Source organism: Zootoca vivipara, chromosome 8 (genome assembly GCF_965207765.1).
Source record: "Zootoca vivipara chromosome 8, rZooViv2.hap1.1, whole genome shotgun sequence".
NCBI classification, from domain to species: Eukaryota; Metazoa; Chordata; class Lepidosauria; order Squamata; family Lacertidae; genus Zootoca; species Zootoca vivipara.
In genome coordinates, this window is record NC_142591.1 from 80,094,064 (window position 1) to 80,166,152 (window position 72,089).

The following is a 72,089-nucleotide window of genomic DNA, read 5'->3' on the forward strand; positions in this document are numbered from 1 at the left end:
AAAATTTACCACTATACTGTTCATCACCAAATCACTGGTATTGAAAAGATAATGGGAGAGAACGTCTTTAGTCCTTCAACATATACAGTTGTACCTTGGAGGTTGAACAGAATCCATTCCGGAAGTCCGTTCGACTCCCAAAACGTCTGAAGACCAAAGCGTGGCTTCTGATTAGCTGCAGGAAGCTCTTGCAGCCAATCAGAAGCCACAGAAGTCCCATCGGACGCTAGGCTTCCAAAATTAGTTTGCAAACCAGAACACTCACTTCCGGGTTTGCGGCGTTCAGGAGCTTAAACGTTCGAAAACTAAGCTGTTCGAAAAACCAAGGTATGAATGTATTGACATGATCTCAGACAGAAGCTGGAGAAAGTACAGGAGCTGCCCATGTCATTGATTGTATAAAGAACCACAGAAATAGGTACAGATGGAATCTCTCTATGGGCACCCTAACCCCCCAATGCAGAGTAGTCACCATGGAAGGATTTGAGGATGAATAAGCAAGAATCCACAAATGTGTATGCCCAAGCATCACCAACCCCCACTGCCTGCTATGTGCAGAAGACAATACAAATACTTCCTTGGGTCAAATAAGGCCACAGCTTTATTGATTACTGATGTAAGAGGTTTGGCATGAGGATTGGATATAACCATTTTCATCCAGCCTGCCTGCTGGATGTGTTGATTATTGGAGTCAACCCTAAAGTGGTGATGTCCTATGACTTATATCAAGAAGGAACATCCCCCGCTGGATCACCATGTTGAGGATTGCTATAGCCCTCGCTTGGTTGTCTGGATAGAAGCAGCTCCTCCTGGATAGAAGCAGCTCCTCCAGGATACCCCTTACACTTCACAGGGGCACCACAATGCACCACAATAACAACAACAACATAAAGTGTGTGTGAGAGTGAGTGAGTGAGTGTGTGTGTGAGAGAGAGATCTGACAAGGAAATACAGCCTTCCGTCAACCATGACTAAGGCTTAAAAGGTAAAGGGACCCATGACCATTGGGTCCAGTCACGGACGCCTCTGGGGTTCTGATGCTCATCTCACTTTATTGGCCGAGGGAGCCGGCGTACAGCTTCCAGGTCATGTTGCCAGCATGACTAAGCCACTTCTGGCAAACCAGAGCAGCACACGAAAATGCCATTTACCTTCCCCTATTTATCTACTTGCACTTTGTGCTTTCGAACTGCTAGGTTGGCAGGAGCAGGGACCAAACAACAGGAGCTCACCCCGTTGCAGGGATTTGAACCGCTGACCTTCTGAGCGGCAAGCCCTAGGCTCTGTGGTTAAACCCAATGCTTAAACCACCAAAGTTTTGATGATTGCTATGAGGTAGGTAAAACCCACTAGACAAGACTAATTGGTCCAAGGGGTTCACTGGACAAGTGAACCCAAGTGAAACCTGCTGGCCTCAGTTGGTCCCAGGAAGAGTCCACCCCCCAAGCCTGCCTGCAATAGGCCAATTCAGCAGGCACACCTAGAATCTGTCCTCCTAGCCAGCATGGAGGACCAATTGGCTCCTCACTGGCCACGAAACACCCACATGCAGACACTCCATGTCGGATCACACCAGGCGAGGCGCTGCAGGCCCGAAATGCCCCCATACCAATGGGTGGGGTAATTGGAATTATGTGCACAAGTGTTGCCACCCCCTGCTGCCCAATATGTGGAGAAGAAACAGACAAAACAAATACTTCTTACCATAGTGATCCCAGACTGGTGAGGAGAGCGGAACAGGGTCAATTCCTTTTTCTTTCTTTTTTTAAGCACTCAGAACTCTATTGGTGTTGCAAGAGCCAATCAGGGGGAAGGATGTCAGAAGGTTCCAATAGGTTGACAGTTGGGAGCTGAGATGATCCAAGCTTTCTCCTTACAAAGGAGACTGCTCTATGGTCATATTCTCACAATAATTAAACTTGGAACAGTTGCTGGGGCGATAGAACTAGAATTCTGTTTCCTGCTGAATCAGAATAAAGTCAATTGTATTTTGTAGGCATTAGTAGAATGGCTCTGTTCAGACCTTCTGGCTTCTGATGTTATGATTCCAAGGGTTGTAGATAAACTTTGGGCTTTTCTGTATAAACGTAGCTCTTCCCCAGTCCTATAGGACCCACCCCCCTGTTATAAGCCAAAAAATGGCTTATCTTCTGAGTTAGCCAATAAAACTCAGAGACAAGAGGAGTTAGGAGTCCATTTTGTTTAAGGTTACAGTCGAATCTTTTCGCAAAACTGCAACCCCGCCCAAAGGTCGGGCAGGAATTTATAACATTTCAGACAAAGGATTTTGATTTAACCAATCACATAAAGCATTACATCATTTAATATTTCACTATTCATCATTATCTCATTTCATATTTAATACATATATCATTACCTAATCTAATATGCATGCACAATAAGCATTGCTAACTAGGCCAAGGATTGCTACCTAGGCCTTTGATTCTCAATAATACGTTACATTGTGAGATAATATGCGTGTTGGGAACCTGTGTTACGTGTACCATGTAACAATTTGTGTTCTAGCTTATGAATTATATCTTTGTGATTTGCATGTTAGCTGACCTACTCTGGTAAAAGAACAGCATCTTGCTAAATCATCAGTTTCTTAAAGCAACAGGTTACCATAATTCACTATTATAAGCATTTTCCAGGATTTATAGGGATTTACATTATCACCTTAATTGGGGCCCTTTGGGGCCCTGCTACACCCCCATTGCTGTTGTGATTCAAATTACATGTCCCTGCCTTCTCTAAGTGGACTGCATGAGTCCATCATTATCTGGACTGGGGGGGGGGGGGAGAGAACATTCATTGTCAGGTACCCCCCCCCCAAAAAAAAAGCATCACAGGAGCTGTAGTTTATCCCACATGTCTAATTTCCAGCACCCTTAAGAAACTACAGTTCCCCAGATTCTTTGGGCTTTTTTGGGGGGGGGGGTTAAAGTGATGGATGGTTTTCTCTCCTCACACTAGGGATTTATGGATATGCTTCATTCCGAACCACTATTCTTTCACACTTTCACCTGACATTTCCTGTTATTCTGCTACCGGTTTACTTTACACAAGTCTGTGTTCTGCTTTATCATCTACTGATGCAGAAACATTCATTTATCTTTCATGTAGCACAAAATAGACACACGTATTCACCATCAGATATTGTCATTAGGAAGAGAACATTTGGGTGAAATTCTCATAGAGATTTTGTTACAGTTTCCTTACCTTTGAAATGGCTAAATATATTTGCATGTGCTCTTTCATTTTACAAAATATCCCACCAGTGGTTTGCACTATGTGGCCTCCCCAGTTTGCCCATGCTTGGATTAACTCCCAGGGGAAGACATCATGAAGAAACTCCCACAGTGTCTTCTCACATCAGAAAGCTTGGGTTGAACAGCAACAATAAGGAATGCTAAACAAAAACAAACAAACAAACACCTACCGGTAACACCCACAGAAATTCTGGATAAATGCTTAAGTGCTGTGAGAATGGAAGAGAAAAATAGTACTCTTTTTCATAGAAGAAGAAAACTCTGGAGAAATTGGGGGACACCTTTGAAAACACATGGCATGGCGTGGGTTCCCTTTGTGGGAGGGGCCCTAAGGGCCCCAAAATGTGATAGTGCAAGTAAAAGGAACTTATAGTAGCCTATTGCTTTAAGAAACTGCTAAGAAACTGCTGAGAAAGCTTTTCACTTTGCAAGCCCCCCCCCCCGCCCCCCCGTAAGAGATAGAAGCGAAAACCGCAATACATGCAGGTTCACAGCATACATGATACAAAGCACAATAGCTTGTGCTACATAATAATAATAATAATAATAATAATAATAATAATAATAATAATAAGTTGTTATTATTATTATTATTATTATTATTATTATTATTATTATTGCCCCGCCCACTCTGGGTGGCTTCCAACAAAATATTAAAATACAGTAATCCTTCAAACATTAAAAGCTTCCCTAAACAGGGCTGCCTTCAGATGTCTCCTAAAAGTCTGGTAGTTGTTTCCCCCCCCCCTTTGGCATCTGGTGGGAGGGCGTTCCACAGGGTGGGTGCCACTACCGAGAAGGCCCTCTGCCTGGTTCCCTGTAACCTCACTTCTTGCAATGAGGGAACTGCCAGAAGGCCCTCAGTGCTGCACCTCAGTGTCCGGGCAGAATGATGGGAGTGAAGATGCTCCTTCAGGAATACTGGGCTAAGGCCGTTTAGGGCTTTAAAGGTCAGCACCAACACTTTGAATTGTGCTTGGACACATACTGGGAGCCAATGTAGGTCTTTCAAGACCGGTGTTATGTGGTCCCGGCGGCCGCTCCCAGTCACCAGTCTAGCTGTATCCATGTATAAAATGTATCCATGCGAAGGCTGTGCTTATCCGCAGTAGATGTTGAGCTACAAATAAGCGCAGACACACTAAAATGAAATGTAACTAAATAAGTTCTGCCTAACGACAGCTTGTATTTTGGTATGAGCTTTCGTGTGCATGCACACTTCTTCAGATGCATGCACACGAAAGCTCATACCAAAATATAAACTTAGTTGGTCTTTAAGGTGCTACTGAAGGATTTTTTTTATTTTGCTTCGACTCAGACCAACACGGCTACCTACCTGTAACGACAGCTTGTATGCTTTTTTTTGAATGAGAATGCATATGATTGGAGGAAATTGTGATATGCTTTGTGGTGAAAGCTTATAAATAACCCGCACCCCCTTGACCTCTGAGTCGGGGTTCCAGCCTCTGTGGAGTGTGTGGGTTTTATGCCAGGCTTTATCCACGTCTTCAGTCCCTCTTCTGCCCCAACTGGGCTAACAGGACGACTGGAGCACCTTCTGCTTCAATAAACAATGGATAATGTGGCAGAGGTTTTTAATCCTCTTTATTACTTCAAGCTAATGCGTATTTACTGAATATATACATAGGCTGTGTGAAAGTTACAAACAGCTTTCACTGCAAACACACAGCATAACAGAGAGCCGGAGCTACTCGCAACAGCTACAGAGCAATATAGCAATACCACACCCCACTAAATTAGCAGAGTCAGGAAGGCAATTGAGTGAAGGAACAGTTCCCGCCCACTTCTCTCTCTGGAGACCATCATCTGATTCTCACATTGGGAGGGGTGAAAATGCTAACAGAGTGATCCCGCTGAAACATTTTAATGCAGAAAATAAACTTTCTGGATTCTTTCTTCAACCTGACTCATGAGTACTGTATATTCCTGCATATAAGACTACTTTTTAACCCAGGAAAATCTTCTCAAAAGTCGGGGGCCGTCTTATACGCCCAGTCGTCTTATATGCCAGAATATATGACAGTTAATGGTAGCTGCAAATTTGCACTGCTACACCTTCCCTTCCTCTCATAACTCCCACCAACAATGCCTAAGAAATGGCTGGCTGCTGAAGCATTGCAATTTAATTTAAATTAAAGTATTTAACACCTGTAAAATTGGCTAAAATATATAAATTATATAGAGCGAGATGAGCGCCGCAACCCCAGAGTCGGACACGACTGGACCTGATGGTCAGGGGCCCCTTTACCCTTTACCTTTATATAAATTAAAAAGTAATCTTTGTTGGAGATTGTTATGTACTGAGCTGAATCCTAGAACAATAGGATTCAGAATCAGCGGGAGCTACCCAATCCAACTCCAGGTGGAAGTGAATCCGCAACCTGATTGGCCTGCTGGAGCAGCCAATCAGGCGGCTGGCAGAAGTGAATCTGCTACCTGATTGGCCTGTAGGAGCAGCCAATCAGGCTGCAGGCAGAAGTCAATCCACAATATAATTGGCCCACAGGTGTAGCCCTGAAGTAGCCAATCACGCAAGGCCCATTGTGTAAATAATGTATATAAGCAGATGGTTTTGGGAAAAGAGCCATTCGTCTTCTCTTCTTCTCCTTGATGAATATGAGCTGAATAAAGAGCATGAAATTCACTCTCGACTCCGAGTATATTTCACTGGCGACGAAGGTGGGATCCTGATGAGCTGACCGCCACCACGCACTGCACCGCAGCACCGCCACCTGCTGCACCGCTGCATCGCACCGTGCATCCAGGCTTCAGCTCCAGGACCCAAGGAACCCAGAATGGCAACCGACAGCAGCTTCTCGCCATTCAAACCAGCATCAGGAGACTGGGAAGGGTACGCCGCCCGTTTCAACTTCCTCCTGCAAGCGAAAGAAGTCACCAACGATGCCATGAAGAGGGCGACATTCTTCAGCGTCTGTGGAGAGGAGACGTTTGAAATCGCCCGGGCTCTCCTTGCACCTAGAGATGTCGCTACCGTCTCTTACAAAACAATAATGGAACGGCTGAAGGAGCACTTTTCACCACAGCCCTCGGTGGTAGCTTGCCGAAATGCCTTCTACGCAAAGCGGCAAGCCCCGGGGGAAACCATAACTGGGTTTGTGACCTCCCTCCGCCAAGCCGCCCGGTTATGCAACTTCTCAGAGTTGGAGAACATGCTTCGTGACCGCCTCGTCGGTGGCCTGAGGGACGAGATGTTGCAACGACGCCTCGACGCCAAAAAAGACCTCACGTTCCAGATTGCTCTGGAGGAAGCCCTGGCAACCGAAGCCGCCGAGAGGTCAACGCAAGAGGCACGACCGGCCCCGCCATCCCAACCGAGGGTCTACCACGAAGACCTCACCGACGAATCCGAATCTGACAGGGAGGAAGTACACCGAGTACAGCGGCGCACTCAAGCAGCACACACACCACAGCAGCCTCGACGAGAAGGAGGGAACTGTGCAAGCTGCGGGGAGAACCACGAGAGGAGGACCTGTCGTTTCCGCAACGCAGAGTGCAGGCAGTGCAGAAAATTGGGACACATCGCCCGGGTGTGTCGGGCTCGACTCACCCGTCGACAAGCATCAGATGACCGACCCAGGAGCCCCAGGTCACACGGCACCATGCACCAAGGCAACTCGACGGAGATCACGGACTACCAGGTATTCCAGTTGCCCCATCCCAGCACAGAGAAAATTTATATAGAGGTACAGATAGAGGGAGCCCCATGCCGCATGGAGCTGGACACGGGTTCAACTCTATCCATAATCTCGGCCCGAACATTAAGGGAACTGTGCCCTAATGGGGGTCCCAAACTAAGGCCGGCCCCATTCACCCTCCGGGACTTCCAGAAACGTAAGGTCCCTACAATGGGGGTGGGGACCTTCAGGGTGCAATATCGAGGGCGAAAGCAACAATTGGACTTGCTGGTAGTTAAGGGCCCCTACGTTAGCTTACTGGGACTGGCATGGTTTGGACCTCTGGGGCTAGCCGTTACCGGGGTGAACCGCACTAGCTTACAAGTGGACGTGGACGCCATATGCAAAGAGTTTCCAGTGGTTTTCGATGGGGCATTGGGACGATATACAGGACCCCCCATTGCCCTAAAGCTAGACCCCGCTGTACGACCCATCAGGCACAAGGCCCGCCGGGTCCCGTTCGCCCTGAAACCCCGCATAGACGAGGAATTGGACCGGCTCGTGGAGCAAGGAGTGCTGGAGCCGGTGCCCAACGCCCCCTGGGAAACTCCAATTGTCACACCCGTCAAGCCTAACGGTTCGGTCCGCATCTGTGCAGACTACAAATGCACCATAAACAAGGCTCTCACGGCCCATGCATACCCAGTGCCAGTGGTCAGCCATGTCCTCGCCACCCTGGCTGGGTCAAAAATCTTTGGCAAACTGGACTTGGCCCAAGCATATCAACAGTTGCCTGTGGACGAAGCCACAGCAGAGGCTCAGACGATTGTGACGCACAGAGGGGCATTCAGAGTAAAGCGGCTGCAATTTGGCGTTAGCGTGGCACCAGGCATATTCCAGAATCTAATGGACTCTCTCCTTAAAGGGATTCCTGGCGTCACCCCCTTCTTCGATGATGTACTGATCGCCGGGCCCACACCAGAGGAATTTGAGGACCGCCTCCGCTCCGTCCTGCACCGTTTCCAGACGGCGGGCCTCAAGGTGAAGCGGGAAAAGTGTTTACTGGGAGTGCCGCAGGTGGACTTTCTGGGATTTAAGGTGGATGCAGAAGGGGTCCATCCAACCGGTGACAAGGTACGGGCCATTTGTGAGGCCCCAGCGCCCAAGAGCAAGCCCGAACTTCAGTCATTCTTGGGACTATTGAACTTTTACCATGCCTTCCTTCTCCATAAGGCAGCGGTAGCGGAGCCCCTACACAGACTCCTAGATAAAAGGGCCCCTTGGGTGTGGGGCCAGCGACAAAGGGCCGCATTCCAGGCAGTCAAGGACTTGCTCGTCTCGAACTCGGTCTTGGCACACTTCGACGAGAGGCTGCCAGTGGTGCTGGCATGCGACGCCTCTCCCTATGGCATCGGCGCTGTCCTGGGACACCAACTCCCGGATGGAAGAGAGGTGCCGGTGGCATACTTCTCCCAGACGCTTGCTGCAGCCGAACGAAACTACTCACAGATTGACAAGGAGGGTCTGGCAATCGTGAAGGGCGTAAAAAAATTCCATGATTTCTTGTACGGGCGGCCCTTTACCATAGTGACTGACCACAAGCCGTTGCTTGGCCTGTTTGCCCCCGAGAAGCAGACCCCCCAAGTGTTGTCTCCACGTGTCCTCAGGTGGTCAATTTTCCTTGCCGGCTACCAGTATGCACTAATCCACCGCCCTGGGAAGGCGATGGGCCACGCAGACGCACTCAGCAGGCTACCACTACCAGAAACAGGCCCCGACCCAGCGCCTGCGCAAGAGGTTATGACCCTGGAGCTGCTTCCCGACCGACCCATTCAGGCACAAGAAGTTGCGCACCATTCCACAAAAGATAGGGTCATCTCCCGGGTCCTGGACTGGGTGTGGCGAGGATGGCCCAGCAGCAGCCCCGGGCCAGAATTCGCTGGCTACACAAACCGCAAACATGAACTGTCGGCCCACAAGGGGTGCCTGTTATGGGGAAGCAGGGTTGTTGTTCCCCAGCCCCTCCGCAAAAGGGTCCTCACAGCCCTACACGAGACACACCCAGGGGTAGTGAGGATGAAGGCCCTTGCCAGGAGTTATGTGTGGTGGCCGGGGATTGACAGAGAGATAGAGGCCTGGGTCCAACACTGCCAGACCTGCCAAGAATCCCGCCCGGATCCCCCAAGGGCCCCAGTCCAGCCCTGGGAGTCCGCCCGACATCCATGGTCACGCTTGCACGTGGACTTCGCTGGCCCCTTCCAGGGAAAAACATTCTTCATAGTGGTGGATTCCTACACCAAATGGCTGGAGGTCGCACTGGTACCGTCCACTTCTACGGCGGCAGCCATCCGGGTACTACGTAAGCTGTTTGCGACCCACGGGCTCCCTGACACCCTCGTCTCGGACAATGGAACCGCATTCACGTCAGAGGAGTTCCAGACCTTCACAGCGCAGAACGCCATCCGCCACATCCGCTCAGCACCATTCCACCCTGCCACCAATGGCCAAGCGGAGCGCATGGTGCGGACCACCAAGGACAGCCTCCGCCGCATAACACAAGGGGACTGGGAATACCGCCTTGCCGCATTTCTTCTAGCACAGCACAGCACCCCAAGCACAACGACGGGCCGGAGCCCAGCTGAACTACTCATGGGCCGGCGCCTTGCAACTAGACTGGACCGACTTCACCCCGACAGAGCTCAGGATGAGGTAGTGGTGGGGAAAGGCAGGAACCCCCGGACATTTGTGGCCCAGGACCCAGTGTATGCAAAGAATTTTGGGGCAGGCCCAGCATGGGTACCCGCCACAGTCACCAAGGTGACCGGTCCCGTGTCGTACGAGGTACTAACGGAAGGGGGGCAATGTTGGCGCCGCCACTGCGACCAGCTACGGCGACGATTCCCAGGAGGAACCCAGGAGGAGAGCGGGACAGAGGGGTCCCAAGGGGACAGCAGGGCAGTGAGGCCTGTAGAGCGAGAGGGGTGGGCAGGGGAAGCAGAAGCAGTAGGCACAGAGGGGCGCCCCGAGGCTGGAAGGACACCGGAACCAGAGTCACAACCTAGTGGTTCAGTGGCGCCAGACCAGACAGCCCCGGCACAGCCAGCAGCCTCGGAACACGAGCCAGAACCAGAACCCCTGACCAAGGAACACCCCAGGCCACAACGCACACGGAGGCGGCCAGCAGACCTTGGGGACTACGAATGCAACTTCCCGGGCAGGACTGGAACTTAGAGGGGAGGGGTGTTATGTACTGAGCTGAATCCTAGAACAATAGGATTCAGAATCAGCGGGAGCTACCCAATCCAACTCCAGGTGGAAGTGAATCCGCAACCTGATTGGCCTGCTGGAGCAGCCAATCAGGCGGCTGGCAGAAGTGAATCTGCTACCTGATTGGCCTGTAGGAGCAGCCAATCAGGCTGCAGGCAGAAGTCAATCCACAATATAATTGGCCCACAGGTGTAGCCCTGAAGTAGCCAATCACGCAAGGCCCATTGTGTAAATAATGTATATAAGCAGATGGTTTTGGGAAAAGAGCCATTCGTCTTCTCTTCTTCTCCTTGATGAATATGAGCTGAATAAAGAGCATGAAATTCACTCTCGACTCCGAGTATATTTCAGAGATGTAACAAAGAACCTGGTACATTCATACATATGTGGTAGACATGCCAAGAAATTAAAAAGTTCTGGCTCATTGTCCATGAGGAGTTAAAGAAAATGATGAAAAAAATCAACAATAAAAAACCAGAGATTTATTTATTAGGATTATTAAATGAGGAGATATCAAAGGAGAATTTAAAAAAAAGTGTTTTTATATGCTAGCACAGCAGCCAGGATGCTAATAGCCACATATTGGAAAACATAAAATATACCAACAAAGGAGCAGTGGATTAGTAAAGTCAGTGAGTGTTTATTGATGGCTAAATTGACAGCAGCAGTGAGAGGTCAATCAAAACAAAAATTAAGAAGCAAATGGAAGTGTTTTGATGAATATATGAAAAAGTACCATTCAAAGGATGTTATGCTTTCATGCTTAGAATGAAAGATATGAAGTTATATAAGATGATAAAATTGGAGATAAAAACGAAATTGATGAAGAAAATTATGAAAATAGAATGCATGCAGAGATATATATTTATAGAATATATAATAATAGATTTTACAGAATAAAAAAATGATAGAAACAGAAGTCGAGTAGGCAGTGGAGGGAAGTCAGAGGGGGGAGGGGGAATTGGTGGTGGGTGGTGTATTGTATCATGCTTTTTGTTTGTATTAATTTTTGTTAATATGTTTTTTCCTCTTCTTTTGAAATTAATGTATAAGATGGAATGTATTGATCAATTTAATAATTTAATAAATTTTTTAAAAAAATTAAAAAAAAATTAAAGTGGACAGGTGACCCTTTCCTTCAAAATTATAGGAAGGGTTTCATATGTCAGCTGCTCCATTTCCTTCATTTGCTGCAGGTATTTTAGTTTCAGTATAAACAGTACTTCGTTTTCACACCTACACACACACACACACACACACACACACACACACACACACACACCCCACACTTTTAATTGTTCTACGAGACATGTATGGATGTTCTACGAGACAGGGTATGGATCTGTTCCCTGCTACCTCAGTCCCAATGCTTATCAGTGTTGACTACTTGAGAAGATTCTTGGTGCAATGAATAACTGGAAGTTCAGAACATAGAATGAGCAGGAAATTCTTTCCCCTTTGAATTTATAAGTGTCTAGTTGCTGGCCCCATAGATCCCCAGCTCTCCCAAGCAACTGGATCTATCATTTTGTTACTTATCCCTGGTAAACCATTCTCCCTGTTGGCAAGGATTCCTTAAATGTGTGTTGGTGTCATCATTCTTTCAGGTTTAGCTGCTTCCGAAGGGTATCTAGATAGTCAGATATGGAAGTCCCTCGTGAGCATGGCTGTACACATGAACACTGAAACATTGTGCCATGGCACAGACAGCCATTCCACATATCACAACTGCTGAAATGTTGAGAACATTTTAAAACTGTTGATTGACTCTAGCTAAACCATATTGTTGTTGTTTTAGTCGTTTAGTCGTGTCCGACTCTTTGTGACCCCATGGACCAGAGCACACCAGGCACTCCTGTCTTGCACTGCCTCCCACATTTTGGTCAAACTCATGTTCGTAGCTTCGAGAACACTGTCCAACCATCTCGTCCCCTGTCGCCCCCTTCTCCTTGTGCCCTCCATCTTTCCATATATTGATCTCTAAATACTGAAAGGAATGCAAAATGAGGGGCAAATCATAGCTCAGGACATAGTATCATCCAGGAACTGGTGTTGTTATCATTGTTCTCTGTTCTTAATGAGAATTTGAAGCATAAGGACTTGATCAAAATATTATAAGAAGAATTAAGGTGGGCATTTCTAAATACTGGGAGGATACAAAAGGGGATGAATCAAAAGAGGGTGGACTGAGGGATCCAGTGATGGATCGAAAGAGCTTGACAAATAACTTTTCTTTAGTGGAGTAACTTGGGCATAAGCATAGAGAACAAAACACAAAACATGACTTAGAAAAGTCAGGTGTATTTGTGACAGTTTGGCTTCCATTTATTGAATTAGCAAATACTGATACATCTCTGCCCAGATCCCCTTCCTCTCAATCAAAATGCAGGAATAATGCATTGGAAGAGGTGAGCCTATCAATACAAATTTTCAATTAGTATTTCAAAAAAAATCCGTCCCAGAGTAAGAACTGAACTATTCTCAAAGGAGCTCCATCGTTTCCAATGTGAAATGTTCAATGGTGCATAAGATATAGCATTTGCATACACCACTTTCAGGTGTGTTCCTGAGATTATACTGCAATTCTAATGACGACACTGAAAGATCAGTCATTATTATCCCCATATGGCAGATGAAGGAGTTAAGGCAGGGGTCAGGATAGGGAGGCTGGGTGAACATTAAGGCCACCTAGTGTTATTCAGGCATAGCTCAATGAAATCTGAATGGGGGCCTTCCTTATCCATCACTCATTCATTCTGCCAATATGCTATTCTTGCTTTCTCACACTAGTAATTAATCCACATTAAATGATTGTGAGAGTACGATTCTAAACCAGTCTCCTTTCTACACAGTGATTATGCATCATCTTGGTTCTCAACCGACAACAGTTTCTTCTAGAACCTTCCAACATCCTCCCCCGATTGGCTCCCGCAGCACTACTAAGAGTTCCATTTGCCTTATTTCAAAAGAATTTAGGGTGTGGCTCAATTATCCTTCAACTCGCTGGTAACAGTAAGTTTGAGTCAAATATTTCTATTGAAACTCCCCTGCAGAGGTTGGGGTGACTACCACTAGACAGATTTCAACTCTACCCAGTTCTGTGGGTCTTTATATTTTGAAGCCTGCCCCAAGAGGCCTGGATGTAAGATATGGCCAGGCTATGTGTGTGTCAGGGACTGAGCAGAGGAGGAATGGTGGAGACCGCATCTTCATCCTGACCGTTCCAGGGAGGAGGAAGAGGAAGACAGTATAGATTTACAACAGGAGTTTGAGGGAGGTCACAGCTCAGAGGCAGATGAGGGGAAAAGCTGTGAAATCATAGGAGAGCTGGAACAACACCCAACGGACACGTCATTAGAAAGCATTCCAGACCCTCCATCTCCCAGAACCTGGCGAGCCTTAAAAGTAGGAGAGCAAAGAGCTCAAAGACAGAGATCATGTAGAAGTGTCACCTGTAGAAGTGGCAAATGAGGAAGTGGGAGAGACAGGGGGTCAATGCCATTATCCAAGAGGCTGGGTTTTATAGCCTCTCTCTGTAAAGATTGAAATAAAAAAGGACGGTAAGAAATTTTCCTTGTCTTTATGCTTTGCTGGGCCACCAGCCGGGAGCTGCGGACGGTATCCTGACAGTGTAGCTTCATTATATCTGGGGGAGAGGCTTTGGCTGGAAGCTATTTAAACCCCTACCCTGCTCACTTTCTGAACACTTTGCATTCTGGAGCATTTATTGGTAACACTCCCCCCCCCCCAGTAGGCAGAGGAGTGTGTCTGCCATGGATTGAACCATGGTTTCTATGTTTTCTCCCACTTCCATTTCTGCTTGGTATTTTGGAATTGCCATTTGTTAATTTGGGGTTTTCTAGGATATTTAAGATTTCTAGGATGGCATACCCTCCAACTTGTTGGGTCCCCAAATAGCTCCCAGCTATTAAGGAGGGTGTCATCCCATTTGGTGAGATGTCCACCTCTTTGAGAATACATACCCAAGATAAGTAGAAAATGATGTAGAGGGGAGAATGCATTAATGCCTTTCTTCTCCCAGGCCTTTGGCTAATTAAACAACCTACGGACGTAATCAAGAACACTGGCAATAGCAGCACATGAACTCTCTACAACTTTGGGCTTTGTTGAAATGTTCAAATAACCAGTGTTCAATGACCAAAGCAATTCCTTCCCACAATATTTCAACTAACAAAAGATGTGGTGATGGCCACTGTGGTAGTGGCAAATCAGTGTAGGAGACCCCCATAAGTGCCCTCCTAGGCATGTCCAAAAATATAGGCTTCTCCACTTCCCTTCCACTGTACCATTGAGAGAGGGGGGGCTAGGGATGAGGAAGCTCATAGAGGAGGCCAAGTCTATCAGTGACTGCTAGCCCTAACACACAAATGGAATAACTTCAGAGGCTGTATAGCAGGGAAATTGCAAGAGACACACAAAAACAGAGCCCGTCACACTTCCATGCCTTGATTGTAACCTCCGCGAAGATATCTGGCAGGCTGCTGCTGGAAATTGCAATGCTGGTCTGATCCTCTTCTGTACTTCTTAATTAGTTGAGATAGTTATGTTATGTCAATAGCACTCTCTTATTCTCCGACAGGTCAGCCATTTTTCCTGACTCTCAAAAAGAAACCATGAAGAAAAAGCAGGCGGCATCCAAAGCACCCAGAAAACACAAAACACCCAAAACACCCAAAACACCCAAAAAACCCGGTGAACCCGATGAATCCAGAGAACCCAGTGAAATCAGTGAACTCAGTGAACTCAGTGAATCCATTGCACCCAATGCAGGAACCAGGAGAGAGGTGAGCTTGAAGAATCTGTGAAATCCACCGAGTTTCTAAAAAACTGAAAACCCATGTTGTTCTGTAATTGTTTCCCAAGATTATCTATGGCTCTCCTTTAAGCATGGTTTAGATCATTTCCCAAGGTTCAGACAGGGAATGTAAACCAATTGTACGATATAGCATACAGTACTTTGGGTGGCATTCAGACTTCTGGAGCAATCCAAACACAAGCAAAGCAGCAGTAGGGCAAGATGGAGCTGCATAGTTCCTCCATGAATGCTGGCTGGATCAGAAGGCTGGGGGAAGGCAAAAGCCTGCTCTGCGTCACCCCACCCTAGAGATAATCTGGCATTTGGCCATAGATCATGCCAGATGCCATCAAGCGACAGCAGTAGGGCCAGCATGGGATTCAGTGGATGCTGAACCATCTCATCCCCTTCTCAGCTACACTCAGCAAGGATCCCACCAATTTTTCTTCCACCTGTCCACAGTGAATGGAACGGAAAGCTCTGCAGCAGCAGGGCAAGTCTTGCAAAGAGCCATTCTGGGGTGTGCGGGTAGAGAGAGATGTGAGCTCCATCTGTTTCTCCACCATGGAGGACCATGCAGGGTTTGGTTGTCCTTCCCAGAGAGACTTCTTTTAGGCAGTGAATATCTCTGTATTCTTCCAGGCACATTAATTTAAAATTTAAACTTAAATTAAAATTTAATTGAACTACAGTCATTTTCCTATACTGCTCTTAGGGTGCAGTTACGTTGATTTCATGTTGTTGGGTTTGCTCTGAGTTTTGGATTGTTTTACCTTGCATTTGTACTGTTTACCACTGACCTTTTACATCACCACTGGTATGTTTCTTGTTTTCAACTTGTATTCAGGTTTTTAATATGGTGGTAAGCCATTCAAAGGCCCAAGTTAATGGTTGGTGTGCTGATAATAAGAACCTGCTGGATCAGGCCGGTAGCCTACCTGGGCCAGCATCCCATTCTCACTGAACCAACCAGATTCCGATGAGAAGCCCCAATGCAAGACCCGAGCGCAACACTCTCCCCTCCTATAGTTTCCAGAAACTGGTATTCTGAAGCATGACCTGGCTCCAACAGTGTAGAGCCACTGTGGCGTAATGGTTAGACAGTTGGGCTGGCACCCTAGGAGAGGAGGGTTCAAATCCCCACTCAGCCTTGCCCTAGGGCCAGCCACCATCACATAGGCCAACCTACCTCACAGGGTTGTTGTGAGGATGTAATGAAGAGGAGGAGAACCATGCAGCACCACTTTGAGATCCTTGGGAGATAAAGGTGGTCTATAAATGTACTAATCACAAACAAATAAATAAATAAAACAAAACAAAACATACTTCACAGGGTTGCTGTGAGGATGTAATGAAGAGGAGGAGAACTACGCAGCACCACTTTGAGATCCTTGGAAGATAAAGGTGGTCTATAAATGTAATAAAGAGAAATAAATACATAAAATAAAACAGGAGGTAATAACCATCATGGCTAGTAAGAGATGGTGTGGCAATGATGATCATGTTCAGCTGAAGTAGCCAAAGTACACAAATGTTGCCATTATAAAATAATGTCTTAATGTTTCACTCTCTTTCAGTTTAGAATCATTTTAGTGATAACTGTAGTTAATCAATGATTACTTAATATAAGTATTCTGCCCTGTACATTCTCATCACATTTCTTCTTCTTCTTCTTCTTCTTCTTCTTCTTCTTCTTCTTCTTCTTCTTCTTCTTCTTCTTCTTCTTCTTCTTCTTCTTCTTCTTCTTCTTCTTCTTCTTCTTCTTCTTCCACAGGATGTCACAAGGAGGCTTATTTGGGTTTCAATGGCTGCCTGCTTGATTAGTGCACAATATGGATACAATATGTGGTTACTCTACACCCCTTTTGTGGTAAGATAGCCCTGTGTTGCAAATGGCTTCTTAAAGCAGGCATGGTTATTGTGGGCCTGGGAGACCTTTTATCTGTTGACCATCACATTTCATCTGGGATAAATTGACAGGGAACATAGGCTGGCACTGGTGTAGCCAGATCCCAAACTAAGTCACTGTTGCAAATCTCTCTCTCTCCACACACACACAGAGAGAGAGAGAGGAAGAGAGAGGGAGAGGGGGAGAGGGAGGGAGGAAGGGAGGGAGGGAGGGAGGGAGGGAGGGAGAGAAAGAGGGAGAGGGAGAGGGAGAGGGAGAGGGAGAGGGAGAGGGAGAGGGAGAGAGAGAGAGAGAGAGAGAGAGAGAGAGAGAGAGAGAGAGAGAGAGAGAGACTCATACAAACTTCCTTCTTAAGTTCCCCCCCCCCAAAAAAAGAGAGGGGATAGTTTTTTTTAAAAAAAATATTAAGGGTTTTCTTGGTTTACAAGGATATGTGCAATGTCTCTCTTAGAATTTTTACATATCAGTTTCATTTGTTGAGACATTGGTGAGGAGAGGGGAAGGAAAGTAGACGGGGTGAGGGTGGGGTGGGGTGACAATGTTTCTATTTTGCTTAATAGGTGTGTGTGGGGGGGGGTTCTGTCAGCGTCACTCGTGTAGGTTCTCTACTGTTCACTTGTTTTCTTTTGATGGTGAGAGATGTTGGGGTTTGCCTAGGATATGGTTGATCCTTTGTGGTTGGCTGTGGTGGTCTTTGTTTTGTGTGTGAGTGGGGTGTGTGAGTGTTTTGGGTCAGGTTGACCATACTGATTCGTATGCTGTTGGTGGATTTTTTCATTCTCTTGTTGGGCTGTGTATGTGATGAAGGGGAACCATACCGGGGTGAAAGAGAGGAGATAGTTATTGTCAATTTGCTAATGCATCCTGCTTTTAAAGCCAGTATATGACAAGCTACTGCTCAGTAAATAAAAGTAGAATATAGAAGGCAAAAAGGACAGTGCTCCTTGCTCTTTGAGTCTAGATATGTAAAAAGGCACATATTTGCCTATTTTCACTGGTGAAAGTGTGGACAAAAGTTTTGTGATATCTCCTAGCAGGGTGTCAACTTGATCACAAGATGCAGTGCACACAAACTGTTCTGCCCCCCTAAAACAGTTTATTGGTGGGGGGAAAGGGACCTCAGCCCCTAGGAGTTCACTGCTTTGCGTCCAAGCTCTCAATGTGAGTGGGAGAGACATGCAAAAACTTTCTCTGGGCATCCCATAATTGCCTGCAGATCCTTGGCCATCATTCAGTTGGTCCCAGGCTCTCGTGTTCTGCTGCCACATGATCTCATGCCACATGGCCAGTCCTAATCTCAAGCATTTATTCTGCTTCTCCCTTAGCTGCTGCATGACTTGTTCAACATAACAACCTTTGAAGAGATGCAAGATCCAGGTTCTCAGATGTACATTGTGGCTATCACCATTGCTTTATTTCCACTTGGAGCCATTTTTGGGACGATTCCTATTGGTTTTCTGGCCAATAGATATGGCAGGTATTGAGATAAATTTGTGACTGGTGAATGACATGCCCGTAGGATGGTGGGGAAGGGGGACAGATAGGTGCTGCTGACCTGCATGCCCACAGTAACAGCTGATCAAAGATGCAATATCATCACTTTAGCTAATCAAATATGCAATATCATCACTTTAGCTAGATGGGATTTTAGGCAAGGGCAAAGACACATCGAGAAGGGGTGTGTGGCAGGGAGAGACTCAGTGAGATAGATTTGGGTCCATGGAATCATACCTGCAAACCCTTTGCGTGACCAGGCACGGCAGTCAAAGACCGGAGCAGCGCCCGCTAAACAGGAAGAAAAAGTTAACCTGCAAACAAGAAAACATTGAACAAAGGGAGGGTAGGGAGGGTGAATCTCCAGAGCTGACTGCCTGGCTAATGTCAGCTCCACCCCCTATTTATAAATGGGGCTGGGCCCACCTCCCAGCAAGAAACTTGATTACTGAGGCTGGGTGTGAACCTCCGAATAATACCACTGAGAAGCAAGCCAGCCCCTATCTACTACCCTGGGAACTGTAGCCCAGCGCGCGATCCTAGAAAGGGCACCCATATATAAAGTGTGAGTGCTTATTGTCAGCTGATAAAGCTTTGTTTTAAGACCGAGTCCCGTATAAAGCATTGGCACACATCCAAGTGACATGTGCACGCTATAAACCATTAGCAGATTCAGCAAAAGCAAAATTGTATAGGAATTGTTGCATCACGTAATTTATTACTTACAGCAAAAGAAACAGAAGAAACACAGGATTCTGTGTGAGCTTCTTCTCACAGATCCTCTCTACCCTTCTAGCTGGAGAGAGAGAAAAGGGCGGGAGTCTTTCGGCTAGACTTCCGCTGACACACACAGTGATATCAGACGAAGTCATCTGATCATGTGAGCCACTGCAGTAGTGGCAGTGAAAATTCTGACAGTCAGAAACATGCCTACCAATTAAAAGATAATCCCACCAATGTGGTTTTGATCAATTTGGTTCTTAAGACATTATCTAACACACACCAGCAGATTTTCTAATATACCCTACATCTGAGGAAGAACCCAGAAGTTAGTGGCAGAACACATGTTTACATCCAGAAGATCCCATCTTCTGTCATCAGCATCCCTCGATTAAGAGCTCTTATCCAGCATGACAGCAGGTTTCTAGCTCTGGTGGAAATGGGTGAGCAATGCCTCCTGAAATGTATTAAGATACAGAAAGTGTGTGAGTAATTTTACAGTGCTTGGGAGTAGAAGTTCCAGGGCCTTCTGTGGGTCCATGTTTCCTTCCATTACTAGCAAACGCAGAACAAATAATCTATAAAGGGATTAGGAGATTCTTGTAATTCTATAGCTCCTCTTCACCCTTTCCTCCTTTTATGATATCATATATTGGCATCTTCCCACCTCACTGCCCCCTTTCACTGTCTTTTCAGGAGAGGTGCTATGAAGATAACCACCTATTTGAGTCTTATCCCCCCTGTCCTATTGGCTGTTGGTGATACAGTAAATCTCCATGAATTCACAATTGCTGTACGTTTCTACACTGGACTATGCACAGGTGAGTCAAGGTCCGAGGTTTAGTAGTTTGGCATTCTCTGTAGAATTCATCTTGTTAGACTGAGCTGAGCAGAGACACTGAGCAATAGTTTGGAGGTCGGGCTGCCAAAGAACCAAGTAAAGCAGTATCAGTTTGTCTCGTTTTCACACGCATCTCCCTAATGGACTTTGGAAACCAGTGTTGTGGCTCAGATAGGCCACCAAGATGGGGTAACAGGAAGAGATGACACTGAAACTCTATAGGACCATGAGTTGGAAAAAGCATTTCTGTAAAATACAAAAAGAGGAATTGTTGTGCAGAATTATTATTATTTAAAAATAAAGTATGTGATGTCCCAAAGCGTTGGGTTAATTAGTTATTAGTTACTAATTATTAGTTTCTACTACTAATAATTATTAGTTACTAATAATTAGTTATTAATAATTAGTTACTAATTATTGTACCAACGAACACAACACCTTGGAGGTTCTTTGACTGTAGTTTCCATCCGTCCCAGCCAATAGCTATTCCATGGCCAATAGTCAGAGAATTGTATGTGAATTGTAGTCCACTACTATCAGTTTGGCTAGTCCTGCTACCTTAACAGTAGCCAACACTATTAGTTTGAATTAAATGATTTAATGTCATTTCTCTGGGCATTTACAGGCTCTGGGCAGGTTCCAACAAAAGAAATTTCCAAAGTTGAGAGGCAGCTGCTGAGAAAAACCTGTCTGTACACCCTTGTGGGGGGGCGGTTTGGTTCAGAGTTACAACTGGGTGGTGTTACCATATCTATGGCATGTGATTTCATGCCTCCTAATAGTTCCACTCAGCAGTCAATGACATCTTCCAGAATTTTACAAAAGGTCACTTTGGAGACATGAATTATTACTTGCGCGACCATCTGGAGCCTCAGGATTGTTCATACATTTTGCACATAATACATGCTCATTGTGATTTATCTGTTTATTTATCAATTAATCAGGACTAATCTCCGTTGTTGTTCCTCTGTATCTTGGAGAGATCGCCCCTGGAAGCGTGAGGGGAGCCATCATCATGGTGTCACAGCTATTTTATGCTTTGGGCATCCTTGTGGGTCAGCTACTGGTTTTTGAAGAATTATTTAAGATTCGGGGAGGTAATTAAGAGAAATTAATCCTTTGATTTATATGAGATCAAACACATGGCCACAGTTTCTCCACATTGCCGTCACTCTATCTTCTTGCACAGGTTACGTGATTGTGATGGGCATTTCTGGGGTCTTGCCAGTTTTTCTGATCATACTACTACCCTTCTTTCCTGAAAGTCCGAGGTATCTGTTCATTCAGATGAAGAATGCAGAGAGTGCAAGGGAAGGTATGATACCCTGATCTGTATTGAGATTTCTGAGTGTGAGCATCATACATAGCCATGAGAATGCATCAGGCTGAAGAGGTCCCCCCCCCACAAAGTTAATGGAGTTGCAAGCAGATTTTTTTCTGGAAGCAATTGACAAGGAATGCTAACCTTCTGCTAGATATCCAAAAGAGACTTTTAGGTTGTGGGAAGGGTTACATAAATTATGGAAATTATCAGGTAAATAAATGCCAGGAAGTGGAATAAAGTCCTGTCTGAATGCAGCCAAACATCCACAATGATTGCTGACTGCTCCCCACTACTACCTAATGCACTCTGCAAGATTTAGTTTCATTTGTGTATGACTTCCATTTTCTGAAACAAGTCCTTTTTTTGCTTTGAATAGTTCCTTAACTCCGTTCATTCACCACAGTGGCATCCCCTTGGCTCTCTTAGATATTATTACCAATCATTGTTGTATATTCTAACTGAACATTTATACTGACCATTTTAAATAACTCCCACACATTCTAAAGAAATTTGACCCTCTGGACTTCCCGCTTCCTTCTTAACAATATCCTCATTCTTCTGAGACTTTTATTCTGCTGAATCCAAACCCTTTCTGCCTCTGTTCCCATGCAGAACTGAAGGTGCTAAGAGGCAAGGATGATGTGGAGAATGAAATGAACGAACTCCGTCAGGAGGAACTCTTTGAGAAAGCAGAAAAGAACATGACTGCTGTTAAACTGCTATCATCCCCAAACCTGAGATTGCAGGTCATCATCATAGTTGCCTTGACGAGTGCTGCACAGCTTGACGGCATTGGTGCGGTAAGGAAGGCAATGCCTCCCCCCCCCCAAAAAAATGTTTAGAGGTGGAGCCAGATAAATGAGAGCTCATAACGTTTAATGGCTGCAGCACCAATCATCACTGTTTGTCTCTAGACATAAGCCAAATTATTTCTACTCAGGGAGCTACTCTGTGGGCTTTGTTGGGACTTCAATGTCCATCTGTCACAGCTAGGAGCTGCTGTCCAATAACACCTGGAGAACAACAAGTTCTCCATCCATGCACAAGTTATAGTCAGACTCTATGGGAAATATGGTATTCTCTGGGAGTAAGTGTTTGATTGCTACAGAGCACTGAGATCAGTTTGGCTTAACTTGAATCATGCAGTGGAAAAGATTATCACTGGGCTTTCTGAAATTTTGAGTGTACTATGTTAATTGTGGGCCAAGACCCCATGACCTTGCAGTTCCTTAAGGGTGATAAATCAGACAAGACAACAGCTTATGGTTTTATGGGATCAAATAGGGCAAAAATTTTATTAGTTACAGATGTGAGTGGTTTGGAACAGGCATTGGGTGAAACCAAACTATATCATATTATATCACGCCAACCTGCTTGGAGAAACCACCATTAGGGGAAGACCTATGATCTACATCAAATGGGTACCCCCTGAGGGTTCCCAGTTTGAGGAGTGGCATGGCCCTAGTCTCTCTCTGGGCTTCAGACAGAAGCCACTCCACCCGGATCCCTTCAACAGGATAATCTTAACCAAGGAAGGGCAGGTAGAGGATACAACGTCCCCTCTAGCCAAGACCAAGGCTTACCCAAGGGTCTCCTTAGCATTTATAGTTGGGGCTGAGAAAAGCTTAAACCCTTACAAGCATCTTGTTCCTCAAATTGGCCAACCAGATGCCTAAGGAAACCCTAAACAGGATTCTTCGGTTCCTCAAAATCTTGAGTCACCACCAGTTGCTCCTTCCTTTCAGATTAAAAAAAGCTAAAGGGGGACTTCCGGCCAATCGGGCAGCAATGGCGGGTGCCATTCTCCTCAGCTGAGGGGAACGTGGTGCTTCTGAGGCAAGGGGGGACTGCTCCAGCGCAGCAGCCCCCAGAAGAAACCCCGAATTGAGCGTTTTGGGGACGTGGATCTGGCAGATGCCAGAAGCAAGCTCCCCCCTCCCTCGACTAGCCTATTTTTGGGCGGTGAGAGAGCAGGGGGTTTGGAGCTAACACTGCGCATCAGAGCATAGCTATCTCATAGGCACAAAGCTGTGATCCTGCCAGGCAACAGCGATCGGTTCTTCCTAAAAATTGAAAAAAAAAATGAAGACATTGGATACCGTGAGTAAAAGGAGAAATTTAAGAAATCTTTTTAGTAATTGGAATGAATTGGCCATGGGAGGAGATTCAAAAAGGAAGTCGATCTCCCCCTTTGAGAGGACCGTAATGCTGTTAATTTGCCTATAGCTTGGAAAGTGAAAGGAACCTATTAATTACCAAGGATTGGACTTAACACCTTCCCCCGGAGGCAGGGTAAAGGGGAGAAGGATTAAATTCATCAAAATCCCTGCAATTTTTTTTATTTGGACTGGGGAAAATCCCCCTGGAAACTGAAGTCGGGTCCCGGGAGGATTCAGCAAGCTGCCATTATGACATCACAATAGAAAGAAACTGTCAATTATGTAAACTATAAGGCTGTGTATAAGAAGTTTGATAATTGCTCTTTTCATAAACAGACACAAGAATTTTAAGACATGAAGAAGAATTAAAAAATGAGACTATAACCAGTTTGGATATAAACTCAGTTTCTGATGTTTTTGGAAATACAATCTGCTCCACTTCCTGCTCTGCTCTGTTCCCATGAAATCTGAGATGAACAGGATGCCTGTAGCCACAACATCACCTGATGGCCTGGACTTTCAGAAGGAACTTTTGGAATTGCTGTTGGACTTGAGAAATGAATTGCGGCAAAATAATATATTGTTGCGTGAAAGTAATACAGATTGGCGTGAAAGGAATCAGAATTGTCAGGACAGAGAAAAAGGATTATCTCTAACAGAGAGCGAAGTCAAGCAAGAGGAACAGTGTAATTGATTTTTTTAAAAAGGAGGAAGATACATGGAATATTGTTCCCCCAGTGATGGGGGGTGGTGGCAGAACATCTGTTTGATCCAAGAAGTCACCAAAGAAGAACTAGCATGGAGTAATATCCTCCCAGTGAGAGAGGGAGGGCAGGATCCATACTGGGGTCAGGATCTAAAGGGAATAAAAACTGAGAAAGGGCTGGAAAATGAAATTATTGCTGGATTGTTTTGTACTACAGCATTTGAAGAATTGGGGAGGCATCAGGGGATGATTGAGGAAGAATGATGGATAGGCTGGGACAGGGTGGGAGTGGGGTGAGGGGTAGTAATGGATGTAACTTTCTTGATTGATTTAGATGGAACTCACTGAAGAATCTGGGAGACCCTGAGTTCAGGGGAAGGGGGGTTAAATTTGTTATAATGGGTTTAAATGTTAGTATGATATAAGAATTAATATTTAAATTTATGGAAGGTTCTTGGTAAAAATCTCTAGGCTAAGGGGAGAAACAGAAGAGAGAAGGAAGGGGAAATAATTTTTGATTTGGATAAATTGATTAATTATTGGTGGAGAATAGATGATATTTTTAGAATAGAATATTTGAGTGTTAATGATAAAATGTGTTAGATTAATTTAAGATATAAGATGAAAACTGCCTAACTGGAATTATAAAATGGACCCAGTGAGGGGGGAATTGAGAAAGTCAACATTGTTAAGTAAACAATATAAGATTTGAGATGTGTTTATTTTTATTTTTTGTCTTTTTATTTGTTTTTCTTTCCTTGTTCTGAGTTTTTGTTTTGCTTTTTGTGAATTTGTATTTGGAAAATGAATAAAAATTATTTGGAAAAAAAGAAGAAGAAGGGTAAAGGACCCCTGGCAGTTAAGTCCAGTCATGAACAACTCTGGGGTTGTGGTGCTTATCTCGCTGTACTGGCCGAGGGAGCTGGCGTTTGTCTGCAGACAGCTTCCAGGTCATGTGGCCAGCATGACTAAACCACTTCTGGCGAACCAGAGCAGTGCACGGAAATTCCGTTAACCTTCCCGCCGGGGCGGTACCTATTTATCTACTTGCACTTTGATGTGCTTTCGAACTCCTAGGTGGGCAGGAGCTGGGACTGAGCAACAGGAGCTCACCCCATCGTGGGGAATTGAACTGCTGACCTTGTTGCAGTGAGTTCCTGTGTTCTTGCAACTTGCCTTCATCTTGTAACCAAGAAGTTTCCGCTGTGCCTGCGCTACTCTGCTGAGTTCAATAGGTATAGTTGGCATTTACAGCCAGGTTCAGCCTTGCCGGTCTTTAACATTACCTACTTGCACTTTGACGTGCTTTCGAACTACTAGGCGGGCAGGAGCTGGGACTTAGCAACAGGAGCTCACCCAGTCGTGGGGATTTGAACTGCTGACCTTCCGATCGACAAGCCCTAGGCTCAGTGGTTTAGACCACAGTGCCACCCGCATCCCCTCCTTTCTTATTAGACTAATGATTATTCTTTTCTGATTTCAGGTGCACTATTATTTAGATCTAATCTGGCTGACTGCAGGGGGAGGAGAAAAAACGATCCCGTACATTCGTCTGGCAATGATTGCTACTGGCTTAATAGCACTCTTTGTCGCGGTAAGCCTTTTCCACTTCTGTCTCTTTCCTTCTGAATCTTGAAACTCACTGTTTTTCAAAGGGAAGAAATTTAAGTGTCACAGTCTTCCCCCCCCCCCAAAAAAAAGACAGCCCCATGAAAAATAAACCTTTTTTTAATGACAGTATTATGAGAGTTCTCTGAGCATTCTTGTAAGAGAATCATAGTTATTTACACACAGTACCTGTATGTTAGTTTGCATTGGGCATTTGTTTTTGTTTTTTGTATCAAAAATAATTTTGCTTATTTGTTTCTTTCATTTTGTGGGATACATTCATATTAACTAAGTGGAACACTTCTTTTCATTCCATTAGTAAATTTATGAGGAGGGGTAATAAGATAAAAAGTACCCAGACAAATGAATTTCAAATCTAGACTAACTGTAAGGAGAAGCCCCTAGTGCAGAAGAACCACAGTTCTCAAAATTCCCTTAAGAAAGTCAAGTTAAATTTAAATTTTCTGTGCTAAAAATATATCCTATAAGCTGCAATTTTACACAACAGGGGAAACCAATCTGTTGTTCTTCAGATATTGCGACTTTTTGAACAACTGAACCTTATTACTGAGTTCATTTATTACTGACTTACTGAACTTTCTCTGCACCTTCTCCTTATCCCTGAATATTGGCCATGCTAGCTGGAGCTGATGGGAATCCTTAAGATTTAGGGAGTACCATGTTGGCTAAATGTGCAAACTCAAAGGCACACCATGCTTCAATATCTGTGGTTTATATGTGGGTTCTTCCATAGTGAAGGATATCTTCATTCAGATATAAACAAGCCATAGGCATTGCTTTATCTACGTAATAGAATCCCTCAAACCTAAAGCCTAGCCATCAAAAGTCATGAGGATGTGTCAGAAGGAGGTGAAAAGCCAATTCAATGTCACATTTTGCAAGTAGCGCCCCCCTACACAAAAGTCCGAATAAGCTTTATGGCCTGATCGAAAGAGGCATACTTCACCGAACAGAGCTCTGCCGGGATAGCGTCATTTACTGAGCCTCCTCTTGGATGAGATATGTTATGAATCATACGATATTCCCCTGGAGTTTTCTTAGGCACAATCCCCAAAGGAGAGACATGTAAATTAGGGATAGGAGGGCTACTGAAGCGGCCAGCAACCTGCCCTGCTGCAATTTCCTTGGTTATTTTCTTCCTTGCTATCTCCGGCATTTCCCTTACTGACCTTTGATTAGGTGGATCCTTTGTGTCAGGAGTGAATGAAACTGGAATTCTAAAACCCTCTGAGAAACCCTCCCACAGGTAATTTGCTGCTACTCTATTTGGGTGTAAGTCTAGAAGGGTTTGAAGAGGTCTAAGCCTGGTGGGTGCGAAGGCTAGAGATAGAGAATTATTGCCTACGGGCACCCCCAGGGGCGGGGGGCTGCCCACCCTGCCTGCTGTGCTGGTGTGACCCCCTGCCCCCACAAAAGTGCTGCTTTCCTCTATAACAAGACACCACCAGGTGATTGCCAAGACACATAGAATCATAGAGTTGGAAGAGACCACAAGGGCCATCCAGTCCAACCCCCTGCCAAGCAGGAAACACCATCAAAGCATTCTTGACATATGCCTGTCAAGCCTCTGCTTAAAGACCTCCAAAGAAGGAGACTCCACCACACTCCTTGGCAGCAAATTCCACTGCCGAACAGCTCTTACTGTCAGGAAGTTCTTCCTAATGTTTAGGTGGAATCTTCTTTCTTGAAGTTTGAATCCATTGCTCCGTGTCCACTTCTCGGGAGCAGCAGAAAACAATCTTTCTCCCTCCTCCATATGACATCCTTTCATATATTTGAACATGGCTATCATATCACCCCTTAACCTTCTCTTCTCCAGGCTAAACATACCCAGCTCCCTAAGCCGTTCCTCATAAGGCATCGTTTCCAGGCCTTTGACCATTTTGGTTGCCCTCTTCTGGACACGTTCCAGCTTGTCAGTATCCTTCTTGAACTGTGGTGCCCAGAACTGGACACAGTACTCCAGGTGAGGTCTGACCAGAGCAGAATACAGTGGTACTATTACTTCCCTAGATCTAGATGCTATACTGCTATTGATGCAGCCTAGAATTGCTGCACCTGTCACACTCATGCAAATACTTACAATTCTGCCTTTGGCATAAGCCTTTATTAAACTCCCAGCACACTTTTCGGAGTTGGTCCTTTTTGATATCTGATTTTGTGAATTTACCTTGGCCCAGAGGCTTCTATTCGATATGAGGACCCACGTTTGTAAGCCAAATGAACTGGACGACCTGATCCCAGCATGCAAACGGTAACAGTGTGGCATTTCTTCGAAAAGTCTTATCTTACCGAATGGCCGCTGCCTCCCCAGCCATTGTGTACGACGTCCACACGAGCAATTGGTAGACTATCAAATGCATGGCTCTCTTAGGATAAGCAGCAGCTACTACACAGGAAAAAAAAACTTGGAAGCTATTTAAGCAATATTCAAACATTTAGTCAACCCTGGGAGACCTATATTTACATTTGCCATAATCACGTTTCCTTTCTGACTTATCGTGGAGCTCATCGCGGAAGACTAGTTTAAAAATGTCCACATATTCACCATTCAGACTTTTGGCCCCGGTTTTTGAAGACAGGTGGTTACCCAGGATGATGTCCTTAGGTCTGTTAGTGGAAAACTTAACATCGTCCACCAGGGCCCCATCCTTACATTCCAAGGTCCCACCCAACCTTTTCCGATGGAAATTAGCTCTCCTCTTCCATGCCCATAAAGGAAAACCAGGAACCCCCTCGCCTTGGCCCCAATAACAATCCATAGACTCCTCACCATCAGAATCAGAGCTGGAAGAAGAGGAAGTACCTGAATCTGAATCAGCACCATCGTTCCTGGATCTCTTGCTCTTCTTACTTGAATGCTTCTCATGCCGACGTTTTCTGGGAGCCAGGGCAGCCTCTTGAAACAGGAGCGCATTCCCCTCATCTCCTCATCCCCAGGGACCTGTGACACGGGGTTATCCTGCACAACACTAAAAGAAGATGTTAACTGAAGATGCTGTCCATCAGGCACCTGGGAAAGGGAGGAAGAAAGCTGCCCGGCTGTGCTTCGCATGCCCCTGGTGCTGGAGCACCGAGACTGCACCACTGGACCTTGCTGAACAGTTGTGGAAGGTCTTTTTGTGTGCTGTATATGTGATGCAGTGGCGGGCTGCTTAGCGTGGGACTTAGGTGCAGACCTAGGCTGGGATACTGAGCTGGACAGCTGGACCTAACTAAACAGCACCTGGGACGTCCCTGGCATCTCTTCTGACTCCTCGTTAACCCGAGAAATACAGGAACCGCTGACTACAGAATCAGGAATAAAACCAGGGGTAGACTGATTGTCTGAATCCTGACCCTCATCCTCCGGCCGGAACCGTTGCATCATGGTATCAAATTCAGTAAAAAAAAAACCTTGTGCAATGCATGTGGATTTTTTGCTCTACTAGCCAATGTAGACCCTAATTGCCCAATGGCTTGCCCTGCCAGTGATGAATGAACCTTTGCCTGCCTGGGCCGCTTGGGACCGAGTTGTTCATTTTGTGCCAGTGCCAGCAGCAACAGAAACCTGATTCTTCTTTGGCACCATGAGGTCCAAACAAAGCTCCCCTCTACCTAAATTAGTGCAGCACTGCCTAATTATTACTACACAACTTGCAAGCTAACTAAGCACTGTATCCACCAAATGCAGTTGGGGTATAAGCAAATAGAAAAGACTCCATGCATTTATTTAGCTGCCAAATATCTTAAGTGAATGCAATAGCAACAATTGGGGCAAGTACTATGAAAACAATAATTAAGCCAGATAAAGAATTCAGAACAAATAATAAATCCTGCAAAGCCCAAACGCTTGCACCCCTAGAGAATCTCATGATGGCGTAGCAACATGCAATCCTAATCAATTCTGAACCTTGATTTAAATTAACAAGCTTCAAATAATCCTGCAACCCTCTGTTAGATTGCAAACTCTAATAAACTTCTTAATCCACACAAAGATATATATATTTGTTTGTTTGTTTGTTTGTTTGTTTTATCCGATATAACTGTAAACTTAATCAACCCTTAATAAAATTGCAGGGTAGCATAGCCAAATGCAGCTTTAATAATATTGCATGAAGCACAGAAGCAAACACAGTGTCCATGAACAACCCATACCCTTAATTATAAAAATTGAAATTAACCCTGCACCAGGGAAACAAAAACAAAAACCCAGACCAGAGCCCCCACAAGCAACCCTGACCACAAAATAACTTAAAATTAAAGTAAGCCTCCACCAAATGACAAATTAAATTGCCCGCCAGTGCACCTATATGTGCTTCCCCTTTTCTTTCTTTCTTTCTTTCTTTCTTTCTTTCTTTCTTTCTTTCTTTCTTTCTTTCTTTCTCTTTCTTTCTTTCTTTCTTTCATTCCTTTTTTTAAAAGTTATTGTTATTATTATTAATAATATTTTAATAATACCCAGGAAGTTACAACACTGGAAAAACCAAGCCTCCAGAGGCCACATAGTGTATTCAAAATGGCCCTTGTGAAAATTTGCGGCCCTCATTTTTTATTATGGCGGCCCTCATGTTGCCCCCTGCAGCCAGCAACAACCAAATGTGGCGGGAACGAAAACAAGGACAAACGCAGCAGAGCGGAAGGCAGATTAAACGTGGATGCAGCGGCGAGATCGCTAAACGAATACAAAGTGCAAGTGGCTAACGAAACGACAAGGCAAACCCCTGAATCGATGCACTGCACAACCAAGCCTCCCATGTCCAGGGAATTAGTTCCTGCTGCCGATACACAACCCAAAGCTAAGTGTTCAGCAAAAGTAAAAGCAGAGAGAGATCAGAGCGCGGGAAATCCGAAAGACGAGCGTCAAGGATGAATGAAAAAAAGGAGTGCATTTTGAACACAGCGAAGGGGGACAAAAGGGCTTGGTACTCAGGCGGCATGATGGTTAATAAAAACAGGAGCGAAGCCTACAAGCCTTCCCCTTAGAATGATTAAATCCACCCAGACACACTCAGCTCCCGAAAGTTCCTCCCCAAAGAAAATGCTTTCGCGCACACCCACTCCTCCAAATACAAACAATACCACACTCCTCAGCTGTTTTCCGGCGATCGATGGAGGGGATCAAGTGTGGCTTCTATGCAGGCAGAGGAAAAGGCAGGGAAGAGGCGGCAGGCATGGTGGTTGTTGCAGCAAGCGCACTGAGGACGAGGCAACAAGGGCAGCGGGGACGAGGCAGCAATCGCGGTGGCAACAAGGGCAGCAAGCTCGGAGCAGCAAGCGCAGCAAGCGGGAAATCCATCTGACACGATTGAGGAAGTGAGCCAAGAGGAAACACACACACACCGGCTTGCGCCTCTGTTTATTTTTTTTAAAGCCACTTTATTTATGTACTTTATAAAAATTACAAAGACAAATCAAAAAGAGTACAAAGAAGCGATTTTTTTTTACAAAACATATACAGAAAAAACATTCAGAGAACAGAGAAAAAAGACATACGAAAAACATATATACAAACAATTTTAAAAAAACTGACTTCCAATTATTTGAACATCGCTTTCCTTTATCCATTTTTATTTTATCCTACTTTATCTTATTTTACTTAATTTCTTATAGATTTCCTTCTTATTTACTAAAATCATCATATATATTTATATACCATATTTTCCTCTAATCCCGTCATTAAAAAATTCTATATTTTCTGTATACATTTCAATCAAAGCATGTCAACAAATTTGTATTTACATTTTTTAAATTAAATAATTTCCTACATATTTCCATTCTGCTTTACATTTTTGTTTTGATATATTTCTAATCGCTGCTGTCATCTTGGCCAAATTCATAAATTCTACTAGTTTTACTCGCCATTCATGAATCATTGGTACCCTCTCTCCTTTCCAGTTTTTTTGCTATAAGAAGGTGGGCCGCTTGCGCCTCTGTTTAAATGGGTCCCGACTGGCCACCTGGATGATGACGTGGCCAGGATCTTCCCGGCAATGCAGAACAATGTCCCCCGCCCCCGGGGGAGTGCGTGGCTACAAAGTCCACCACAACTCCTCCCCATGGTAAAGTGGAGCGGACTTGTGGTCTGTTTCTACCAAAGTCCAACCCACACTGCATAACACCACTGGCTTTTAAACTTTTATTTGCATTTTTATCCCATCCTTCTTCCAAGGAGCATGGGGCACTCTCATTTTATACTCCAAGGAATTGAGTCCAACACTACTTACTACACACCTCATTTGCTCTCATAATGGTCTCTCTCACACTTCATAGGAACATTGAAATATTCTTATTGGAGACTCTAGATGGGCCCATCTAGGACAGCATCCTGTTCTCACAGGGTGTGAAGTTATGTTGAAAAATATCCCCCCAACGCATAATTTGGTTATATTGCATTTGCTTGTTTACACTGACACTATCAAAGAACTCTTTAAAGGTTAGTTAGTCAGGACTTGCCTTTCGAGAAGCCACACTGATATGTTCATCCATATGCTTCCTAATATTAACTTTAATAATGCTTTCTATCAGTTTCACAGGAACCAATATAAGCTAATTTATGTTGCATTGTATTTTCCTGGATCTCCTTTCCTCCTCTCTATATTCTCTAGATGTATCTCGTGGATACTAAGGGACAAAGGGTGCTGCTTCTCATTGGCTTTGCGGTGTGCACAGTCAGCTGTCTTCTGTTAACCATGACCCTGGAAATGGAGGTTTGTAATTTAGAGTTGAGAATCACCAAATGGGCTGTCATTTAGCCCATTCTCGCTCCCTCTATAATCCGTGCTATGTAATAGCAACAAAGTAAATGCGAATGTTGGCTGTATATGCTGATGGGTATATCTGTAGAAGGAGACTTGAGCTAAAAGTTACTTCGGTTTATACAATTCATTTGGATTTTCTGCAAAGGCTTGAAGGGTATGGCTGAGAGTGGACATCGTCTCCCGTCTGTGAAAGTCATGGATGTTGCAAAAGAACTGAGAGAGACAGAGATCTTGGTGTTTTTCCTCACCTGCTGTATACAATTGGCCAGCAATTCTAGCCAATGTGGTTGCCATCCCATTGATGTTAGAGTCCAACTAACATGGAAAGTGGTGAGGGATGATGATCTAGTAAGATCTAGAGGATACCACATTGACTACCTCTGCACTAGATAAGGGGCACATGTCAATATAACGTGTACATAACTGATATGTTACCTACTTTCTCTAACAGACCGTCATCAAAGAGATATCGTATTTCAGCCTTTTTATTGTCCAAGCATTTGTCGTAGCACACTCCATTGGGCCAGGTAATTGCTCACATTATGTACTGATCTCCTTAAATGATAGGCAAGATATTAACTGGATAGAGGAATATTTGAGTTCTATGGTGAAACGGTGATCCATGTCATGAACCCTTTCTTTTCACCAAGGTCCAATTCCGAATGTAGTTGTGGTGGCAATGTTCCTTCAGTCGTCACGGGCCTCAGCCTTTGTGATTGCAGGATTTGTGCAGTGGTTCACACATTTTCTTATGATGATGGTGTTCCTTCAAATTGTGGTGAGTGATATTGATAGTCAGTTTGATGCAGGATGTAAAGTTTGCTTCAGTGAGCTACATCCATCTCTGTTCCTCACCATTATCCACCCAGCCAGCCCTCGAGTAAAACCCAACATATGAAGCCATAACCTCAGATGGATGGATTTGTCAGCATTCTTGTCTCTTGCTTTGTTCAATGTGAATGTTAAGGCATTTTTAAGGTGTACATATTTCCTAATAAGGTTCAAACCATCTGAACAATATTCCAATGCCCAGTTGGCCATGAAAACCAGTGCTTAGCCTTGAGCAAGTTGTTTTTGCATCCAGATAAGGAGCCATAGTTTTGTATGCAGAAAGTCCGAGACCCCATCTTTGGTATCTCTGGTATTTCCTGGAAAAGACCTCTGTCTAAGGACCTGCTACCAGGCAGTGTCAGAAGTATTGAGCTTCTTGGACAAGTTGTCTGACTCTCTCCAAAGCAGTTTTATGTGTTCATCCTTGTCTGCTGCCTGGAGCTCTGGGCCTTAACCAGGAACTGCTTTAGCCAAAGAGTCAGAGCTACTGTAGACTGTATGTGCTCAAGTGCAAAGCCCACTAGAGCCATAGAAGGGAATAGGGAGTATGTAACTTCAGCTCCTGTCATGGGCGTAGCATGGGTTGCTGGTGCCCAATACAGGGCAAGTATTGCAACTCTCTGAACTGGGCATTGGTCGGTCTCTTTGCTGGCCAGTATCTAATCAAGGGAGTCTCTCCTTGCAATGAAGTCCCAATTTAGGAGCCATAACTCTGCTTAGGAGCAGAGATAAGGGAGAGAAATGCAAAGCCAGGAGCACCGCTGTCTTGCCTTGCCCTCCTCTCCTTGCAAGAAGGTGTTCTGGCCAACAAACGTGGCTCCAGAATTGCTTTCCCACTTTCCTCTTCCTCCCTCCCTCCTTGGTGGGCTTAGCAAAAAAAAAAAAAAAACTTTCCCCCCTCCTTCTTGGTCAGCCCAGGGGGGGGGCATGTGGGGGTATCCCTTCACCAGCTGTGAAGAGATGGAGGCTCAACTGCTGCCCCCCGAAACCGCAGCCTGTGTGCGCCTTCCCTCCCCACAGCTCCAGCCTCAATGAGGGAGGCTGTTGTGGCAGCACCTGGTTGCTCTCATTCTGAAATTTGCAATGAGCACCATGCTCCCCCTGCCCCCCACACTATCCCAGTGGCTGCTGGGATTGGAGAGAAGATGTGAAGTCTTTGAGTTTACTACTCTGCATAAGAAAGCTTCCAACCTACTACACACTTCTTAATCCTCTACTTCCAGTGGTTGAGTGGGTTGCAGGATAGATACTTCTTATATCGTCAAACCTTGTGCTTGTGTACCCTGAGCTCAAAAGAACCGCTGATGATGGAAGAAGTAGCAATATATAGATATCACTTGTTTTACCCACTCTCTGAGGAGTCCAGCTCTAGCAGTAATGAGACAAGCGAGCTGACCCCTGCTGCTACAACCCAACATACCTGTAGAAGGGCTCTTTTTGTAGCGCATGAAGAAGTAGCCAGCAGTTCACCAATGCAAAGTCATCTGGTCAAAGCTAAAGGGTTTGGGGGTGCCTGTTTGTTAAATGTAGTGGAGAAGAACATCCCCGAGGAGGTGCTCACTCTCAGGTATAGGTGAGATGACCACATTTCATAGTGGCCCTGATAGCTCCTCCAAGCAAGACAGGAGCAGCATTCTGGACGGTCGCAGGGGGCAGGGGCTATTGTCCCTCCCCCTGCAATATCCCCTAGCTTATCCTATACCAGGAACTCAGATTGAGGATAGAGAATCAGAAGGAACCTCAATGAAGTGTCAGCAGAGCATGGTCCAGAGCAGGCATGTCAAACATGCGGCCCTCCAGATGTTTTGGACTACAATTCCCATCTTCCCCAACCACTGGTCCTGCTAGCTAGGGATCATGGGAGTTGTAGGCCAAAACATCTGGAGGGCCGCAAGTTTGACATGCCTGGTCTAGAGCATGTGGCTCCTAAACTTTTTTTGAATCATAGAATCATAGAATTGGAAGAGACCACAAGGGCCATCCAGTCCAACCCCCTGCCAAGCAGGAAACACCATCAAAGTGTTTGGCCATGCCCCACCTAAGCATCTCTAAAATCCTGAAGGACCTCCCGTGACTACTTCTTCTTCTTCTTCTTCTTCTTCTTCTTCTTCTTCTTCTTCTTCTTCTTCTTCTTCTTCTTCTTCTTCTTCTCTCCTATTCACATGTTAAAATAGTTAATATCTATTCACTGTTAATAATTCATTCTCAAATTGCCCCCCCCCAATAAATAAATTGCCACCCTTTGGGGTTTATGCCCCACGTTGGGAACCACATGTCTAGAAGCACTTTGAGCTCGGGAGGGGGGGGGGAGGATCCCAGAGTGACATTTGTGCGAAATATGGATGAATATAATTCTGTATTATGCTCAACTCTGTCCTTTTCATCTCCAGGTAAAAGTCGGGAACTTCAGCTTACTTATGTTCTTGCCTTTCTGTGGAGGCCTGTTTTTTTATATCTTCAAGAATTTCCCAGAAACCAGGAATAGGACCTTTGTGGATATTAGAAGAATCATAGCAATCCAGAAGCTTAGGAAGACAAATATTAAGAAACCGACAGAAAAGTAGAAACTTGGGAAGCAACCCATGCAGTTTGTTTATTAAATTCTTTTTAAAATAACAATAATAATAATTCAAGAGAGCCTTTCTGGTTATCCTTCACTTGTCTTAGCCCAGGTGACATACTTATAAAAGCAGTTTCCCTCCTGGTTTGAAGGCACAACCTTTATTTATTTATTTTATTTTTCCCCTCCCCATATTCAGGTTATTCTATGAACATGGGTAGATTTCAACAAAGCAGCAGGTCTAAATCTCACTAGCTACCACCCTTCCAGGTCTTAGTAGCTGTTTGTGAACATTGTGTGAACAATATGTTGGCTGGGCTGAAGCAGATACAGTTCTGAGACAGGCTTGCAGCTCAGTGCCTGCAATTGCAGCTTGGGAATGTGAAAGAGGCTTTGCAAGTCTGATTGGAAACCTGTGAGGAGAAGAGGGGGAGATGCTTAACTCATACTGAGGAAGCCTGAAATCAGAGATGAGGAAACAAGTGGCCCTCTAGATGTTATTGGACCCAAGGTCCATCATTCCGAATCAGCAAGTCAATGGTCATGTATAATGGGAGTTGGGGTCCAACAAGGCTCCCCAATCTTGGCTTAATTCAGACTGCCCATATATACCAGGGGTGTAGATCCACCTTGAATGAAGTCTCAATCCTGAGCTAAAGCAGACTGCTTTGGTGGTATTCAGACTGCTTCTGAAGTGAAGCTGCTCTCTTCCTAAGCAATCTGAAGCAAATCAGCCTGATTTCAAAACTTCTGTCCTGCTTCAGAGCTTTGAGGATCAGTTAGAAGCAATTTTTGTTTCACCTCTGGCAGCAAAATATTTTGAGACGGTCCTGCCTGCTGTCATTGCTGAAAAGTCTGCCCTTTACTTTTGCATTGAAACAGAAACAGTCATTTTGCCACTGTGAGCTATTCTTGCTTTCTCACACCAGTTAATCCACATTAAATGATTGTGAGAGTACGATTCTAAACCAGTCTCCTTTGTACACAGTGATTATGCATCATCTTGGTTCTCAACTGTCAACAGTTTCTTCTAGAACCTTCCAATATCCTCCCCCGATTGGCTCCCGCAGCACTGCTCAGAGTTCCATTTGCCTTATTTCAAAAGAATTTAGGGTGTGGCTCAATTATCCTTCAACTCGCTGGTAATAGAAAACGACTGTAAGTTTGTGTGCTTTTTTCCCTGCTCACCGTCAAATATTTCTGTCAAAACACCCCTGCAGAGGTTGGGGTGACCTCCTCCTCATCCTGACCCTTCCAGTATAGATTTACAACAGGGGTTTGAGGGAGGTCGCAGCTCAGAGGCAGATGAGGGGGAAAGCTGTGAAATCATAGGAGAGCTGGAACAACACCCAGCTGACACGTTGTCATTAGAAAGCATCCCCGGCCCTCCATCTCCCAGAACCTGGCTAGCCTTAAAAGTAGGAGAGCAAAGAGCTCAAAGACAGAGGGCATCCAGCAGCACCCGTAGAGGAGATGATGAGAATGACGAATGAGGAAGTGGGAGGGCGGGTGGAGATTCACTTGGGACAATGCCATTATCCAAGAGGCTGGGTTCTATAGCCTACCTCTGTAAATATTGAAATAAGTAACGATGGTAAGAAATTTTTTCTTGTTTTTATACTTTCCTGGGCCACCAGCCGGGAGCTGTGGACAGCATCCTGACAATGTAGCTTCATTATATCTGGGAGAGAGGCTTTGGCTGGAAGCTATTTAAACCTACCCTGCCCACTTTCTAAACATTTTGCATTCTGGAGCATTTATTGGGGTGTGTGTGTGTGTGTGTGTGTTAGCAGCAGGCAGGTATTTTAGCAGCAGGCTTGGTATTTTGGACTTGCCATTTATTATTTTGGGGTTTTTTAAGGATACATAAGATTTCTAGGATGTCATACCCTCCAACATGTTGTGTCCCAAAACTTGGGTGTGCATTATCCCAGCCATCCTCCAACATGGGTCATGTGACTAGTTTGAGATCATGGAGCCCCAAAGGCATGCTTTTTTCAGGGCCATACTCTTGCATCACAACATGACACCCAGAAACTCATGTTTTGGGGCACTGCATGCGATCACTGCCCCGTTTTTGTTTGGGTAAGATCCCAGAGCCAACAATGGCTGCCATGCTCTTGCACACACACACACACACACACAAAATATGGATGTGCTGGTGGGACAATTGTGGAAAGGCTAGCATAGTCCCAAAAGTCATGGGGAAAACATGAAAAGCATCTGGCACACATGGGAGGGGAGGGAAGGAGGCAGGGAGGGCGACCCCATCACTTTCATCTTCAGATGAAGAAGGACCAAAGAATGTTTGGAGTCTCTGCATAGCCTCAATAATGAAAAAGACTGCTAATGGAAAAACCTCAATCTAAGAGGTCTGGGATTAAGAGTGCTAAGCACCAGGTACAAGAAGAATCTTTACTTGATGTTTCTGTTCATTCAGCTGCAGTTGAGGCCCAGCAATAAGGTTGCCCTAGATGCACCTGTTTCTGATGTGATACTGGTGGAAACAGCACTGGAGATCCAACAGGACCTCACTGTGGCTGTGAAACCTGGTCCAGGTAAGTACACAATCTAAACAACTAAACAGGAGTGGCCTGGTTGACCGCCATCACCCTGCCCAGAAGTGGGGAGCAGTCAGTTTAGGTCTTATGCAATACCACAAAGGATTCTCCAGGTGCTGAATGGGTCAATAAGAACCTAGAGTGTCCCCTTTAGAGGCTACCTTGTAAGTAGATTTGGAGGAATGCCGCAGGTCTGACTGCCATCTGAACTGAGGTAGAAGACAGTTTATCTGACCAGATCCTTCAGCAGCTATTAAGAAAGGTGCCACCCCATTTGGTGAGATGTTCACCTCTTTGAGAATACATTGTTGTTGTTTAGTCATTTAGTCGTTTCCGACTCTTTGTGACCCCATGGACCAGAGCACGCCAGGCACTCCTGTCTTCCACTGCCTCCCGCAGTTTGGTCAGACTCATGTTCATAGCTTCGAGAACACTGTCCAACCATGTCGTCCCCTTCTCCTTGTGCCCTCAATCTTTCCCAACATCAGGGTTTTTTCCAGGGAGTCTTCTCTTCTCATGAGGTGGCCAAAGAATTGGAGCCTCAGCTTCATGATCTGTCCTTCCAGTGAGTACTCAGGGCTGATACATATCCAAGCTAAAAAGAAAATGATGTAGAGGGAAGAATGCATAAAAGCCTTTGTTCACCCAGGCCTTTGGCTAATTAAACCATCTATGGACATAATCAAGAATACTGGCAATAGCACTAGTTACAGGTAGGTAGCCATGTTGGTCTGCCGTAGTTGAAACAAAATTAAAAAAATTCTTCCAGTAGCACCATAGAGACCCACTAAGCTTGTCATTGGTATGAACTTTCATGTGTATCTGAAGAAGTGTGCATGCACATGTAAGCTCATACCAATGACAAACTTAGTTGGTGCAATAGCAGCACATGAACTGTCTATAGCTTCGGGCTTTGTTGAAATGTTCAAATAATCAGTGTTCAAGGACCAAAGCAATTCCTTTCCACAATATTTCAAATAAAGGATTTCATAAGTAAAAGGATTTACTTATGAAATTTCAAATTTCCAGAGAGAAATAATAGAAAGCAGTACTAAATTACTAACAAAAATGTATAGCTTGTTGATGGAATGGGAAACTAAGGATGATAAGATGTGCTATGATAAAGTGGGCAAAAGATGTAGGACATAATATTCAGATGACACTTTGGGAAAGACTATGGAAGGATGATTTAAAATTTATGGCTTGGACCTTACTTAAAGAGAATTATATGATTATTATTATCATTTATGCCCCACCCATCTGGCTGGGTTTCCCCACCCACTCTGGGCGGCTTCCAACAAAATATTAAAATACAATGGTCCTTCAGATATTAAAAGCTTCCCTAAACAGGGCTGCCTTCAGATGTCTCCTAAAAGTCTGGTAGTTGTTTTTTCCTTTGACATCTGGTGGGAGGGTGTTGCACAGGGCGGGCACCACTACTGAGATGGCCTTCTGCCTGGTTCCCTGCAACCTCACTTCTTGCAAAGAGGGAACTACCAGAAGGCCCTTGGTGCTGGACCTCAGTGTCTGGGCTGAATGATGGGGGTGGAGACGCTCCTTCAGGTATACAGGACCTAGGCCGTTTAGGGCTTTAAAGGTCAGCACCAACACTGAATTGTGCTCAGAAACGTACTTGGAGCCAATGCAGATCTCTCAGGACCAGTTTTATATGGTCTTGGCAGATCTATAGGTGGTATTTAACAAGGGTTAAATTTGTAAAAATGGATAAAATAAGAGTGTTGGAAATGTAAAGAAATAGAAGGTACATTTTATCATATGTGGTGGCAATGTAAGTGTCAGAAATGAGCCAGCTCCTAGCGGAACTTTACAGTCTGCTGCAGAACAGAGAGGCTTAGATCTGACACAGGCTGAGCAAAGACCACAGCAGGCAGGGGTTATTCCTCTGGACATTGGAATGCCGGTTGCCAAGCAAACAACTGAGAGTGAGCAGGAAAACAGTCAAAGCTCAGGAAGCTCAAACAGGCGCGAACAAACACAGAGACAGTCTTTCAGAAAAGGAAGAGGCTGGAGCTGATCCAATAAGTCCAAAAAGTTGGTGAATGGGAGGGCTTCTAGACAGGAAGCAAAACAAGAGACCCAAGCGGAAGGGGTTCAATATATTCTGTAGGCACCGAAATGAGTCTTCAGAAGGGTCGTCTTGAGTGACAATGTTGGCAGCTTCATTGGAGCCGCCCGGAGCTATCTGTTTGTTTTTGCAATAAATCCTCCTTTTCAATTACCTACACTTACTGTGTTATCAAGCTGGGCACCTGGACTCCTGACAGTAAGGTTTTTAAAAATACTGGGAAATGATATATAATGAATTGGAAAAAAATGTTAAGAATAACCTTTGTTAAAAAGAAACCAGAAAAGTTTTTAGTAGATATTACAGGAATGGATCTACCTAAAATATATATATAAGAATTTATTTATGTATGGGACCACGGCCACCTGGATATTGCTAGCCCAACATTGGAAAGAAGAAGTCCCCACCAAAGAAGAATGGCAAACTAAGTTAATGGAGTATGCTGAAATGGCTAAGTTAACTGGGAAACTTAGAAATCAAGATCATAACAAATAGGAAAAAGAATGAGAAACGTTTATTGCATATTTACAAAAGTAATGAACACAAGTTAATACATTAGCAGGATTTTTTTTAAAAAAACACTTGTAATTTTATAGACAATGCACAAAATTGGAATCAGAGATAAAGACTTTATTGTCTTGCGTGAATGAAAATATTATAGAGGAACCAAGGTGGTGGAGGATTGTGTGTTTAATATGGATTGCATATATAGTTGTTTTAAATGTTTTATTTTATGCTCCCCCCCTAAATCTGATGTTTTTTTGTTTTTGGGAACATTTTTTAAAAATTATACAAAAAACAAAAACAAAGGATGTGGTGATGGCTGCTGGGGTAGTGGCAAATTAGTGTCCAAGACCTCCATAGCCACCCTCATAGGCATAAGTCCAAACATGTTAGGCTTCTCTATTGTCCTAAATTTCCCTTCCACTGTACCATTAGTGGTGACCCTTAGATTAGAGGACCTTTTGAGGGGGGGGGGTTAGGGAGCTCATGGAGGAGGCCAGGTCTATCAGTGACTGCTAGCCCTAATGCATACATGGAATAACTTCGGAGGCTGTATAGCAGGAGAATTGCAACACAGACACAGACACACACACACACACACACACACACACACACACAGCCCGTCACACTTCCATGCCTTGATTGTAACCTTCGTGCAGATATCTGGCAGGCTGCTGCTGGAATTGCAATGCTGCTCTGATCATCTTCTGTACTTCTTAAGCAAGTTGAAATAGTTAATTATGTTCTGTCAACAGCACTCTCTTATTCTCCGACAGGTCAGCCATTTTTTCCGACTCTCAGAAGGAAAACATGAATAAACAGCAGGAGGCATCAAAAGAACCCGGATCACCCAAACCCAGGGCACCCAGTTTATCCAAGGAAACCAGGGCACCCAGTTTATCCAAGGAAACCAGATCACCCAGTTTATCCAAGGATCGCAGGGCACCCAGTTTATCCAAGGATCGCAGGGCACCCAGTTTATCCAAGGATCGCAGGGCACACAGTTTATCCAAGGGACCCAGGTCACACAGTGTACGCAATGAATCCATTGCACCCAGTGAACTCAGTGAACTCAGCGAAGCCATTGCACCCATTGCAGCCTTCAGTAATGAGGTGAGCTTGAAGAATCTGTGGAATGCACTGAGTTTATAAAAACTGAAAATCTATGCTGTTATGTAATTGCTTCCCAAGGTTCAGACAGGGAATGTAAACCAATTGTATGATATAGCATACAGTACTTTGGGTGGCATTCAGACTTCCGGAGCAATCCAAACCCAAGCAAAGCAGCAGTAGGGCAAGATGGAGCTGCATAGCTGATCAGTGCCAACCCGGCAGGCCACCGGATCAAGGAAGCGGCCTGCCGGGTCGGCACCCAGCAGCGCTGCATGGAGCACCGGATCGAGGAGCCGGTCTGCAGAGTCAGCGCCCTGCAACGCCGTGCTGGATTGAGGAGGCGATGCTCCATGCGGCGCTGCTGGGCGCTGAGTGCAGACCGGCTCCTCAATCCGGTGCTCTGCGCAGCACTGATCAGCGCCGACCCGGCAGGCCACCGGATCAAGGAAGCCGCCTGCCGGGTAGGCACCCAGCAGCGCTGCATGGAGCACCGGTCTGCACTCAGCGCCCAGCAGCGCCGCACGGAGCAGCGCCTCCTCAATCCAGCACGGTGTTGCTGGGCGCTGACTCTGCAGACCGGCTCCTCGATCCGGTGCTCCCAGAACCTGTCCTTCCGACAGAAAGGAGACATCCCGGGGATTGGAGAAGCGCTTGCGCAGTGCTTCTCCGAACCTCGGGACCTGACCTTGCTAGACGCACACGCGTGCGCGCTCTCCCTTCCCCCCCCACCGCCAATGCTCAGTCCGGCCGGGAGCGGCGGTTGGCGGCCACAGGGAAACGGGGGATGGGGAGAGCGTGTGTGTGCGTTCCAAGTCTCTGCGTCGAATCCCTGTGTCCGTGGGGCACATGCGCAGTAGCGCAAACCCAGGGACACAGGGAATACTGGACGCAGAGACACTTGCACTTTATTATATAGGATATATGGTATATATATTTTTGCTTTTAACTTGGTTGTATTATGGATTTTAATCTGGTGGTAAGCCGTTCAAAGGCCCAAGTTAATGGTTGGTGTGCTGATAATAAGAACCTGCTGAATCACGCCAGTGGCCTACCTGGGCCAGCATCCCATTCTCACTGAACCAACCAGATTCTGATGAGAAGCCCCAAAGCAAACCCTGAGCGCAAGTTACACTCTCCGCTCCTATGGTTTCCAGAAACGGGTATTCTGAAGCATGTACTGACTCCAACAGTGTAGAGCCACTGTGGCGTAATGGTTAGAGTGTTGGGCTAGCACCCTAGGAGAGGAGGGTTCAAATCCCCACTCAACCTTGCCCTAGGGCCAGCCACCATCACTTAGGCAACCTACCTCACAGGGTTGTTGTGAGGATGTAATGAAGAGGAGGAGAACCATGCAGCACCACTTTGAGATCCTTGGGAGATAAAGGTGGTCTATAAATGTACTAAACACAAATTAACAAAAACAAAACAGGAGATAATAACCATCATGGCTAGTAGGAGATGGTGTGGCAATGACGATCATGTTCAGCTGGACTAGTCCAAGTGCACAAATGTTATTATAAAATAATGTCCTTTTTTGCCATTCATCATTATTGGTTTTTAACAACAGAAATGCTTTCTTAACATAAAATCACAATGTAAAATTTCAGTTTCTTGTTGATATACATATGTTTCTAAATCATAAAAAAACAAAGATATATTCTTGACCATCCAACTCGTTAGTATTCTAATTAACTCTGACTTTCCTCCCCTTCTTACTTGGGTCTTTCAGAGTTCTGGGTTGAATGCATATCATATCATAATAGATCTAGATTGTTGGTAACCGATTCTTTGCTACTTATTGATGTTTTCCATTACAAGAGTTAATCTAAACCAGTAAAAATTTCTAATTCTCTGCAGTGATCTTTCAGATATTGTTTAAATACATTCTAATCTTTACTGAATTTTTGTTTATCCATCTCAGCGTATTCCATTAAGACATAAAATAATGCCTTAATGTTCCACTCTATCTTTTATTCTAGAATCTTTTCAGTGATAACTGTAATTAATTAACCGTTACTTAATATAACTATTCTGCCCTGTACATTCTCATCACTGTATCTGCTTCTGCTTCTTCCCGCAGAAGGTCCCAATGAAGTTTATTTGGATTTCAATGGCTGCCTGCTTGATTAGTGCACAACATGGATACAATATGTGTTTACTCTACACCCCTTTTGTGGTAAGATAAAGCAGGGGTTATTGTAAGCTTGGGAGACCTTTTCTCTGTTGAGCACCACATTTCTTCTGGGATAAATTGACAGGGAACATAGGCTGGCACTGGTGTAGCCAGATCCCAAACTGGGTAGACACTGTTGCAAATCTCTCTCTCTCTCTCTCTCTCTCTCTCTCTCTCTCTCTCTCTCTCTCTCTCTCTCTCTCTCTCTCTCTCTCACACACACACACACACACACACACACAAACACACACACACACACACACACAGAGAGAGAGAGAGAGAGAGAGAGCGTTTCCTAATGCCTCCTGCTTTAGAAGCCAGTATATGGCAAGCTACTGCTCAGTAAATAAATGTAGAACATGGAAGGCAAAAGGGAGAGTGCTCCTTGCTCTTTGTATCTAGATATTTAAAAAGGCAAATATTTGCCTATTTTCACTTGTGAAAGTGTGGACACAACTTTTGTGATATCTCCTAGCAAGGGTGTCAACTTGAATACAATATGGTTCGGCAGGTAAGTCTCACCCCACATAATTGATCACAAGACTCAAAGATTCAAACACACACTGTTTGAATGGCAATTCCTATTAACTTGGGAAGGGTGTGCTGGCCCCATAAATAGTTTATGAGAGGGTGGAAAGGGACCTCAGCCCCTAGGAGTTAACCCCTTTGCCTCCTCGCTCTCAATGTGAGTGGGAGAGACATGCAAACACTTTCTCTGGGCATCCCAGAATTGCCTGCAGATCCTTGGCCATCATTCAGTTGGTCCCAGGCTCTCGTGTTCTGCTGCCACATGATCTCATGCCACATGACCAGTCCTAATCTCAAGCATTTATTGTGCTTCTCCCTTAGCTGCTGCATGAATTGTTCAACATAACAACCTTTGGAGAGATGCAAGATCCAGATTCTCAGATGTTCATTGTGTCTGCCACCATTGCTTTATTTCCACTTGGAGCCATTTTGGGGACCATTCCTATTGCTTATCTGGCCAATAGATATGGCAGGTATTGAGATAAATTTGTGACTGGTGAATGACATGCCCTAGGATGGTGGGGAAGGGGGACAGATAGGTGCTGCTGACCTGCATGCCCACAGTAACAGCTAATCAAATACTGTATGCAATATTATAACTTCAGCTAATCAAACATGCAATATCATCACTTTAGCTGGATGGGATTTTAGGAAAGGGCAAAGACACATCGAGAAGGGGTGTGTGGCAGGGAGAGACACAGTGAGATAGATTTAGGTCCATGGAATCATACCTGCAAACCCTTTGTGTGACCAGGCGCGGCAGTCAAAGACCGGAGCAGCGCCCGCTAAACAGGAAGAAAAAGTTAACCTACAAAAAAAGAAAACATTGAACGAAGGGAGGGTAGGGAGGGTGAATCTCCAGAGCTGACTGCCTGGCTATTGTCAGCTCCACCCCCTATTTATGAATGGGGCTGGGCCCACCTCTCAGCAAGAAACTTGAATATTGAGGCTGGGCGTGAACCTCCGAATAATAACACTGAGAAGCAAGCCAGCCCCTATCTACTACCCTGGGAACTGTAGCCCAGCGCGCGATCCTAGAAAGGGCACCCATATATAAAGTGTGAGTGCTTATTGTCAGCTGATAAAGCTTTGTTTTAAGACCGAGTCCTGTATAAACCATTGGCACACATCCAAGAGACATGTGCATGCTATAAACCATTAGCAGAGTCAGCAAAAGCAAAATTGTATAGGAATTGTTGCATCACGTAATTTATTACTTACAGCAAAAGAAACAGAAGAAACACAGGATTTTGTGCGAGCTTCTTCTCACAGATCCTCTCTACCCTTCTAGCTGGAGAGAGAGAAAAGGGCGGGAGTCTTTCGGCTAGACTTCCGCTGACACACACAGTGATATCAGACGAAGTCATCTGATCATGTGAGCCACTGCAGTAGTGGCAGTGAAAATTCTGACAGTCAGAAACATGCCTACCAATTAAAAGATAATCCCACCAATGTGGTTTTGATCAATTTGGTTCTTAAGACATTATCTAACACACACCAGCAGATTTTCTAATATACCGTACATCTGAGGAAGAACCCAGAAGTTAGTGGCAGAACACATGTTTACATCCAGAAGATCCCATCTTCTGTCATCAGCATCCCTCGATTAAGAGCTCTTATCCAGCACGACAGCAGGTTTCTAGCTCTGGTGGAAATGGGTGAGCAATGCCTCCTGAAATGTATTAAGATACAGAAAGTGTGTGAGTAATTTTACAGTGCTTGGGAGTAGAAGTTCCAGGGCCTTCCGTGGGTCCATGTTTCCTTCCATTACTAGCAAACGCAGAACACATTATCTATAAAGGGATTAGGAGATTCTTGTAATTCTATAGCTCCTCTTCACCCTTTGCTCCTTTGATGATATCATATATTGGCATCTTCCCACCTCACTGCCCCCTTTCACTGTCTTTTCAGGAGAGGAGCTATGAAAATAACTACTTTATTGAGTCTTATCCCTCCTGTCCTATTGGCTGTTAGTGATATTGTACATGACTATATATTCACAATTCTTGTACGTTTCTACACTGGACTATGCACAGGTGAGTCAAGGTCCGAGGTTTAGTAGTTTGGCATTCTCTGTAGAATTCATCTTGTTAGACTGAGCTGAGCAGAGACACTGAGCAATAGTTTGGAGGTCGGGCTGCCAAAGAACCAAGTAAAGCAGTATCAGTTTTTCTCGTTTTCATGCACATCTCACTAATGGACTTTGGAAACCAGTGTTGTGGCCACCAAGGATGGGGTAACAGGTAGAGGTGGCATTGGAACTCTATAGGACCATTAGTTGGGAAAAGCATTTCTGTAAAATACAAAAAGAAGAATTTTTTAGATAAAATATATATAATAAGAAAAAAATATTGGAGAAAACTGGGTATTGAAACCTGCTTAATCTAAATCATATATCCCAGTTTCCAGCGGCCCTTTAAAGTACCATTCACGCAGAGTATACGCAGTCAGAAGTTGACCTGGCTAAGAAAACACCACCAAGAGCATAGGGAATTATCTCCCTTATATGAAACCCCTTACTAGCTGAACACTTGTAAAAGTATACAGATGAAAATACAAATGGTGGGGTTTCTTTAACTGAAAAACAAACTGACTCTAAAGAGACTTTAAACTAAAGATAAATGCTTTCTCTCTTAGCAACTTTATCTACCCACATTCCATCCTTCAAACCATTCCAAACCTCCCACAAACTCCCACATAACTCCCATTAAACTACCCAAGAATTAACAGCAAACTAGCTTTATAACTAAGCAACTCTCATACTAAGATTCAACTTGGAAACTCTTAAATTGAGTGTCTCTCTTACTAAGATTCAACTAGGAATCTCTTACACTGAGAATTAAATCACACTGAGAGATATTCAACTGAGAGAGTGATCTACTAAGAGATACATTCAACTAAGAGATAAATCAAACTGAAAGATCTAACTAAAAGATACAGAAGGATTTCTGGCAGAGCCTTATATACAAGGAGCAGAGTCCATGCCTGGGAGCAATTAACAGAAATCACCGGCACCTGTTTCTCTTAAACAGACAGTATTTACATTAGACCGGCTCTAAAGTAACTTGACTATTCAAAAAATCCAACAGAATTGCTGTGCAGAATTAGTATTATTTAAATATAAAGTATGTCTTGGGTTAATTAGTTATTAGTTAGTAATTATTAGTTACTACTACTACTAATAATAATTAGTTACTAATAATTAGTTATTAATAATTAGTTACTAATTATTGTACCAACGAACACAACATCATGGAGGTTCTTTGACTGTAGTTTCCATCCATCCCAGCCAATAGCTATTCCATGGCCAATAGTCAGAGAATTGTACGTGAATTGTAGTCCACTCCTATCAGTTTGGCTAGTCCTGCTACCTTAACAGTGGCCAACACTATTAGTTTAAATTAAATGATTTAATGTCATTTCTCAGAGATATACGGGCTCTGGGCAGGTTCCAACAAAAGAACATTCCCAAGTTGAGAGGCAGCTACTGAGAAACACCTGTCCATACACCCTTGTGGGGATCGGTTTGGTTCAGAGCATATATATGGTGTGAGATGTCATGCCTCCTTTGGGTTCCATTCAGTGGTCGGTGAGATTTTGCAGAATTCTACAAAAAGAACACCTTGGAGACATGAGATATTACTTGCACAAGCTATTGGAGCCTCAGGATTGTTCGTACATTTTTGCACATAAGACATGCTCATTGTGATTTATCTGTTTATTTATCAATCAACCAGGACTAATCTCCGCTGTTGTTCCGCTGTATCTTGGAGAGATCGCACCTGTTAGCGTGAGGGGAGCTATTATCATGATATCCCAGCTATTTTATTGGTTGGGCATCCTTATGTGTCAACTAATTGTTGTGGAAGAAATCTTTAAGATTCGAGGAGGTAATTAAGAGAAATTAATCCTTTGGTTTATACGAGATCAGACGCATGGCCACAGTTTCTCCATATTGTTGTCACTCTATCTTCTTGCACAGGTTTTGTGATTGTGATGGTCATTTCTGGGGTCCTGCCATTTTTTGAGATCATACTACTATCCTTCTTTCCTGAAAGTCCGAGGTATCTGCTCATTCAGAGGAAGAATGCAGAGAGTGCAAGGGAAGGTATGATACTCTGAACTGTATTGAGATTTCTTGTTGTGAGCATCATACATAGCCATGAGAACACATCTGGTTGAAGAGACATCACCCACCATTGGCCATTATACAGTGGAACCTCAGTTTATGAACACCTCGGTTTACGAATTTTCGGTTTGCGAACGCCGCGGACCCATCTGGAACGGATTAATTCACTTTCCATTACTTTCAATGGGAAAGTTTGTTTCAGTTTATGAACACTTCAGTTTATGAACAGACTTCAGGGACCAATTACACCCATGCTTCGGGTTGAGTACGCTTCAGGTTGAGTACTCCACGGACCCGTCTAGAACGGATTAATCCACTTTCCATTACTTTCAATGGGAAAGTTTGCTTCAGTTTATGAACGCTTCAATTTAACTACTCCGCGGACCGTCTGGAACAGATTAATCCACTTTCCATTATTTTCAATGGGAAAGTTCGCTTCAGTTTATGAATGCTTTAGTTTATGAACAGGGTTTTGGAACCAATTGTGTTCATAAACCGAGGTACCACTGTAATGAAATCTCCACATTCTAGCATTTTGACATAATCACTTATATTCCTGTGTTATTAATATAGAACCAACCACATCCATTTCATTACAATGTGCACCCATGTGAAATATTAGTGTAAATTGTTATACACATGTTTATGGCCACTGGGCTTCCAATGGCTCCTAGTAATGACTGCGATATATTACCTCTACTATTAGAGGCTGTTTTTATGTTTTAGTTTTTTTGTTTTTGTAGTCCTGCCATTCAGCAGATGGTTGATGTTTGGAAAATATACATTAAAGCTGCAACGAGACAACTAATTAATAAAATGTATCTAAAACACCAATAGAAATATTTAAGTAGGAACTGAGTAAAATACCTTTCAATCAGCAATGTCACTGCCCCCCACCACAAAAAAGTCTGGACAAGGAAATGGTGCCTGCAGCCTTGGTATATACTGAACAATTAGCCTGAAAACAGCCTAAAACAGTTTCATGTGATATTTTTGAGATCATACACAGTACCCCAGTGGAAGTGGTAAAGGCAGTGGTGGAGCTTCATGCTCCGGCACCGGGGACGGGGCTGACGCTCGTTCTGGGGGCGGGGCGTGCCTCCCGGAGGGGCGGAGCAACATTCCAGGGCTGTAGCGCGCCTCCCGGGGGCACGGTGCGCCTCCCGGAGGGCTGTAACACGCGTTCCAGGGGAGGGGTGTGCGTTTTGGGGGTGGGGCAGGCGCCCGTGATGGCGCCCCTTGGAGCCCACTGCTCGGGGCGGCCTGCCCCCACCGCCCCTATCTTCCTATGTCCCTGGGTAAAGGACCCCTGACAGTTAAGTCCAGCCGCGAACGACTCTGGGGCTGCAGTGCTCATCTCGCTTTACTGGCCGAGGGAGCCGATGTTTCTCCGCAAACAGTTTTTCCGGGTCATGTGGCCAGCATGACTATGACGAAACCCTAGCAGCAGACGGAAACGATGTTTACCTTCCTGCCGGAGGTTGGCAGGAGGTGGGACTGAGCAACGGGAGCTCGCCCCGTCGCGGATACTCGAACCGCTGACCTTCTGATCGGCAAGCTCTAGGCTCAGTGGTTTAGCGCCACCCACATCCCTATGTGGAAGTGGTAGATAACTTCATAGGCAAGTTTCCTGTAATGCAGTTTCATAGAATCATAGAGTTAGAAGTGAGCGTGAGAACCATCTAGTCCAACCCCTGCAATGCAGGGATATTTTGCCCAATATGGGACTCGAACCCACAACCCTAGTGTTAAGTACTTTTCTGACTGAGCGGTGACTGAGAGAAGAAAGCAAGTGCATAAAGAATATAATCGGTTTCAGGCTGTTTCCAAAACTTGCCCTACTCGGAGTAAGCCCATTGAAATTAATGGGCATGTCTGATGTAAGTTTATGTTGAGTAGAACTTAGTTGGATACAACCGCATATAATTGGTGCTATGGCTGCATTCAGATGTGAGGATTATTGCATTAGTTTTCCTGGTTATAAAGCTAGCACTTCTATCATAGAATTGCAGAGATAGATGAAATCCTGAGGGTCATCTAGCCCCTATTTCTAGCACACCCTTTTTAAAAAAAAACTGCATTATCTGCAGCAACATTATGGAACTGCGGCTTTTTGATTGATGTGCTGCTATGCCAAACTAATTTTCATTCACACCTCCGGGTTGTTAGCAGACGTTGCAACTTGGGTTAATTAGATTGAAGTAATCATTTACAGTTTTTGGAGTTCAGTGGCTTTATTCATGTATGAGCTATTTTACCAGATGAATGGAGATGAGAGAGAGAAAACAGCAGGCATCCTGTCTGGAAAGAAGAGCCAAAACAGCTCAGCTTTTAGGGGTGGAGTTAAATTAGTCAAAGATAGTTCCAAACAAGTGATGACTAGATTGCTTTTGTGCCTTTGGCTAGCACATCCTTGAACTACAAACTCAAAAGAAGGAAATATATTTGCTTTTGCGTGTTCAGACCCAGAGACCTCCCCTTTTAAATAAACACACATTTGACTCAAATTTTAGTTTTGGTTTTTGGCAGAATTTAGGCCACAACTTTATTGATTACAGAAAAGTGAGTGGTTGCATAGGCTCTTGTTCAACTAGTTCCCTGCACCCTTGCGGGTAGCGCTGACCCAGAGCTATATCATAGGTCAGCCAAGGGTGAACACCTGAGGTAGGTGAAAAGCCCGGGAACAGGCTCTGTTCACTTCCCAGATGCTACCCTGGACTCAGGGGGCTGACCAAACCAAGTTGGATACAGGGGGCTGACCAAACCAAGTTGAGTCGCTGGATTCCTTTAACGGAATACCCTTCACATAGGGATGGCGAGACCGTTTTCCCATCTCTATCACCTGAACCAGTGCCTATACACAACCTTACAAGTAGTGATGATTTGCTATGTGGCAGGCGAAACCCAAATGGCAAGAGCCAATCAGCCAGGTGGGGAAAATTCCTCCCGTGCCCCTGTCCCAATGACAGATGACACATGACGGCATAGCAAGGTCAATCACAAAATGCCCTAAAAGTAGGGAGAGGTGGGCGGGTATTCCGATGCACGAGCCGAAAGAGGAAGCTCTGGGTCACGTGCATAGGTATATATAGGTCCCTCGATCCATTTAGATTGCACCCCATTGGCCAGATTAAACCCAGCAACGAGGGACCAACCAATGGGTGTTGTGGCTATCCAATATATCCAGAGTCACACTTCAAAATGACCTGAACAGATTAGACAACTTAGACCAAAGCAAACAAGATGAATTTTAACAAGGAGAAATGTAAAGTACTACACTTGGGCAAAAAAATTAAAAATGAAAGGCACAAATACAGGATGGGTGACACCTGGCTTGAGAGCAGTACATGTGAAAAGGATCTAGGAGTCTTGGTAGACCACAAACTTGACATGAGTCAGCAGGGTGATGCAGCAGCTAAAAAAGCCAATGCAATTCTGGGCTGCATCAATAGGAGTATAGCATCTAGATCAAGGGAAGTAATAGTACCACTGTATTCTGCTCTGGTCAGACCTCACCTGGAGTACTGTGTCCAGTTCTGGGCACCACAGTTCAAGAAGGATACTGAGAAGCTGGAACGTGTCCAGAAGAGGGCAACCAAAATGGTCAAAGGCCTGGAAACGATGCCTTATGAGGAACGGCTTAGGGAGCTGGGTATGTTTAGCCTGGAGAAGAGAAGGTTAAGGGGTGATATGATAGCCATGTTCAAATATATAAAAGGATGTCATATAGAGGAGGGAGAAAGGTTGTTTCCTGCTCCTCCAGAGAAGCGGACACGAAGCAATGGATTCAAGCTACAAGAAAGAAGATTCCACCTAAACATTAGGAAGAACTTCCTGACAGTAAGAGCTGTTTGACAGTGGAATTTGCTGCCAAGGAGTGTGGTGGAGTCTCCTTCTTTGGAGGTCCTTAAGCGGAGGCTTGACGGCCACCTGTCAAGAATGCTTTGATGGTGTTTCCTGCTCGGCAGGGGTTTGGACTGGATGGCCCTTGTGGTCTCTTCCAACTCTATGATTCTATGATTCTATTCTAATATACCCACCCACAACCAGGAGGTCAGTCTCCAGATCTCACCGCAACACGTGCCCTCTTTGAGGGAGGACACGATTTCTCCAACATGGGTATGGTGTGACACAACACCAGTTGTCATTGGACATGTCACCACTCTTTAAGTGCATGAATGCTTCTGTTCCCATGTTATTCATCCATGAAAGTCGCATGGAAGAACTGTATGCCAGAATACTACCTGAAATTTTGTCACTGTGCAAGAATTATAGTGCAAACATCCTGCAAGCAATTGACATGGAAATGAATGCTAATCTTCTGCTAGATATCCATAAGAGGCTTTTAAGTTTTGGGAAGGGTCACATAAATTGTGGAAATTAACTCCATTCATTCACCACAGTGGCATCCCCTTGGCCCTGTTAGATAATATTATCAATCATTGTTGTATATTCTAACTGAACAATTATACTGACCATTTTAAATAACTCCCACACATTCTAAAGAAATTTGACCCTCTGGACTTCCCCCTTCCCACTTCCTTCTTAACAATATCCCCATTCTTCTGAGACTTTTATTCTGCTGAAACCAAACCCTTTCTGCCTCTGTTCCCGTGCAGAACTGAAGGTGCTGAGATGCAAGGATGATGTGGAGGATGAAATGGACGAAATCCTTCAGGAGGACCTCTTTGAGAAAGAAGAAAAGAACATGAGTGCTATTAAACTGCTATCATCCCCAAACCTGAGATTGCAGGTCATCACCATAGTTGCCTTGACGGGTGGTGCACAGCTTGACGGCATTGGTGCGGTAAGGACGGCAATGCTTCCATCCCCCAAAAAATGTTTGGAGGTGTAGCCAGATAAATGAGAGCTCATAACGTTTAATGGCTGCAGCACCACTCATCCCTGCTCGTCTCTAGACACAGCCAAATTATTTATACTCTACTCTGTGGATTTGTTGGGACTTCAATGTCCATCAGTCACAACTAGGAGCTGCTGTCCAATAACACCTGGAGAACAACAAGTTCTCCATCCATGCACAAGTTATAGTCAGACTCTATGGGAAATATGGCATTGTCTGGGAATAAATGTTTGACAGCTACAGAGCACTTAGATCAGTTTGGTTTAAACTTCAATCATGCAGTGGGAAAAGATTGTCACTGGACTTTCTGAAATTTTGAGTGTTCTGCTTTATTTGTTTGCCAAGACCCCGTGACCTTGCAGTTCCTTAAGGGTGATTAATCAGACAAGACAACAGCTTATGGTTTTATGGGATCAAATAGGCCATAACTTTTATCAGTTGCAGATATGAGTGGATTGGCACAGGCATTGGGTGAAACCAAACTATATCATATTTTATCACGCCAACCTGCTTGCTGGGAGTGCATCTAAGGAGAAACCACCATTAGGGGAAGACCTCTGACCTACATCAAACAGGGGTACCCACTGAGGGTTCCCAGTTTGAGGAGTGGCATGGCCCTAGTCTCTGTCTGGGCTTCAGACAGAAGCCACTCCACCCAGATCCCTTTAACAGCATAACCTTAACCAAGGAAAGGCAGGCAGAGGCTACAACTTCCCCTCCAGCCAAGACCTTGGCTTACTCAAAGGTCTCCTTAGCATTTACAGTTGGGGCTGAGAAACGCTTAAACCCTTACAACATTCAACCATTCAGGGTAAGCAGTACTGAGGTAAATAGACCAAGAGCTGTATATGGCAACTTTCTATGATTGGGAATCATGAAAATTCGGTTCAATCTGTTTGATTGAAGGAAACTCAACATGATGATGTTATGTCACATGTTTCTCTTAATTGACATTTCTTGGTGAGGGTAGTTCAGGGGAAACATTGCAAGAACATCTCATTAAGCCCTATTTGCAAAGGAAAAATGCGAAGTCTCTACTGCTAGCAGGGGCTGTTTAATTTCCAAACTATTACGATTTCTGTTTTTGTAGGATTTTTTTTAAAATCCTCTAACATGTAAACAAACTGCCAGTTGACACAAATCCATCCAATGACTGTGAATTGTCCTGCAGACTCTGAGAAAGATTCTGGAAGTAGAGGTGGAAGGCAATCTGATGTATGCTCCATATCTTAAATATCCCTTTCTTGTGACTCAATAATATTATGGTAAATCTGGTGTAGGCAAAGAAAATGGTGGCTCTGAGTCACAGGAGTTGTTAAAGGATACTGGCAATCTGAGAGATAATGCTAAAGTAAACACATTCACTGTGTGTGTTCCACATTCACTGAGGATGTGAACATCTAGATCAGGCATCCCCAAACTTCGGCCCTCCAGATGTTTTGGACTACAATTCCCATCTTCCCCGACCACTGGTCCTGTTAGCTAGGGATCATGGGAGTTGTAGGCCAAAACATCTGGAGGGCCGCAGTTTGGGGATGCCTGATCTAGATTAAGGGCAGCTGTAATACAAGGTCAAACGCACATCATAAGAGCCCAAGAAGCAGACCAGTGGAATAAGAGAATAATAAGATCAAATAATTGTAGAGTTGGGGATGACCCCGAGGGTCATCCGGTCCAACCCCCTGGAATGCAGGAATCTCAACTAAAGCATCCATGGCTGATGGTCGTCCAACCTCTGCTTAAAATCCTCTAAGAAAGGCGAGCTCACCACCTCCTGAGGGAGACCATTCCATTGACAAACAGCTCTTACTCAGTACTGGTGGCTGCCCTGTGGAACGCCCTCCCATCAGAAATAAACAACTATCTGACTTTTTATAAGACATCTGAAGGCAGTCCCCTTTAGGGAAGTTTTTAATGTTTGATATTTTATTTTGTTTTTAATCTGTTGGGAGCTGCGCAGAGTGGCTGGGGAGACCCGGCAGAAGGTCAGGGTATAAATAATAATTTGTTGTTGATGTGGTGGTGGTGGTGGTGATGGTGGTTGTGGTTGATTGAGGTTGAATACTGACAAGACAGAAGTACTGTTTGTGGGGGACAGGAGGCGGGCAGGTGTGGAGGACTCCCTGGTCCTGAATGGGGTAACTGTGCCCCTGAAAGACCAGGTGCACAGTCATTCTGGACTCACAGCTGTCCATGGAGGCACAGGTCAATTCTGTGTCCAGGGCAGCTGTCTATCAGCTCCATCTGGTACGCAGGCTGAGACCCTACTTGCCTGCGGACTGTCTCTTGTTATCTCCCGCTTGGACTACTGCAATGTGCTCTACATGGGGCTACCTTTGAAGGTGACTCGGAAACTACAACTAATCCAGAATGCGGCAGCTAGACTGGTGACTGGGAGCGGCCGCCGAGACCACATAACACCGGTCTTGAAAGATCTACATTGGCTCCCAGTACGTTTCCGAGCACAGTTCAAAGTGTTGGTGCTGACCTTTAAAGCCCTAAATGGCCTCGGTCCAGTATACCTGAAGGAGCGTCTCCACCTCCATCATTCTTCCCAGACACTGAGGTCCAGCACCGAGGGCCTTCTGGCGGTTCCCTCATTGTGAGAAGCCAAGTTGCAGGGAACTAGACAGAGGGCCTTCTCGGTAGTGGCGCACGCCCTGTGGAACGCCCTCCCATTAGATGTCAAAGAGAAAAACAACTACCAGACCAGGCATCCCCAAACTTCGGCCCTCCAGATGGTTTGGACTACAATTCCCATCTTCCCCAACCACTGGTCCGGTTAGCTAGGGATCATGGGAGTTGTAGGCCAAAACACCTGGAGGGCCGCAGGTTGGGGATGCCTGTACCAGACTTTTAGAAGACATCTGAAGGCAGCCCTGTTTAGGGAGGCTTTTAATGTTCAATAGATCACTGTGTTTTATTTTTCTGTTGGAAGCTGCCCAGAGTGGCTGGGGAAACCCAGCCAGATGGGCAGGGTATAAATAATAAATTATTATTATTGTTGTTGTTGCTATTATTATTATTATTATTATTATTATTATTATTATTATTATTATTATTAGAAAGTTCTTCCTGATATTTAGTTGGAATCTCATTTCTTGTAACTTGAAGCCATTGGTTTGAGTCCTATCCCCCCCCCCCAAGAGAAGGAGAAAAGAAGCTTGTTCCAACTTCCACGTGACAGCCTTGAGATATTTGAAGATGGCTATCATATCTTCTCTCTGTCTCTTCTTATCCTGGTTAAACATACCCAACCCCTTCAACCATTCATCATAAGGCTTGGTTTCCAGGCCCTTGATCATCTTAGTCATCCTCCTCTGCACACGTTCCTTACTAAATTGTAATTCCCAGAACTGGACACATTACTCCAGAAACTCAGCTAGATTGGTAAAGAAATAGCATTTTATATGCATTGTATATGCATTATAACACTGTTTTCCTGAAACACTTCTTTGATATCTCTAGCTCCAGCCAGGTGTGGTCTGACCAAGGCAGAGAGAAGAAATACCATGATGCACCTGTAGCAGCAAAACCAGACACCTTCATCTGCCCCACATGCAGCAAAACATGTCTCTCCAATATCGTTCTCTACAGCCACAACAGGCACTGTATAAATCTCCAGTGGTTTAACTTTATCCTCAAAATCACACTCTTCCATTGTCTCCCAAGACAGACAAATGCCAACAATGACTTCCCTCGACTGGGACACTATACTTCTGCTGAATAGCATTAGCTTTTTCTGCTGCTGCATCACACTGTTGGCTCATATTAAACCTGTGGTCTACTAGGACCCCTAGATTCTTCTCACATGTATTACTGGCAAGGTAGTCCAGCATCTTGTTCCCCACATTGGCCAACCAGATGCCCAAGGAAACCCTAAACAAGATTCTTCAGTTCCTCGAAATCTTGAGTCACTACCAGTTGCTCCTTCCTTTCAGATTAGACTATTGATTATTCTTTTCTGGTTTCAGGTGCACTATTATTTAGATATAATCTTCGTGTCTGCAGGGGCGGATGAAAAAATGATCCGGCACCTTCGTATGGTAACAATTATTATTGCCATAATCGCGCTCTTGATCGCGGTAAGCCTTTTCCGCTTCTATGTCTCTTTCCTTCTGAATCTTGAAACTCACTGTTCTTCACAGGAAAGAAATTTAAGTGTCACAGTCTCCCCCCTCCCCACAACAGCCCCATGAAAAATAAACATTTTTGGGGGGAATGAGAGTATTATGAGAGTTCTCTGAGCATTCTTTGTAAGACAACCATAGTTATTTACACACAGTACCTGTATTCTAGTTTGTATTAGAAATCATCTGAAGGGGTAAAAAAATTGTTTGTTTTTGCATCAAAAATAATTTTGTTTATTTGTTTCTTTCATTTCGTGGGATACATTCATATTCACTAAGTTTTCATTCCATTACATAATCACTTGTTTTCATTCCATTAGTAAATTTATGTGGAGGGGTAATAAGATAAAAAGTACCCAGACAAATGAATTTCAAATCTAGGCTAACTGTAAGGAGAAGCCCCTACTGCAGAAGAACCACAGTTGTCAAAATACCCTTAAGAAAATCCAGTTAAATTTAATTCATCTATAGGAAAGGTATACCCCATAAGCTGCAATTCTATACAACAGGGGAAACCAATCTGTTTGTTCTTCAGATATTGCGACTTTTTGAACAACTGAACCTTATTACTGAGTTTATTTATTACTGACTTACTGAACTTTCTCTGCACCTTTTCCTCATCCCTGAATATTGGCCATGCTGGCTGGAACTGATGGGAGTCCTTAAGATTTAGGGAATAATACCATGTTGGCTAACTGTGCAAACTCAAAGGCACACCATGCTTCAATATCTGTGGTTTATATGTGGATTCTTCCATAGTGAAGGGTACCTTCATTCAGATATGACTGAGATAGAACTATCATTCCTCAGGGACATGTATTTTTAGCAGAATGCTGGTCCCATCAGTCAATCTCACACGCGGCAGGAGCAAAAGATTTGAAATCATTTACTGCCACTACAAACTGTAAACTACATTATGCAGCATTACTTCAGCAGAAAAACACAGCTATCCTGTGTTAGATGGCTACAGAAAACTTTTTATTATTAATTCAGAAAGTCTACTTTCTCTGAAAATGTTGCTGATTTTATCTGTGCTCTATTGACCATTATTTTATATGTACACCATTTAAATATTTTAATTTTGATTAAGAATAATAATGTAAATTAAATTAAACACTACAGTAATTTCACTTGTGCATTTGATGGGAATTGCTCATGAAAACATTTCCGAAGGAAGGATTGTCCTGTGAAGTTTAGGCATAAAATACAAGTGATCCTTTTAAGTTCTTGGGGGTTTCCTCTGTGCCTTTTGTCTACTATAGTTTTGCCCCTCCCTCCTGGTTTTGTGGTCTGTTTCTACCAGAGTCCAACCCACACTGCATAACACCACTGGCTTTTAAAATTTTGTTTGCATTTTTATCCCATCCTTCTTCCAAGGAGCATGGGGCACTCTCATTTTATACTCCAAAGAATCGAGTCCAACACTACTTACTACACACCTCATTTGCTCTCATAATGGTCTCTCTCACACTTCATAGGAACACTGAAAGAGTCTTGCTGGAGACTCTAGATGGGCCAAAGGCCCATCTAGGACACCATCCTGTTCTCACAGGGTGTGAAGTTATGTTGAAAAATATCCCCCAATGCATAATCTGGTTATATTGCATTTGCTTGCTTACACTGACACTATCAAAGAACTCTTTAAAGGTTAAAACAAAACAAAATTTAAAAAATCCCTTCCAGTAGCACCTTAGAGACCAACTAAGTTTGCCATAGGTATCAGCTTTCATGTGCATGCACACTTCTTCAGATACACTGAAACAGAAGTCACCAGACCCTTGTGTATAGTCAGAGGGTGGGAGGGGTATTACTCAGAAGGGTGGTGGGAATGGGTGATTGGCTGATAGGAGTGGTAAACCTGTTGGAGACTGTTAATGACTGCATGGTCTTGCAGGGTCTGGTGACTTCTGTTTCAGTGTATCTGAAGAAGTGTGCATGCACACGAAAGCTCATACCTGTAACAAACTTAGTTGGACTCTAAGGTGCTACTGGAAGGATTTTTTAAATTTTGTTTTGACTACGTCAGACCAACACGGCTACCTACCTGTAACTCTTAAAAGGTTAGTTGGTCAGGACTTGCCTTTCGAGAACTCACACTGATATGTTCATTCATATGCTTCCTAATATTAGCTTTAATAATGCTTTCTATCAGTTTTACAGGAACCAATATAAGCTATGTTGCATTGTATTTTCCTGGATCTCCTTTCCTCCTCTCTATATTCTCTAGATGTATCTTGTGGATACTAAGGGACACAGGTATCTGCTTCTGACTGGCTTTCTGATGTGCAGCATCATCTGTGTTCTGTTAACCTTGGCCCTGGAAATGCAGGTTTGTAATTTAGAGTTGAGAATCACCAAATGGGCTGTCATTTAGCCCCATTCTCGCTCCCCCTATAATCCATGCTATGTAATAGCAACAAAGTTAACGTGAAAGTTGGCTGTATATGCTGATGGGTATGCTGTGGGTTAAACCACAGAGCCTAGGGCTTGCCGATCAGAAGGTCGGCGATTCGAATCCCTGCGACGGGGTGAGCTCCTGTTGCTCGGTCCCAGCTCCTGACAACCTAGCAGTTCGAAAGAACAGCAAAGTGCAAGTAGATAAATAGGTACCACTCCAGCGGGAAGGTAAATGGTGTTTCCGTGCGCTGCTCTGGTTCACCAGCTCCCTCAGCCAGTAAAGTGAGATGAGCGCTGCAACCCCAGAGTCATCCGCGACTGGACCTAATGTTCAGGGGGTCCCTTTACTTTTACATCTGTAGAAAGAGACTTGAGTGAAAACTTCGGTTTATACAATTCATTTGAATTTTGTGCAAAGGTTTGAAGGGAATGGCTGAGAATGGATATAGTCTCCCATCTGTGAAAGTCATTTGGATGTTGCAAGAAACTCAAAGAGATGGATATCTTGGTGTTCTGCCTCACCTGCTGTATTCAATTTGCCCAGCAGCAAAAAAGACAGTCACGGCAACTTACATACATGGAAACCAAATATAACAGAAACAATTATACCGTGAAATTCCCTGAAACAAGAGGTAATCGGATAAGATAAAAATATATAAGGAACTAAGGATTATCAAAAAAAAAACTAATAGAAAAAAGCTGATATAGAATTAATTTACAAAAACAATCAAAGCCTTGACGGGATGCCGGCTACAACCTCGTTGCACTGCGATTAACAGTTTCCTCAGAAGGAAATTGAAAAAAACTATACTTTATTAATATGGTACAGTTTAACCTACAAAGTTAAACTGCCTATCACCATGGCTTATTTTCAGGGTATGGCTTATTTTCGGGGTATGGCTTATTTCCGGAGAACACGGTAGCTGTCTGAAAAACTGGGCTGTGAGAGCTCCATGATCTAATGCATTCTTTGCACCCTTTAATTCCTTAGTTCCTTTTATATATTTTATCTTATCCGATTACCTCTCATTTCAGGGAATTTCACGGTATAGTTGTTTCTGTTATATTTGGTATTCAATTTGTCAGCAATTGTAGCCATGTGGTTGCCGTCCCATTGATGTTAGAGTCCAACTCCTATCAGCCCCAACTAACATGGAAAGTGGTGAGGGATGATGTGAACTGTAGTCTAGCAACACTGACTATCCCTGCACTAGATAAGGGGCACCTGTCAATATCACATGTACATAACTGAAATGCAACCTACTTTCTCTAACAGATCACCATTGAAGATATGGCGTATGTCAACATACTTTTAGTCCAAGTATTTATGATAGCACACTCCATTGGGCCAGGTAATTACTCACATTATGTACTGATCTCCTTAAATGATATGCAAGATATTAACGGGATAGAGGAATATTTCAGTTCTATGGTGAAACGGTGACCCATGTCATGAACCCTTTCTTTCCACCAAGGTACAATGCCAAATGTAATTGTGGTGACAATGTTCCTTCAGTCGTCACGGGCCTCAGCCTTTGTGATTGCGGGATTTGTGAAGTGGTTCACACACCTTCTTATGAGGATTGTGTTCCTTCCAATTGCGGTGAGTGATATTGATAGTCAACTTGATGCAGGATGCAAAGTTTGCATCAGTGAGCTACGTCCATCTCTGTTCCTCAACATTATCCACCCAGCCAGCCCTCGGGTAAAACCCAACATATGAAGCCATAACCTCAGATGGATGGATTTGTCAGCATTCTTGTCTTTTGCTTTATTCAATGTGAATGTTAAGGCATTTTTAAGGTGTACATATTTCCTAATAAGGTTCAAACCATCTGAACAAAATTCCAATGCCCAGTTGGCCATGAAAACCAGTGCTTAGCCTTGAGCAAGTTGCTCTTGCTTCCAGATAAGGAGCCATAGTTTTGTATGCAGAAAGTCTGAGACCCCATCTTTGGTATCTCTGGTATTTCCTGGAAAAGACCTCTGTCTAAGGACCTGCTGCCAGGCAGTGTAGGAAATACTGAGCTGCTTGGACAAGCTGTCTGACTCTGTACAAAACAGTTTCATGTGTTCACCCTTGTCTGCAGCCTGGAAGTCTGGGCCTTAACTAGGAACTGCTTAATAATAATAATAATAATAATAATAATAATAATATATTATTTATACCCCGCCCATCTTGCTGGGTTCCCCCAGCCACTCTGGGCGGTTTCCAACAAAATATTAAAATACAGAAACCCATCAAACATTAAAAGCTTCCCTAAACAGGGCTGCCTTGAGATGCCTTCTAAAGGTCTGGTAATTGTTGTTCTCTTTGACCTCTGGTGGGAGGGCATTCTACAGGCCAAAGAGCCAGAGCCAAAGAGTCAGAGTTACTGCAGACTGTATATGCTCAAGTGCAAAGCCCACTAGAGATATAGAAGGGAATAGGGAGTATGTAACTTCAGCTCCTGTCATGGGCGTAGCATGGGTTGCTGGTGCCCGGGACAGGGCAAGTATTGCAACTCTCTGAACTGGGCATTGGTCGGTCTCTTTGCTGGCCAGTATCGAATCAAGGGAGTCTCTCCTTGCAATGAAGTCCCAACTTAGGAGCTATAACTCTGCTTAGGAGCAGAGATAAGGGAGAGAAATGCAAAGCCAGGAGCACCACTGTCTTGCCTTGCCCTCCTGTCCTTGCAAGAAGGTGTTCTGGCCAACAAACGTGGCTCCAGAATTGCATTCCCACCTTCCTCTTCCTCCCTCCCTCCTTGGTGGGCTCAGCAAAAAAAAACCTTCCCCCCTCCTTCTCGGTCAGCCCAGGGGTGGGGCATGTGGGGGTATCCCTTCACCAGCCATGAGGAGAAGGAGGAGCAGCTGCCATCTCCCCCCCAAAAAAAACCGCAGCCTGGGTGCGGCTTGCCTCCCCACAGCTCCATCCTCGATGAGGGAGCCTGTTGTGCCTGGTTGCTCTCTTTCAGAAATTTCTGCCCAGGACCATGCTCCCCCTTCCCCCCTTCCCCCACACTATCCCACTGGCTGTTGGGATTGGTAGAATATGTGATGCCTTTGAGTTTGTTGTTGTTGTTTAGTCGTTTAGTCGTGTCCGACTCTTCGTGACCCCATGGACCATAGCACGCCAGGCACTCCTGTCTTGCACTGCCTCCCGCAATTTGGTCAAACTCATGTTCGTAGCTTCGAGAACACTGTCCAACCATCTTGTCCTCTGTCGTCCCCTTCTCCTAGTGCCCTCAATCTTTCCCAACATCAGGGTCTTTTCCAAGGATTCTTCTCTTCTCATGAGGTGGCCAAAGTATTGGAGCCTCAGCTTCACGATCTGTCCTTCCAGGGAGCACTCAGGGCTGATTTCCTTCAGAATGGATAGGTTTGATCTTCTTGCAGTCCATGGGACTCTCAAGAGTCTCCTCCAGCACCATAATTCAAAAGCATCAATTCTTCGGCGATCAGCCTTCTTCATGGTCCAGCTCTCACTTCCATACATCACTACTGGGAAAACCATAGCTTTAACTATGGTTTAGTTAAAGTTAAAGCCTTTGAGTTTACTACTCTACATAAGAAAACTTCCACCCTACTGCACAAATCTCAATCCTCTACTTCCAGTGGTTGAGTGGTTTGCAGGATACACACTTCTTATATCATCAGATATATGAAGGGTGCTTGTGTACCCTAAGCTCTAAAGAACAGCTGCCGTTGGAGGAAGTAGCAATATACAGATATCACTTGGTTTCCCCCCACTCTCTGAGGAGTCCAGCTCTAGCAGTAGTGATATAAGCGAGCTGACCCCTGTTGCTATGACCCAACATATCTACAGAAGGGCTCATTTTGCAGAGCATGAAGAAGTAGTCAGCAGTTCACCACTGCAAAGTCCTCTGGTCAAAGCTAAAGGGTTTGGGGATGCCTGTTTGTGGAATGTAGTGGAGAAGAACATCCCCGAGGAGGTGCTCACTCTCAGGTATAGGTGAGATGATCACATTTCATAGTGGCCCTGATAGCTCCTCCAAGCAAGACAGGAGCAGCATTCTGGACGGTGGCAGGGGGCAGGGGCTATTGTCCCTCCCCCTGCAATATCCCCCAGCTTATCCTATGCCAGGAATGCAGACTGAGGATAGAGAATCAGAAGGAGCCTCTATGAAGTGTCAGCAGAGCATGGTCTAGACTCTAGAACATGTGGTTCCCAACCTTTTTTTTAACCATGCCCCACCTAAGTATTTCTAAAATCCTGGTGCTCCCCTGCCCCGTGACATATAATTGTCCCCTGTGAGTGCCTGGATGCGGTTGGAGGATGGATGGCGGTTAATGGATTGAGGTTGAATCCTGACAAGACAGAAGTACTGTTCTTGTGGGGACAGGGGATGGGCTGGTATGCAGGACTCCCTGGTCCTGAATGGGGTAACTGAGGCCCTGAAGGACCAGGTACGCAGCCTGGGAGTCATTTTGAACCCACAGCTGTCCATGGAGGCGCAGGTCAACTCTGTAGCCAGGGCAGCTGTCTACCAGCTACATCCGGTACGCAGGCTGAAAGCCTACCTGCCCATGGACTGTCTCGCCTGAATGGTGCATGCTCTAGTTATCTCCCGCTTGGACTATTGCAATGCGCTCTACGTGGGGCTACCTTTGAAGGTGACCTGGAAACTACAACTAATCCAGAATGCGGCAGCTAGACTGGTGACTGGGGGCGGCCGCCGAGACCATATAACACCGTTCCTAAAAGACCTACATGGGCTCCCAGTACGTTTCCGAGCACAATTCAAAGTGTTGGTGTTGACCTTTAAAGCCCTAAACGGCCCCAGTATACCTGAAGGAGTGTCTCCACCCCCATCGTACTGCCCGGACACTGAGGTCCAGCGCCGAGGGCCTTCTGGCGGTTCCCTCACTGTGAGAAGCAAAGCTACAGGGAACCAGGCAGAGGGCCTTCTCGGTAGTGGCACCCACCCCGTGGAACGCCCTCACTTCAGATGTCAAAGAGATAAATAACTATCTGACATTTAGAAGACATTTGAAGGCAGCCCTGTTCAGGGAAGTTTTTAATGTGTGACATTTTAATGTATTTTAAATTTTTATTGGAAGCCACCCAGATTGGCTGGGGAAACCCAAGCATGGGCGGGGTACAAATAAAATAATAATAATTAATTACTTAATTACTTACTTAATTAATTAATAATAATAAATGTAAGGGTGACTCCCTACAGGGAGTCAACACCCATCATTCTGATGTCCACTTCATCAAGTACAGAGAGCACCAGTGGTTCTGAAGCAGCCAGAGGGGGAGGGGGAGACTCGGAGGAGGAGAGAAATCAGAGGGAGGAACAATGGGAAAGCTCGGGGGTGGAGGGATGCAGGCAGACACTTAGGGATGCTGCAGAGCCAGGGAACTGACTGCTGAGGGAGGAAGCTGAAAGGGCATCACTCCTTCCAGTGCCAGAAGTAAGGAGAGAGCCACAACGCAGGTCAAGGGGGCGGCGTTTTGGGGTTCCCAGACTACTTTGCTGGCGTAGGAACAGACGTACGCCATTGCCGGATTCTGATTCGGGATGAGAGGTCATGTTTTCAGCTGTCTCTACACTGTAAATAAATAGCACAATAAATGTCTTTGAAGACAAACTGGTCTCAGGCAGAGTTACTCCAGAGTAGCCACGGCAACCCTCTAATAATAATAATAATAATAATAATAATAATAATAATAATAATAATTCTTGTTATTCTAAAAGTGATCACCTATTCACGTGTTAGAACAGTTAATATCTATTCACTGTTAATAACTCATTCTCTGCCCCCCTTAAAAATAAACTTGCCACCTTGTGGGGTTTGTGCCCCACATTGGGAACCGCAAGCCAAGAAGCACTTTGAGCTCGGGGGGCAGGGGGGGAAAGAACCCAGATTGATATGTATGTGTGAAATATGGATGAATACAATTCCGTATTATGCTCAAGTCTGTCCTTTTCATCTCTAGGCAGTCATCGGGTCCTACGGCTGCCTTCTGTTCTTGCCTTTCTGTGGAGGGGTGTTTTTTTATCTCTTCAGGAATTTCCCAGAAACCAGGAATAGAACTTTTGTGGATATTAGAAGAATCCTAGAAATCCAGAAGCTTAGGAAGGCGATACGTAAGAAACCAACAGAAACATAGAAACTTGGGAAGCAACCCATGCAGTTTGTTTATTAAATTCTTTTTTTAAAAAAAAAATTTATTTATGGTGCTCACAAATTTAGTTACAAACATTTTAACCGATATACAAAATACATAGACTCAGTCCACAATTTCTCCAAAACATTGCTGTTACCTCAATTTGCACATTCATACATAAATTGTTCCCCTCACCCCTTCCTTTCAAACCCTCCTCCCCCTCCCCCTTCCACACTCCCTTCCCACTCCCCATTAACCCATTTCCCTTTTTTCACTGATTACAGGTGACTCTTAGAGTTTACATGTCTACCTTGTTAATAAAGTCTTTGTTTCTCCAAATCAGGTTGTTGTTGTTGTTATTTACCCATTCATCTGAGTACAGGGGGGTGATGAGGGGAGGGTGGACCTACATAGTCTTCTCTATTTCAACTTATTTTATTTCTCGAACTCCCAATCATTCCCGAGCGTATTATACTACACATTCTAACATTGAACGTACGTAACATAATGCCTTTCTCTATATAAAATGTCAAATGCGTTCTTAAACCATAATGCATCAATAGTTTGCTGTCAATCATCTACTTCTTCTCGCTCTTCTTCAGATTCCATCCATTACAAGCATAGGCAGTGTACCTTTACTATATTTTTGTACATATATCTTATACTTTTCCCACTTTGTGGCAAAATTTTGACTTGATTTGCCCCTTAAGTTGTTAGTTAGACAGGCCATTTCAACAAATTCTTGTAGTTTAATTTGCCATTCCAGAATTGTAGGGACCTCAGTCTCCTTCCATCCTTTGGCGACCAAAATCCTGGCCGCCGCAGTCGCATAAAGGAATATTTCCTTCATTGGTTTTGGAATTTCTTTCCCTATTATACTTAATAATAGCGCCTCGGGTTTTTTTGGAAATGTTATTCCTAAGATCTTCTTAATTTCTTCATAGATTTGTCCCCAGAATTTTTTAATTTTCTCGCAAGTCCACCACATGTGGTATAGATCCCCCTTACTCCCTCCACACCTCCAACACAAGTTGGACAAGTTCTTATAAATCTTAGAGAGTCTGGAGGGAGTAAGGTACCATCGGTGTTGGACTTTTAACATGTTCTCTTTAATGTTAACACTCGCCGTAAAATTCATTTCACATTTCCAAAGATGCTCCCACTCTTCTATCATTATGGGCCGTCCAATGTCCTGTGCCCATCTAATCATATTGTCTTTGGTTGCTTCATCCATTACTCCAACTTCCAACAGAAGCCTATACATTTTTGATGTTACTTTTATTTTATTATTTATCAGTTCTCTTTCCAACCTTGATGGTTCTCTCCCGAATCCTATTTCCCTGTCCTTTTTATACTGCTCATACGTTTGATGGTATTCTAGCCAGGTTGTAAAATATATTTTCACATCCTCATATTTTTGGAATGTTATTTTACCCTCTTTTTCTATCAATAGGTTGTTATATGTTGCCCATCCTTTTTTCATATTCCTTTTCTTAACCGCTAACGCTTCTGTGGGGGATGCCCATTTTGGTATTTTTGGTTCTAGGAACCTTTTGTATTTTTCCCAAACTTTGAGTAATGAATGTCTTATTATATGATTCATAAAAGCCCGATGCACCGCCTTTTTACCGTATACTAGATAGGCGTGCCACCCAAATCGGGTATCATGCCCCTCCAGATCCAGTAAACCCGTATTATTCAGAAGGAACCATTCCTTCAACCAGGAAAGACAGACTGCTTCGTAATATGTTTTGAGATCCGGTAGGCCAAACCCACCTCTCTCTTTGATGTCGATTAAGACTTTATGTTTTGTCCTGGGTCTTTTCCCGGCCCATATAAACTTTGCGATTTCTCTTTGCCATCTATCAATACAATCAAGTTTCCTTAAGATTGGTATAGTTTGGAACAGAAATAGGAGCCTAGGTAAAATATTTAGTTTTACAGTGGAAATTCGACCTAAAAACGAAAGTTGTAGCCTATTCCACGTCTCCATATCCCTTTTGATCTCACCCCAGACCTTTAAATAATTATTCTCGAAAAGATTGATATTTTTGGGAGTAATCCAGAGCCCTAAATATTTAATTTTTGGGTATATTTTTATTTGCGTATTTTTTCCAATTCTTCTTGATTTACCTTTGTTATGTTCTTAACTAACAGTTTTGTTTTATTTACATTTAGTTTAAAGCCAGAAACCTTCCCAAAATCCTGCATTATTTCTATCGCTCTTAATAAACTTTCCTTTGGTTGTTCTGTTGTAATGATGAGGTCATCCGCAAATGCCCTCATCTTGTACCTATTTTTACCCAGCTGTATACCTATAATCCTCTCGTCTTCTCTGATCTTCTTACATAAAACTTCTAATACTAATATAAAAATCAAGGGAGAAAGCGGGCATCCCTGTCTTACCCCTTTTTCAATCGCACAGTCTTGTGTTATGGAGCCGTTAATCAGGATTTTTGCTTTTTGTTCTGTGTAAATTGCTTGTACGCTATTTTTATAAACTACTCCAAAGTCCATTTGATCCAATATACCTTTCATGAACTTCCACGAGACCCTGTCAAAGGCTTTCTCCGCGTCGACTGCCATAATAGCCGCTGGTTTGTCAATACGTAAATCTAAATATTCCAAAATGTTAATCAGTATTCTTGTATTATTTTGAATGTGTCTGCCCGGGAGAAAGCCTGCCTGGTCATCGTGTATGATATCATTAAGGACCATCTTTGTTCTATCTGCCAAAATAGATGCGTACAGTTTATAGTCATTATTCAAGAGGGCTATAGGTCTATAATTTGTTATCTCTAGTTTGTCACTGCCCTTAAATTCTTTTTTTTTTAATAACAACAATAATGATTCAAGAGAGCCTTTCTTGTTATCCTTCACTTGTCTTAGCCCAGGTGACATACTTATAAAAGCAGTTTCCCTCCTGGTTTGAAGGCACAACCTTTATTTATTTATTTTATTTTTCCCCTCCCCATATTCAGGTTATTCTATGAACATGGGTAGATTTCAACAAAGCAGCAGGTCTAAATCTCACTAGCTACCACCCTTCCAGGTCTTAGTAGCTGTTTGTGAACATTGTGTGAACAATATGTTGGCTGGGCTGAAGCAGATACAGTTCTGAGACAGGCTTGCAGCTCAGTGCCTGCAATTGCAGCTTGGGAATGTGAAAGAGGCTTTGCAAGTCTGATTGGAAACCTGTGAGGAGAGAGGGGGAGATGCTTAACTCATACTGTAAAGGTAAAGGTACCCCTGACCATCAGGTCCATTCGTGACCGACTCTGGGGTTGTGGCGCTCATCTTGCCTTATTGGCTGAGGGAGCCAGCGTACAGCTTCCAGGTCATGTGGCCAGCAAGACTAAGCTGTTTCTGGAAACCAGAGCAGCGCACGGAAACACCGTTTACCTTCCCATCAGAACGGTACCTATTTATCTACTTGAACTTTTGACATGTTTTAGAACTGCTAGGTTGGCAGGAGCAGGGACCAAGCAACGGGAGCTCACCCCGTCACGGGGATTTGAACCGCCGACCTTCTGATCAGCAAGCCCTAGGTTCTGTGGTTTAACCCACAGCGCCACCCATATCATACTGAGGAAGCCTTAAATCAGAGATGAGGAAACAAGTGGCCCTCTAGATGTTATGAGACCCAAGGTCCATCACTCCAAATCAGCAAGTCAATCGTCATGTATAATGGGAGTTGGGGTCCAACAAGGCTCCCCAATCTTGGCTTAATTCAGACTGCCCATATATACCAGGGGTGTAGATCCACCTTGAATGAAGTCTCAATCCTGAGCTAAAGCAGACTGCTTTGGTGGTATTCAGACTGCTTCTGAAGTGAAGCTGCTTTCTTCCTAAGCATTCTGAAGCAAATCAGCCTGATTTCAAAGCTTTCATCCTGCTTCAGAGCTCTGAAGAGAAGTTAGAAGCAATTGTTTCACCTCTGGCAGCAAAATATTTTGAGACAGTCCTGCCTGCTGTCATTGCTGAAAAGCCTGCCCTTTACTCTTGCATTGAAAGAGAAACCGCTGTTTCTTCTTCAGAGATGGAGAGTTCCCATTCCATTCCAGGGAAGAAATTAAGCACTAGAAAATGTAACATTTCAGAAGAACCCTTGATCAGGCAGAAAACCTCTCCCCATATTTGCAAGAACTGTGACTCTTTCCAAGAATTTTTGCCAGGAGGAACACACTAATGAGTGTCAGGTGCTGTTCTGAATGCTGGGAATGATTTGTTGGAAATCACATTAAATACCAACATCCGTCTGCAGATGAGATCTGTGATGTCCTCGTTCCAATCCCGAGCAGATGGAGAGATACAAACACTTGCCGCTTTCCCATAGATTTGCACATTTGCATCTGAAATGTCTACCTGTATCTCCTACATTGTCCTTGCATTCAGGCATAGTAGTAGTGAGAAGAGCGAGAGGCTATCTGGCAAAGAATATCAAGCTGATACAGGATGCAGAAATATATCAAAAAACTGTTATTTATCTTCCTCCACATTGCAACCTGTTTCAAAATCATACATAGCATCTTTCTCTCTTTGAGTCTGGTTTTCAAAAATCTATTTCACCCATTCCCTCACTCCCCCAAATGGAGAACTTCAAACCTATTAATGCTCAATTGTTCCCCAAAGGGCTGCTTTGATGACACTCCGTGCAAACAGCACTGTTGTATATTCAGGTCAGACTTCTCCACATTTTGGGGTTCCTTTAATTATACCCCAATATCAGCCAGAACTGACTCTTTCTACCTCTTAACAACACTGAATATTATTAACTGATCAATCAGACATGCAAAGTTTTGGGATAATGCTGAGAATCAGAACATAATGGCCTGTGTGCTGTATGCATATGCCTTGTTAATAAGGGAATCGGTGCAATTTAATGCAATGTCTCTCAAACCAGTGCAGGGTGGTCCATTAGGCAAGTGAGCAGGCCCGGCTCTAGGTAGACCCCCGGTGGCGCAGGGCACCATGGCGCCGGCCCGCCAGAAAGGCGCCGCGAGCTGCGCCCGCCCGCTGGCCGGCCGGTCCGCCGGTCCGCCGCGCAGCTGCGCCTGTGGGAGCCGCGCTGCGCGCAGCGCCCACCCGCCCACCGCGCTGGGAAACGGGGCGGGAGGGCGCCAGAGAGATCCGGCACACCACAGCGGCAGGGGCGTTTAAGACTGCCCTGCAAGAGAGGCACTGTCCTGCCAAGCTCAGCATGCAAGCCCCCCATCTGCCTCCCTCTCTACTTACTAGCAGCATATGGGTGGCACATGGGAGGCAGTGAGAGATTTTACTTTCTTGGACTCCTTGATCACTGCAGGTGGTGACAGCAGTCACGAAATTAAAAGACGCCTGCTTCTTAGGAGAAAAGCAATGACAAACCTAGACAGCATCTTAAAAAGCAGAGACATCACCTTGCCTACAAAGGTCCGTATAGTTCAAGCTATGGTTTTCCCAGTAGTGATGTATGGAAGTGAGAGCTGGACCATAAAGAAGGCTGATCGCCGAAGAATTGATGCTTTTGAATTATGATGCTGGAGGAGACTCTTGAGAGTCCCATGGACTGCAAGAAGATCAAAC

At 44.4% G+C, this 72,089-nt stretch overlaps 1 protein-coding gene across 1 annotated transcript; it reads left to right on the top strand.

The window, feature by feature from the left end:
- The first annotated feature begins 14,829 nt into the window (after positions 1-14,829).
- Positions 14,830-35,928, top strand: LOC148684912 (solute carrier family 2, facilitated glucose transporter member 5-like). The gene is made up of 12 exons (XM_088675019.1): positions 14,830-15,000; positions 16,786-16,881; positions 18,246-18,397; positions 19,831-19,955; positions 20,920-21,072; positions 21,165-21,290; positions 21,912-22,099; positions 25,648-25,758; positions 32,381-32,482; positions 32,985-33,060; positions 33,184-33,311; positions 35,755-35,928. Exons 1-12 carry the CDS (start codon positions 14,830-14,832, stop codon positions 35,926-35,928), a joined length of 1,602 nt encoding a protein of 533 aa, XP_088531145.1.
- Positions 35,929-72,089: the final 36,161 nt, after the last annotated feature.

Coding starts and splice junctions, on each gene's coding strand:
- LOC148684912 (XM_088675019.1), top strand. CDS start 14,830: ATGAAGAAAAAGCAGGCGGCATCCAAAGCACCCAGAAAACACAAAACA. Junction 33,061..33,183: donor AGCACACTCCATTGGGCCAG/GTAATTGCTCAC, acceptor CTTTTCACCAAG/GTCCAATTCCGAATGTAGTT. Junction 33,312..35,754: donor TGGTGTTCCTTCAAATTGTG/GTGAGTGATATT, acceptor TTTCATCTCCAG/GTAAAAGTCGGGAACTTCAG.